At 27.4% G+C, this 72,089-nt stretch overlaps 5 protein-coding genes across 11 annotated transcripts in view; 4 read left to right on the forward strand and 1 right to left on the reverse strand.

The window, feature by feature from the left end:
- LOC127264498 (bZIP transcription factor 29-like) overlaps positions 1–1,533 on the forward strand; it is a 2,708-nt gene extending 1,175 nt beyond the window's left edge. For both annotated transcript variants that reach the window (XM_051294057.1, XM_051294058.1), the window contains exons 2-5: positions 1–203; positions 298–430; positions 528–612; positions 986–1,533. The exon at positions 1–203 is cut by the window's left edge. In XM_051294057.1, coding sequence (XP_051150014.1) covers positions 1–203; positions 298–430; positions 528–612; positions 986–1,203 — 639 coding nt within the window. In that variant the 3' untranslated portion in view covers positions 1,204–1,533. The remainder of the gene's footprint in view (positions 204–297; positions 431–527; positions 613–985) is intronic.
- Positions 1,534–11,488: 9,955 nt separating this feature from the next.
- On the forward strand, positions 11,489–16,641 carry LOC127264375 (protein IQ-DOMAIN 32-like). The gene is made up of 6 exons (XM_051293855.1): positions 11,489–11,754; positions 12,999–13,286; positions 13,378–13,605; positions 14,561–14,662; positions 14,788–16,159; positions 16,420–16,641. The coding sequence occupies exons 1-6, from the start codon at positions 11,671–11,673 to the stop codon at positions 16,437–16,439; spliced, it is 2,094 nt and encodes a 697-aa protein (XP_051149812.1). The 5' UTR covers positions 11,489–11,670; the 3' UTR covers positions 16,440–16,641.
- Positions 14,664–20,276, reverse strand: LOC127264377 (uncharacterized). Of its 4 annotated transcripts, XR_007841672.1 has the most exons (9): positions 19,991–20,276; positions 18,933–19,550; positions 18,123–18,310; positions 17,797–18,020; positions 17,516–17,715; positions 17,194–17,319; positions 16,940–17,094; positions 15,592–16,267; positions 14,664–15,500 (listed from the first exon to the last, which is right to left on the reverse strand). XR_007841672.1 is itself a non-coding variant. In XM_051293856.1 (7 exons), the coding sequence occupies exons 1-7, from the start codon at positions 20,144–20,146 to the stop codon at positions 16,996–16,998; spliced, it is 1,611 nt and encodes a 536-aa protein (XP_051149813.1). In that variant the 5' UTR covers positions 20,147–20,275; the 3' UTR covers positions 16,732–16,995. The 4 variants fall into 4 exon arrangements, 1 of the variants encoding a protein (XP_051149813.1); XR_007841671.1 differs by having other exon boundaries at positions 14,664–15,775; XR_007841670.1 differs by having other exon boundaries at positions 14,664–16,267.
- A 21,585-nt stretch (positions 20,277–41,861) lies between these two features.
- On the forward strand, positions 41,862–42,415 carry LOC127264497 (auxin-induced protein 6B-like). Its single transcript, XM_051294056.1, has one exon. The coding sequence runs from the start codon at positions 41,917–41,919 to the stop codon at positions 42,349–42,351; it is 435 nt and encodes a 144-aa protein (XP_051150013.1). The 5' UTR covers positions 41,862–41,916; the 3' UTR covers positions 42,352–42,415.
- A 24,733-nt stretch (positions 42,416–67,148) lies between these two features.
- Positions 67,149–72,089, forward strand: part of LOC127264551 (filament-like plant protein 4) — a 5,287-nt gene continuing 346 nt past the window's right edge. The window contains exons 1-7 of one of the 3 annotated variants that reach the window (XM_051294145.1): positions 67,149–67,443; positions 67,889–67,957; positions 68,672–68,791; positions 68,866–69,097; positions 69,175–71,326; positions 71,408–71,453; positions 71,807–72,089. The exon at positions 71,807–72,089 is cut by the window's right edge and continues 346 nt beyond it. In XM_051294145.1, coding sequence (XP_051150102.1) covers positions 68,681–68,791; positions 68,866–69,097; positions 69,175–71,326; positions 71,408–71,453; positions 71,807–72,089 — 2,824 coding nt within the window. In that variant the 5' untranslated portion in view covers positions 67,149–67,443; positions 67,889–67,957; positions 68,672–68,680. The remainder of the gene's footprint in view (positions 67,444–67,888; positions 67,958–68,671; positions 68,792–68,865; positions 69,098–69,174; positions 71,327–71,407; positions 71,454–71,806) is intronic. The other 2 variants (XM_051294143.1, XM_051294144.1) reach the window with 2 other exon arrangements.

A 72,089-nucleotide genomic window follows, 5' to 3' on the forward strand; every position in this document is an offset into this window, starting at 1 on the left:
CCGCTGTTTCGTCATTCCCGGAGCCTTTCGATGGACAGCGGGATTGGGAAATTGCTTTTCGAGCCGAACGGGCCGAGCAATTTGTTGAATGAAAACTCGGGTATGATCCAGTCGGACGGGTTTAGCGACGCTGAGATGAAGAAAATCATGATGGATGAGAGGCTTGCGGTTATCGCCATGTCGGACCCGAAACGAGTGAAGAGGTATACATACGATGTTGATGATGTCTTTGTTATTACGTTGTTACCGTCCGGAGCTTAATTGAGCCTTGTTTGGGGAATTGTTATCGGTTTTCAGGATATTGGCGAATCGGCAATCGGCTGCGAGGTCTAAGGAGCGGAAGCTGCGATATATATCGGAATTAGAACATAAAGTGCAGACTCTACAATCGGAAGCCACCAATTTGTCAGCGCAAATCACAACTATACAGGTGCTTAATCGAGGATGATCGATTCTTTAATTTTTTAATTTTTCCAAATTTTGTGTATGTTACTTTGTAGTAATCGAATTTTGGGTATTTTCTTCAGAACAAGCGCACCGATTTGGTTCATGAGAACAAGGAGCTAAAACTACGCTTTCACGCTATGGAGCAGCAATCGCGTCTCCAAGATGGTACTTTTCGATTTCTATTAAGGGTGTGTTTGTTTGAAAGTTTGGATTTTTGGTTGAGATTTGAATAGTAAAAAATTTGAATTGGAATAGTTGTATGATGTGATGTTTTGAATGTAAAATTGATTTATAATATAATATAAAAAATGTAAAATAGGTATCTGAGTTGATTATTTGAAGGAAAAATTTTGCGTGAGTAGTGGAAGTCTTCCCAAATCCTCGAAACAAACACATCCTAACTCTTGATCATTTTTGTAAATTTAAATCGATTGTATGTGGAAATTGTTATGCATCTCATTTGGTGGTTGTTTTTTTAAACTTGCATTGTTCCCTTCTATTCGATCTATTTAATTCAAGAAAATGTTTGTGGTCGCAGCACTGCACGAGACGTTGCTGTCTGAAGTTCAGCGGCTAAAGATTGCTAACATGGAGCTTTTAGAAGACGGTCGAGCATCTATAGCGATGGCGAGGTATGCAAGCATCAAGCATCAAATGATCTCGAATTTGGACGAGAAGCGCCATCCTAATCAGCAGCAGCAGTCGGGGACAACGTCCGAATCATCGGGGACAACCTCTGCAGCTGCGCCTGCCTAGACATAACGAGTATCTATCTATTGGTTTGGTAATGTTCGGACAAGACACTCCAATCCGTCATCATATATAGTCGTCGCTCTTTCGGCCGGTAGAGTATCTATCTATCTATCTATCATTTAAATTGCATTACATATGAGTAAAAAGTTACTACATGGATCATACATTGGATTTGTTCATTAGTAGGTATATAAAGAAAGGGTAAAAAACTACATATAGGTTGAATATAGGTTGAATTTGCAGGAAGAAACTTTCTTTGTGTTTATTATGTTGTGATGTTTGTTTGTTTGTTTAGAACATGAACCATTCTTTTCTTACATGATTTTACCATCATATCACATGTTGTTGAATTTCTGTCTAACTTTTGATTCTCTGATCGAACCTAATAACCTGCGAAGTAGGTTTAAAAAGACAAGTCACACTAAGTGAATTATGTGTAGCAAGTAAGACCTGAAAATGTCGGGGTTTGAACTTACGACCTTACGGTTATGAAATTTTATATATATATTAGTTATTTTAATTATATACTCCCTCCGACGGTCTAAAGAGACTCTTTGAGATTTTGTAGTAGATTAAGAAATAATAGGATTTTATTAGTTAGTGAAACTATGTAAGAAGTTTTGATATTTTTGTCATTTGACTTTACGTAATGAATGGTATGCGTGTAATTTAAGTAAAAGTGTATTTTGATATTGAAGTAAGATTACTTTTACTAAATTAGAAAAGAGATACTTTGGAGTGGAACAAACAAAAATGATAAAATAGGTACTTTCGTGGGACTGAGGGAGTAAAATTTTATTTTATTTTTTGAAAAATATTCTTCCAACTTTTTTCTTCAACACATTTTTTCCAAAATTACTAATATATCACATACATTCATTATTATTATATTTTTTACACAATTTCTCATACTTCATATAATAAAATATTTATTCAAATTATTTTACAAAACGAACACACCCTCGTGTTGAATGTATTTTAGTTCTTAAAATATATTTAATTTGTTTTTAATCAAATATAGTGTATTGTAAGCTAATTTATAACAACAATAAGTTTGTTCATTTAGTATTTTATAGTGAACATTTTTTTTCATAAATATTCATCTAAAACTTACTCTAAAGTCATCCATTCAAAAATTGCTCAACTATGATGTTTTGAAACGTTCAAGACGACACAAAAAAGAAAAAAAATTTTTAATGAAAAATAGCATTTAAAGAGTAACACATATATAATATATTATAATCTAGCATATGTAATACTCTTGCATGCTATAGGATCATAGATTAGTTTTACTAGCTCCCACTTACAAGTTCTCCCTACTATTTTATTATTGCAAATCTAGGTCTGTTATCATTTATTACATCCTTAAGTAGTTGTCTCTCCCTTAGCATTGCAAATCTTACATGTTGTAGGATTGTAGATTGACCTACTCACTAATATATTCTTCATTGAGCAAACGCAATGGTGTTGTATTAAAAAACCTTCGAGGCTTACGTGTTACTCATGTGTCAAGGGTTAATTTGTTCAGTGAAGTAAAATAAAAAAAAATGTCACATAGTAACTCATTATGACGATGCCCAATTCTTCTTTATCCATTTTCAAACCCTAAATCGGTGAAGAACGGTCTAACCAGGTTTTCAAATTCCAATAAGAAAAACTTTTAATTTTCACTTATTCTTTTCTTCTTTTTCTTCTCTTCGCTGGTTGGGTTTAGAGAGATTGGAAGATTTGGTGTAAATAGAAGTTTCGATCAAAGATTTAGGAGAAGAGTTTAAACGAAATCAACTCCTGCTCTGGAAATGATGTTTATGAAATTGGCAAATGTTGCTCAAAAATAAATGTTCTGAACTTGGTAAATGTTTCAAATTTTGGATATACACTGATTTTAACAATTACTACTCACTTCCAAAGCAGAGAAACCATAAACCCTTGTAGTGTTAAAGAACATTCCGAATGACGACAAGTTAGCCTATGACGAAAACGATTTCTGTCCCAACGTGATCCGACTGCAACGATTGTGACAACGACACCGGCGGTTGACCACTGCGACAAAGAAGACACAAACTTGTTCTTTTAGAAATAGTTTTTGGGGGGAGATTTTTAAGGGAGGAGGAAAGAGAGAGAAAGAGAAAAAGTACAATCTCAGATGACATCTACTGCACAAGCCCGGGTTGAAAAAACCGGTTCAAAAACAGCCTGATTTTAATGTGTAATATGTGATTTAATTTTTAACTTTTACAAAAACCACCTCAAGCCAGGTGGTGATGTCATCGAAAATAATTTTATTGCGTTTGCTCCTACTTAACACCCTGTCCAAAAATTTTTTATATAGTTTAATCGATGACTTAATTTCTACTCCATGCTGAAAAGGGTATTTTTGGTATTTTATATATATTATGTAAATATGTCTAATGTGTCGACTATTAATAGGCAGTAATGTAAATATATTATCCTCAATATCATTATTCATAAGAGTGTTTGTTTTGGTGTTTTAATTTAAAAAAAATAATAGTAACATATAATTAAAAAAAAGAAAAACCCATGCGTGTATAAGTCCAAAACACATCTAACTAAAGGCTTAATAGCAATTTGGTTAGAGGCAGGCAGGGAGAAAAGAGTCATTTAACAGAGTGGAGTGGTGAGTAAAGACTAAAGACAAGGCGCGCAGATCCATTCACATTTAATTCCAATTTGAGCAGAGCATTTAATTTTACGTTGTGCTGATCCTCTCTTTCTCTGTCAGTTGTTAAAACGTCACCATTCTTTAATCTATTCCTTTTTCTTAAATTAAAAAATAAAAAATCAATATATTATTATTATTTATTATTTATTTATTTATTTTTTTGATGAGGCGGGATCCGCCGACATCTACTCTTTAGTTCAGGATTTGTTTGGTTAGGATGTGTTTTCCAGGGGCGGATCTATCCTATATCTAGTGTAGCATGTACTACAGGTGATTTTTATATACCACCAAAAGAAATTTTTGTAATTTAATAATTACGCAACTATTAAAAATTTAGAGTGTCATCTTTTAAAATTTAAAATTGATCTTTATCCCAAATTTTTAAATAAACTGTTTAAATTTTATTTATAAAGTATACATATTTTTATTTTGGACCGTTGAATTATAAATTAAATATTTTATTAAATATCTTTTTTTCTTCTACAAATATCATTATACTACTCTTAACTATCTATTATAATTAAAATACTATTATTTATTAAACATTGCGCCAAAAATAAAAGTTTACTTTCTATTTCTATGTTGATGGAGGAAGTAATATTTAAAATGTCATCAATATCTAAATAATTAAAATTCAATCCAAATAAAATAATTCATTTATATTTTAAAATATAAATATACAAAAATAATTTTATATTATTATTATTTTTTATTTTAACTTTGTATATTGTGACGCCAGTAAAAAAAAGATTTTCTGAATCCGGCGCCGCTGTGTTTTCCTTCGAAGGATTTATTGAATGAATTTGAAATGCATGAGTGCAAGAAAATATCAATACCTACTAGCAAATGCCAAAACATGCACACATTAAAGGAAAGCTTTGTAAGATGGTGACAAGAATAGAAGATCATCATCTTCATCTTTGGATTAACCATTGTTTTCTTTAATTTTTCTTATACACCTTCTCTTCTATTGGGCCAGTTTGTATATATATTAGCTTAGCTCATTAGTAGAATTAGTCCAACTAGTTGTAATTGTCTTTGCCATGATGTCACTTAGAATATAGGCAAAGGCGAATCCAAAAATTTTTTTATTAGTTGCGCAATATATAAATTTAAAAATAAAATAATTTATAAGATTTGATTTATTAAAATAATAATAATAATGTAATATTATTTTATATATTTATATTTAAAAATATAAATTAATTATTTTTATTGAATTGGATTTTAATTATTTGAGTATTTATGATATTTTAAAATTTAAATTTTAAATAATTCACCTAATTTTTTAGGATAATGATGCAATTTTGAATTTTAAGGATACTCCAATTTTTTAGTAATAGCACATTATTAAATCATAAACATTTTCTTTTAATATAATAAAATCACCGGTGGCACGTGTCACTATTCCAGCAAAAGTGGATCCGCCCCTGAATGTAGGGATAGAAACAAATTGTATATAGCAGTGTACCTTACCATTTGCAATACTACAAATTGATCATTCTCCTCTTATTCTCTCATGTTCAACATTGTTTTTACATTGATAAATACGTAGGAATCCCCTTGATCTATAAAGGTGAAGGGTCACTCCATCTAACTCCACCTATCACCAATTAATTTTAGATTGGAAGTTCGAATCCTTTTTTAATTTGATATCAGAGTTATGGTGATAGAGACGGAACTACATGGGAGTTGAGGGCACTTGACCTCAACCCCTAAAATATAGGATTTTTTTAATATAAGAAATAATAAAATTATGTATTTTTATTATTATTATTTTGCTCCTTTTTTTTCAATTTTTTTTTTAGTGTAAAACATAATAATTTTTTTGTAGCTTTGTTGATTTATATTTTTAGGTTTTTAATTTTTTTAGTAGAAATTATTTAATTTTATTAAATTTTCTTAAATATTTCTCAAACAAATTAATTTTTAACTATTTTTTTTCTTTCTTTTTATTTATCCGATTGCATTGGGAGAAATCGAAAAGGATAATATTAAATAATTTAAAAAGTGAATTGACCCCCTAAATTTTAGGGCTGGTTCCGGCACTGATAGTGCCCGTATTGGGTAATGATCCTGGATGAATTTTTGATATTATCATCTCGATGGACAATGTTGAATATTGTCTCACATTGATAAATATGTGACAATTCCATTGATTTATAATTGGTTTTAGGTTGGAAGCCTAGATCCCTTCTTAACTGACGATATGATGTACCGAAAACTAGTAGGTTTTCTCGTGTTAATGTGATATTTTGAATGTAAAATTGATTTTTAATATAAAATAAAATATAAGTATTTGATTTGATACTTTTTGGGAGAAAAAATGAGATGAATAGCGAAAATTCGGGAAAATCTCCCAAAAGAACACACCTAATGTTAACAAGGGAAGATATCACATTTTCTATAAGTTTGATGACTTGTTATATGAAAAATTTGAAGGAATCTCGTCTGGAAGCAGTTGGACAATTCTTAAAATACGTGATGAGCACATTTGATGAAATATTGGTATTAATAAATCGATTATATTTATGATATTTTGTTGCATTGTAACAATTTGTCAGCAATATAATTGGCACAAAATGCAATTTTACCTATTTATTAAAGAATTTTTTTTTTTTTTACAAGATGAGATTAACGTTCATAAAAAGTGTAACTGCAAGAAAATTTTCGTCAACAAGTTAAGACATCGATATTAAAAATTAATTTTTATACCACCAAACTAAACCCTTTTTATTTATATATCAAATAAATTATACATATATAAATAGATAATGACCCCCTATTTACCATGGACCCTGGACGGACGCCACTCCCGTCTGCCCGTGCCCAGGGCCGGCCCTGCTCTTAATGGCCACTTCTTCGCACTAATAATCGTTCTATTTTTATTTTCATGTACTTTTTGTTTTACAGTATTAGCACAATACAAGCCAATAAATAAATATATCATAATACCTGCATATACCTTATAATAAAAATGACTACATAAAATTACATTTTTCACCCTTCAAAGAATGATTTGTATTATTTTTATTTGTTTAAACCTGTAATTTCTATCTAAAGTTTGTCTAAAACTGTAATTTAACTTGGTCCATTGTCCTTTTCCAAATTCAGTTTTTTGCCACCTATATATACCTTGTATTAAGAATGGCTAAGTAAAATTACATTTTGATCCTTCAAAGTATGATTTTGTATTGTTTTTATTTGTTTAAACTTGTAATTTCTACCTAAAGTTATAATTGATTTATCATTTTTGTGTTGGTGTTGTGACCTTTTAATATTATGTATAGGACATGGCTATAAATGAATTTTGGAAGAACCGAGAGACACTATGGTTAAAAACCGTTGATCGATTGGGTATAAAAAGCGGGCGATTTAATTTCGATGATTATATCTCAGTTTCATAATTGACTCATTGATGGTAAATTCTTCTTTCAGTAATTTTTCACCTATCTAATTTCGTTTTGTTTTTTCTGCCTCAACAAAATTCAAGAATTTCACATCAAAAGATGAACACACTATTGGTTTAGAATTTCTCAAGGTTATGTTGTTTTAGATTAGTTATTTTGAATTATTTTATGAGATTCTATTGAAAGCTTTTTAGTTTGTTGATAAAAAAATATTTTGGTTTATTGATTAATGCTTGAATTATTGTAAGCTTGGTGTTATGGAAATGCATATGAATTCTTCGAGAAAATGTTTTGTGGTTGTGCAATTGGATTATGACCTTGGGTGGAAAAATTGAAGTAATTTTTCAAAAATCCGACAATTGTGTTGTCCGATTGAGATTCTGTAGATCCATAGCCTTGTGGATGGTCAACATTTGTTGTTCAGTAAATGAAGATTATGTTGTACATATGTAAGATTACATTTTGATTTTTTTTCATCATATATCTTAGTTTTCATAATATGGAGAATATTAATTCTTTTTAATATAGAAAATTACATGTTATAAAAATATATGAACGGATCTAAAAGTTTTATTAATGAAATCGAGTAAAAACAAAAGTATTGCACTAGTTTTGGTTAGACTCAACTCCTAACCAACTCGAACGATAAATCGACACACAAAAAACACCTAATTAGCGACTACACACTTATAATCGGCCCGAAACAAACACGAGTCACACAAATTGAACCCCTTTAAGAACATACAAGACAAAATAAAACAAATACAAATGCCTAAATATTGAAGAGCCCTTTGCGGCTACGAACAACAAAAACAAGGGGTAAGAAACGCACCACAGGAACTCCACAAATTACAGGAGGAAGGCGCCGCCGTGAACCACCGGAAAAAGTCGCCAGAAAGGATGAACAAAGAGGTCGAGAGAGAGAGAGGGGCTAGAGATTTGATGAGTTAGAGCGAGAGAGTGAATGAGGGTTGTGCCCTCTCTCTCTATCTATATATACTCAGGGTCAAAGAAAGGCAACGGTCAGGATTTGAGACCTAGATCGAATGGTCAGGGATGCGCCTCACAGAAAGACGCGGATCCAGTGGCGGGTCGGGTCAAGCGACCGGGTAAGTATAAAGTATGTGAGCACAGGGTCAAGTAGGGACACGGGTCTCGGGTCACAACAGAGAGAGCGGTTCAGGCTAAGCGGGTCACGGCGCGGGTCGGCGGGTGTGGGTCGCAGCCATGGCCAAGGTTTAAGTGAGCTGCATAATTAAGTTGTATGTGCCTTATTTTTTTGGTGGATCTAATTGGATTAAAAAATCTAATATTATATATATCAATAATTCAATATAATATAATACAAATATAACAATTTTATAAAATAAACTATATATTATTTTTTTATGCGGTCGTAACGTACCACTAAAGACACTAGTATAAAGATATATGATGAAAAAAAAAATCAAAAGATAATCTTACATCTGTACAATATAATCTTCATTTACTGAACAACTAATGTTGACCATCTACAAGGCTTTGAATCTACAGAATCTCAATCAGACAACACAATTGTCGGATTTTCGAAGAAATACTTCAATTCTTCCGCCCAAGATCATAATCCAATTGCACAACCACATAAGCATTTTCTCGAAGAAGAATTCATCTGCATTTCCATAACACCAAGCTTACAATAATTCAAGCATTAATCAATAAACCACAATGTTTTTTTTATCAACAAACTAAACAGCTTTCAATAGAATCTCATAAAACAATTCAAAATAACTAATCTAAAACAACATAACCTTGCGAAATTCTAAACCAATAGTGTGATCACATTTTGATGTGAAATTCTTAAATTTTGGTGAGGCAGAAAAAACTCAACGAAATTAGATAGGTGAAAAATTTGTGAAAGAAAAAATTATCATCAATGGGTCAATTATGAAACTGAGATATATTTATCGAAATTAAATCGTCCGATTTTTACCCAGTCGGTCAACGATTTTAAACCATAGTGTCTCTCGGTTCTTCCAAAATTCATTTATAGCCATGCCCTATAAATAATATTAAAAGGCCATAACACCAACACAAAAATGATGAATCAATTATAACTTTAGGTAGAAATTACAAGTTTAAACAAATAAAAATAATACAAACCATTCTTTGAAGGGTGAAAAATGTAATTTTATGTAGCCATTTTTACTGCAAGGTATATGTAGGTATTAGGATATATAAAAGAAAAAGCACAAATCAAAACCACAACACTACCAAACGATGGATAAAGAAAAAAACGAGAATATTTATCGATCGACATAATTTAGATTTTATGATTAAGGGGAACAATTAACAAGACATGAATGACGTGTGTAATGTAATTTTATACCGATAACTTTATTTAATTTTTTTTTAAAAGAAAAAAAAATCGAATAAAAACAAAAGAAAGAAACTAAAACTAAAGGACTAAAACAAACACACACACATTGAATTAACAAAATGATTTGAGGATTAAGCTCCTTATTTTATATTTACATCGTTACTTTTACATCAAAATATAAGGACAAAAATATCGTTACATTACTTTTAACTATCAACTATAATTAAAATATTATTATTTCTTAAACACGACACAAAAATAAATATTTATTTTTGTATGAACAGTAGGAGTATTAGATTATTATTTTATATATTTTTTTTAATTAAAGATATTTATATAGATATTTTTTTTATTTATTCTCAATATTTATAAAATAAGATAAAAATAAGTATAATAATTAAAATTTAATATAATAATTTCATACATAACACACGGATTTACGCACTAATTAAATTATATATATATATATATATATATGATATCTTCATAAGAGGGGGAGGGTAAATTTATGATCAATTATGAATTCAAAATTTGCTCACACGTTGGAGTGAGGGCTTGTGTAGCTGTCTTTCCACGTCATAGTATTAAAAACAAACATAGTTTTAAAGTGCTACGTCGAATCGAATTTTTAGTGTTTATACTCGTCATTAACCTTTGCGAACAAGATTTGTGTTCATTCGTTAAGTTTTCAAACTCGTTCTTTGTGTTCGAGTCCAGTTTGTTAAAATTTTTATTGTTTGAACTCGTGTTCGTATTCGATTCGTTTAGATTCGATTAAGCTCGTTTGTCTATTTTTTTAATTTATATATAATTTTTTTAAAAAAAATTAAAATTATTTTATTTATTTATTTATTTATTTATAAATTATAATTTTATATGTATATATAATATTTATAATAAATATTGCGAACAGAGCTCGGACTTATTTGTTAACTAAACGAGTTGTTTATGTTGTTCGACTCGACTCGTTAATATTCGCGAACGAATTTTAACCGAATCGAATCAAGCCGAACCCATCCGAGTTCACAAACGGATCAGTTCATTTAACCGTTCTAAATATAGTACCGATTCAATAATCACTAATGATGCACTAATTAGCCCATGAATATTATTATTATTACTTGCTGGAAGATTAAGGGTTTGTTCAGAGAGAAGTTTTTGGAAATTTAAAAGTTTAGAAAAAGTAAAAAATTAGTATTTGATTTGATATTTTGTAAGAGAAAAAATATATTTAATGAGATATTTTTTGAAAAATATATAATATTAAATAAGTGAAAATGTGTTTGGGTAAACAGAGCCTAATTAACTTGTCCGAAAATAACAGTGACACAACTTGGGGTGTGTTTGTTTGGGGGATTGGATTAGATTTCCACTATTCATCCTATTTTTTTTTCAATAAAACATCAAATCAAACACTTACTTTTCATTTTTTATATTATACTAAAAATTAATTTTGCATTCAAAACATCACATCAACACATCGTACAACTATTCAAATTCAAAATTTTTATTGTTGAAATCCCAGTTCAAAATCCAAATCCTTACAAACACACCCCACATTAATTTATACAAAATAACATATAATAATTCCAACAATGACTAGTTTGGTGTGTCGGCAATGCAAATATCATCAAATTAAAATACCCGCTCATTTGCTATATTCATAAATAAATAAATCAATTATTCAAGTTGACGATCAAATTAACAATGATGAGATGAGATGAGATGAGATGACACCTTATTTGAAAATTCAGCCTCACCGTATTTACAAAATTTAATTTGAATTTATATTTAATCGAAGCCGTTGAAAAATCCACGTCACGGGAAGGTCGTTGATAAAGAGCATGGAATCCTTCCACTGGATTTGAGGAGGCTTGTTTTGAGTCCGTATTCGGTATTTCCGATTGATGTTTTTGACTGACTGATCCACGCCTTTTCAATGGCGGTTTCGGTGAGAATATGAGCAGAGCAGAGCTGCAGGAAGGCTGCGGAATTGAGCTGTGTGCAGACGGAGGAGAAACATGGCGAAATCAGCTGTATCGTGCTTGAGGATAATCGCCTGCGGCAGCGATTCCGTCAACGACGATCGTGAATCGCCGCCTGAGGTATGTATTTGGATGTACGATGCGTTTCATATATATCTCTCTCTCTCTAGACTCTACACACTCACACTACTGTTTGATCTATGCAGTATATTGTGTAGAATCGGTTATTTACAATTGTGTTGTTTTTTAGGGGGTGATTGAGTAAGTTCGTGCTATCTTATTTGAATATGCATTTTTTCTAGGAGACTTACGCATCTGGTTATTTGGATATTGTTTTAAGTTGATTTGGTTTCAAATAATTTGCTGCCTTTTTTGAATCGTATGGTAAAATTATAATGGTTTGTTTGATCATTTAGCTGTTTGAGCAGAGATCTACGGCAAACTTTGTAGAAATGCTATTAGGTGTGGACGTTGGTAAGATATTTGGATTCTTCTAGCAGTGGTTGTAAAGTTTGGCATATGGTTCCATGCAATTTTTGGTAGTGGTTATGCAATAGCCAACATAGTTTCCAAATTCTTGAACAAATGTTGAAGACAACAGTCCTAAGAATTTTGTAAACAATATCAAGAAACAAAAAAATGGATAGTATAGAGAAACGCAAGGGATTTTAAGTGGAAAAATTCAAATTTGGGGGAAAAAGTAGTTAGAACACAAGGAAGTTGCCTAAAGAGAAAAACAAGAGAGAGTGCTTGTAATATATATATATAATCCTTCCGTCTCTTATCTATCTATCCATTCAATTGTTTTTTACACGGAGTTTTAGGAATATTGGTATAATATGGGAGTGTAGTATTTAAAGTAGAAAAGACTAAAATAACATTATTAGTATTGTGTGATATAAAGACATTTGTCTAATATATTGTAAATTGTAAGAGTATTTTTTTAATGTCAATATAAAGTACAATTACTAAAAAAGAAATTGATACAGACAGACCAAAATAGAAAAATTGAAAGATTGTTAAGGGACGTTGATAATATTATACAGTGCAACATAGAAGCTCTAACTTAGAGTAACCAAGTCGAAAAAAGGAAACAACCCAATTAATGTTATGAGAATTCATATGTAACAGCTTTCTACTTCCATAAACATTCCCTTAAATGAGGACCACAAAGTACCTTAAATTAATAAAGTTACTGTTGAATTCATATTTTTCCATGTTAATGCAATGCAGCAGTTAGCTATTGCAACTGCAACAAGAATCAATGTCTGCAAAACTGTGCTAGTTTAGTTATTTACTCACTTTGGGGGATATTTCTTTCATTTCATTCATTTCATTTCTATTCTTTCTGAAATCATTTGTAGATCAAGTCTTCTTCAAGTGGCCGCCGTGGATGGAGTTTTCGGAAGAGATCTGCTCGGCACAGAGTGTTGAACAACTCTGTGGTATCCGAAATACCTTCTTTCGAAAATAAAGAACACCATGAATCCACTGCTCCCAACTTCCAGGTGCAGCCTAATTCGACATTGCTGGATAATACATCTGCAGTTCAAGGGACACATGAGATGAATGAGTTGCAACCTAAAACAGTTGTAACAACAGTTGACGGCGACAGTATTATCGTAATTCAAACAGCTATTAGGGGATATCTGGTGAGTTTTTATCGTACATACCATGTTAGATACAATTCCTTCTTTCAGGTTAACTAGTTGCACTTACAGCAGTCAAAATGTATCTTATCAGGCCCAACAAGTTCTATTGAAGCAGAAGCATGCCATTAAATTGCAAGCTGTTGTTCGAGGACATTTAGTTCGAAGACATGCTGTTGGAACTCTTCGATGCATTCAAGCCATTAGCAGAATGCAAACTCTTGTAAGACTGCGTTGGAGCCGTCTCCTTGAAGAAGAATCAAGCACTTCTGAGCATCAGAATGGAGACAGTGGACAAAATTCTCTCAACCCAGTGATCTTGGTAACATTTTAATCAAATTTCAAGTTGTGTTTGTTAACAGGATTTTTCACTTCTGAGTCTTGTCACACTATGTTTTTAGGATGAGCAGCCACTAAAAATGATCATGAATTTTCACCAAGTGATCAAAGAAACCCAAAATTTTCTTTCAAGGTGTAGGCTTTTATATCGGTGTTAAAATTTCTTAGATTTGTACCGTAGGCCTTAACTGATAATAGAATAGTAGAATATACATTTTTGGTTTTCCTCAAGCGAGTCCATATAATAGATTTTTCGAGTAAATTCGTGTTCCATAGAATTTAAGGTGTACCATTTTGTTGATGTTTGTGTTTGTGCTCGCTTTCTAAAACTTATCTGCCTTCGGAAAGATCATTTTCAGCTCAAGTTTAGGGATGATAATGGGTAGGGTAGATCATATAGTTCAAATTATTTAGGTTTTGAGTCGGGTCTTTAATAAATCTTTTTGGGTTGGATCGGATCAGAGTTTAATATCAGACCCTATACAATCTGAATACGAATCCGGATCAAATTAATCAAAATAAAAAATTTTATTATTTTTTTGCTTTTAATATCTATTTCAGTTTTCTTTTAACTTTGGTGGTGTCGGAAGCGGCAGAGGATATATTGGTGAAGATTTATATTTGTTGTATATATTTTTAGTTTATTTTTTAAAATAAATAAATATTTTTTTAAGTAGGTCCGTCGAATTAAACTTGTATTGAAATTTTTTTAATTTGACGGGTCTGACGGTCCGGCAGATCTAGCGAGTACATCACGAGTAGGATCGAGTACATACAAATCCAAGTATATTAGAGTCTGAGTAAGATTTTAGATCCAACAATATACATACGGGTAGGGTCCTAGACTCACCTGTACCCGACCCATTGTCATCCCCGCTTAACTTATACTATCTTATCTTATTTATGCTCTTAACTTATAGTATCTTATCTTATTTCAGAAGAGCAGAGGAACAGCAGAGGCAAATTCAATGTGTACTACTAATGATGATAATAATAATACTTCCATTGAGAAGATACTTAGCAATAAATTTGCTCGTCAGGTAAATAAATGCATACCAGCACTATATATATATATATATGTTTGATATTCTGATCTCTTTTTCATGTTACATAGCTGAGCAAAAGCATCTAAGTCCTGACTATGTATAATTGATTGTGATTTAAGCTTATGGAATCAACACCAAGGACTCAATCTCTAGGAATTAGATGTGACCCTTTGAAATCTGACACTGCCTGGAAATGGCTTGAGAGATGGATGTCGGTTTCGTCGAAGGTTGCCGGTGAACCACCACCGGAGACTGAAGACTCCGAAGGCAGTGGGAGAATCTCAGGTCAATCCGAACATAATGATTCAGACAAGTTTGAGCTACGGTCATCGGTTATGAGCTCGTTAAGTCACCCGAAGCTGCCAATAATTGATGAATCTGCTGGATATGATATAAAGCAGCAGCCTGATCCTACTGGGATGAAAGAAAAGGTTCTGGTATCAGATGTCGACACAGAAACTCTCCCGGAAAATGCGGCTGAGCAGGAATGCAGACCTGATCGGGGACATCTTGTCGCCGAGCTGCCTGAAACTGAGAAATTTTCACTGCAAGGAAGCAGCCCCACTTCTTGTGCCGCTCCATCGTCAAAACATGACGAACTGAGTTCAGACACAACATCTTCGAATAAGATAGCTCCTGCTTCAAATAATTCAGCTATTCAAGTTTCTCGACCTGAATGTGGCACCGAACTTTCCATTTCTTCTACTCTCGACTCAACAGATGTACCGAAGAGTGGAGCCATTGCCCTCCCACAGGAATCTGAAGTTTTAGATACGACAGACCATCCCGGAGGCAGAGGCCGTTCAGGGCATGTAATCGATGATAGTAATTCCTACACATTAGGAACTGAATTATCGTATCCCTCCACGAATGAGTTGGAGAGCCACAAAGGCACCGAGTCAGTCTCAGGTGAATGTACTAACCCTTTAGTGGCTGCAGACTCACCACAGTTCAAAAAGCTCGAATCAGATCAACACAAGCTTCATGAGAATACCAAATCCGATGTACGCCCCTCAGTGCACAAGTCATCACCTGAAACTTCTCCAATTAGCCTTAAAAGAGTCACGGAATCTCCGGTAACACCTTCTGGACAGATGTCACCTGAACCTGAGAAAAGCACGGGCAGCAGCAATAAGCAAGAGGCCAAACACAGGAACACCAGAGGCGCAATACCAAAGGATCGTAAAACGGGAATGAGGCGCAACTCCTTTGGTTCAGCAATGCCTGCTCGTGATGAGCATCAGGACCGGAGACACAGCAGCGGCAGTATTTCTCGACCAAGTTATATGCAGGCAACTGAATCAGCAAGAGCTAAAGCAATAGCTAATGGATCTCCAAGATCAAGTCCGGATGTGCAACACAACAATATCCACATTAAAAGTAGGAGTTCGCCGCCCAGTACAAATGAGAAACAAGGTTCTCCTAATGTCCGGCGTTCTCTATCTCTTGCCCAGCAGAATTCAAAAGCGATTGGAGCGCAATCTCCTCAAGGTACCGATATCTAAACTATTTCTTGCTATTTTCAGATGTGCGTTGATTGTTGTTCTTGGCTATTTACACCTTTACCAAGCATGATTTCCTTGACATGGTACGCTAAGGCTGGATAATTAAGAAATTTAATTCATAACAGAGGCAAGAACTTGCATAAGCTACACAATACAATTTCTGCATTTAAAATCAACAACTGTCCGCATGTGTGTTATGTGTCCTTATATCTACTTATTTATGTGTTGGATTTTAACTTGATTTAGAGAGGAAGTGGCGGGTATGAAAACCGAGTCTCACAATCAAAACTGATGACACTGAAGGGGTTCTAGATGGATATTTGGCTCTCTCGACTTCTTTTATGATTTGTGTTGTGCATTGTTTCCATGCAGCCTATGCATCATCTACAGCATTCTTTTTTTCTTCATGTAAAGACAATAAGATTGCATGTAAACTACCACATTGTTAATTCTTGCATTTTCGTCTCATCTAATCTGTCTTGATCTTTTAGCACTTGACTTTAGATCTCTATTCTATTTATTAACATAAATGCTACATTATCTATACAAGAAAAGAGGGAACAAATCAAAATTTATACAAGATCTCGTATAATATCAATATTCCTCTGTATAGTGTAGGTAGAGTGTTTTTATTCTGATGAAATACAATAACAGGCAGGCATTCACTAACCATCAAGATTGTAGCCCTTTATTAGAAACAGACAACAGTAATATTAAGTGCTCCAAAATAAACACACAAACTGAGACTTGAGGTTCTGTTTCGTACCTTCGAAATCTGATATACAGAAACAAGGCTGTTGTAGTAGCTACTGTCATTGAGAATCATCGATCTTCTCGCCGGACTGTGTTTGGATTAGACATCAAGTCCATCATCATCTTTTCTGGCGAGTCTTCCCAATTGGCAAATGTTTTCAGGTCAACCTCCACAATACAGTAGATGAAAAATGAGCCAAGGAAGTGACATGAATGTTATGTTAATAGATGAAGTTAAAACAGAGCCTTGGGTGACGTTTCGGCTACCTTCCGCCTCTGCTCGGTGAAAAGTTCTTCCCGCTTTTTATAAGCATCTTGGAATTTTCGAGCAGCCCGGCCCCCTAATCCCCATGCCTCTACTTCTAACACCAAGGCTTCAGTAGGCAAGAACCCCTGTAATCACAAGTTCAAATAAGAGAAATGGAAAACTCAAAAACGGGTATTACGACATAAAAGCTTAAAGAGGATGCAGATTTGAAGAAATTCAACACTATGTGGTGCCATATGTGCCAATGGGTTTGGCTTGGCACTTTTCTCTATCGAAACAGAAGCTCTGTATTCTCACTCAATGGAATATTAGTCTATATACCTGATTTGGGAAAAGGGCTCCATGTTGATATGTTTTATCAACCGCATGATGCCGTACGGTAACTCTAGCAAAATCCTCATCGATAAATATGCGTTCATTTCCAGTAGATCCACCAAATGCAATTCCCACTGGTTTTGGGTGAGGTTCATACACTCTACCAGTTGTATGCAAATGGCTATAGACAAAGTTCTTCTCCCTTCCTGCAAAACAGTAGATGGCCCATTAGCTTAAATACGACAATCAAAAGTTCTAATCAAAGAGAAGTAAATTTCTCGACTCACCAAAAGATAAATATGCATGAAACACCGGAGTTAATGCGTAGAGACTGCCGGATGTTCCATAAAACATCTCCTTACTTTCAAAACCCTGATGAGTGAGTGCACCAATGACCCATCTTCTTCCATCGTTTAACTCCTTGCAGGCTGAGATAAGTAATAGTAAAGGACCATTGTAGCCTTCAATATTCGACCAAAATCGGTTGATACCTTTCCCATGAACTGATGACCTGCATGTCGGCATAAGACACAAGGTGTTAAAAGAGAAATCCATTCCCATTTGAAACTTTTCTATAAAAATTGAGAAATGCATTGATTCTGCATCAACTAACCTGTAAAGTATGTTCTCATTCACTTCATCAATGTCACTTGGGAAGCAAATCTTTGACATCTCTTCATGTATGTTACCTCTTAGGGTAAGAGAGATGGCCCAGGCCATTCCACTAGTCAAAAGTTTACTTTCTGAAACTGATGATAAGGATCTTTCCTCAGAAGACGAGCACGATTGCTCTGATATTTCCTGCCATCAATTGAAATAAAAATAATGTTTGTCAAATGCAAGCAGTAGGATTCTTAAGAGACGGAGTTACAGAAAGATTGTCATTTACCGTTCAACAGATCAATAACAACTGCTAGAACAAAACTATCAGACATTCTAATCTGGACAAGATCAAAATATAATATTATCCATAGATTAAACAAACTTAAGAATTAGTGTACCTATAGCAACAAGAAGAATGACAATGTGCATTCTATCCGATGTTGTTTTAAGCTTACAACATCGCATTAGTAAATCTAATGCAGCATTTGATTCAGTATAGCAATGAACAGAAAATGCCTTTACCCCAGTTCAAATATGGTACATAGTTAAAAACATAAAATCTCATAAACCCTTTTTGTAGCTCATGTATATCTCTATTTTCCCCGGAAGTACAAAAGTTGTGCTACCAACAAGGCTAAGGTAAGAAAAGAACAAAAAAACTTGTAGTTGCATTAGTAACTGCAGTTTCAAAAGTGAGAATAACATTGAGGTTTAAAGATTTAAGACACATGTACGGCGTATAGTCTCCAATTCCTACTTACTGCCATTAAAACATTCGACAAAATTATCAGCACAATTCAAGAAGTAATTAATTCACTACCTCATGAGCTGCAGAGTAGCAAAGTCTTGTATGGACGAATTCTGTCAAACAATCTGCAAGGTTTGGTACTGTCTTCAATGCCCACATATGACATTTCGGAGCATGAAGTTGAACATCCAATTTAGAAACAGAAGAATCCCAAAAGTCCAATTTATTGCCCTCTTCCACACATGATTCAATAGCTGATAATACAAGATGAGAAACATCCGGAACACGGCATTCCCTTCCACTCTTCTGCATATTCGATCTCAATGCTCTAGAATCCCACGAAATAATCCAACTAATCCAAAGAAGCATAACAACATCATGCGTAGAAAACAAACCACTTATCTTACAATCCCCATCATACACCTCGAATTTCAAACCAACCGAAATCCCAGCCTTCGAACATGTCACAGTAAACACTTGCAGTAAATTATTGAGTAATGCCGAACCAGCCGCCCTGGCGCAACACTTGGTGTATCCCCTCAAGAATTCAATCCAACTTACTCCATCCTTATCGGCCACAAAAAACAAGTCTACTATCGTAGATCCGAAATGAGTAAATAGTAGAGGGAATTCCTCAAACATCACATCTTGCTCAAACTTCAACCTCTCGAAAGTCAATTCAAAACATTTCTGCAAACGGTATACCGAGTAGAATGATCAGATTAAAACTTGACAAACAATCCTTCTTGTTTTAAACAAACACCAAATGGAATCATATGTACAGAATATTTTCCATTTATTTCTCAACAAAGAACAATCAAACACTATAACATTTACAAAAAATGATTCAACTGAATGAGAGATCAAACAGAGGTTTCATAAAAGTTTTCAACACACCATAGATCATCCACACAAGCACCTAAACCTAATAATCCAGAGAGCATTAATCAAAAAGAAACAGCAAAAAGCTTGCACTAATCCAAATCATCACAGAGCGTCATAATCGCGTTCTCTTTCAACTCATAGAAAAAAAATAATAATAATAATTACAACAACAAAAAATCAAAGCGATTTCGTTTCCATTTCCTGGAATCCGATTCCGAGCACATGATTTCCTTTCCCTGAAGTACCTGAAGAGACTGTATGGGAATCGATTTAGTTTGTGGATCAGACAGAACAGAAAACGCCTTTTCGAGTGAAGGAAGGGCTCCAGTCGACGCAGCCAGCGATTGTACTTCACGCAGCTCCGGTGATACCTCCTCCTCCCTCGACGATGACTGCCCCATCCTCCAGACTCCTCCTTCCAACTCTTCTATGCTCTGCACTTTCTTCTTCCGAACAATAACGATCCTTCCGGAATCTCAACGATGGAGGCAATCAACGGATTTTACCGCGACAATATATAGAGAGATTTTAAGATCACGAAAGACACCTGTCACCAATCGTCTTCGGCTTTACGTCATTTGAGCTTCAAGCGATGGGCCTATTGCTTTTGCTATTGGGCTGTATTAATGGGCTTATTGGGCCAATTGATTTTGTATTGGGCTGCTTAATTATGGGCTTAGTTGGTGTGTCTTGTTATTGCTAGGGCCTTCACAATGGTAAATTAAGGGTAAATTATTTGATGAATTTAAAGTATTTTATTTATTGTGTTAATATAAAATTTGAATGAAATATCATTTTTATCCAAAATTTATTTATTTATTTTATTCAAAAAAATTATTTAAGATATCGTATTTCTTTTATTTTTATAAAATTTACATTATTGAGTTCATATTTACAATCAAATATTAGTTTTGGATCAAAATGATATTTCGTACAAACTTTATATTAACATTTCACACAATAAATAAAATAGATGGTATTTTATATATTTTTATTAAAATACAATAGAGTGTTATATAATTTACTCATTATTAGAGTATTTTATTCGAAAAAAAAGAGTATTTAAATATGATGTTTTATATGAAAAAAAATTAGTACTCCTTCCGTCTAATTTCTATTGTCCTAAAGTATATTTGCACGGTTTTTTAAGTGATTGTCTTTTTGTTATGATTTGACAAATTTGCCCTTAATCGTATGGTAGAGATTAAAAGTAATAAATGAACGAAGGGTAAAAATGTAAAATTTGTGTTTAAAAAAAAAATAAAACAATAGTTGTTGAACGTCCCAAATAAAAAAATAGGACATTAATTTATGGACGGAATGATCATATTTTCACTCAAAATAATGAACTTTTATATAGAAAATTAATTAAAATAACATAACCTTCTAAAATAATATAAGCTTCCCCTTATTTTAAATTAAAATACTTCATATGTCTACCTAGTCTTTAATTTTGGTACATAGTTAAAAAAAAAAAGTTATATTTAAATATTAGTTGAAGCGTATTTTTAATTTATAAATATTTTTACCCTTTATTTTAATTTAGTACAGTGGTGAGAGTCATATTGACTAATTAAAAAAGAAATATATGTTATGTTTGAGAGCAACTACAGTGGTGAAATTAAAATTCAAATTTTGATGAACAATACACAATGTGCTAATAAACAATACACGATATTATTATGATAATACAATATATCATTTATAATAGGGTAAATTATATAACATTTTCTTATGTTTTAATAAAAATGCATCAAACACTTTGTATTTTATTTATTGTGTGAAACCCCTTATCTCAATGTAAAGTGTGTACGAAACACAATATTTATCCAAAACTAATTTTTTGTTCTAAATAAAGACTCAAATTACACAAGTTTTATACAAATAAACATTGTAAAATTTTAAATATTTTTTTTAAATAAATAAATAATTGATCAATCACTTATTTTTATAATTTTTGTAAAAAATCATTTAACAATTTGTCTTCAAAAAACTATAAAATAAAGGATTAATCAATTATTTATCTATTTATTTTATTAAAAAAAATATTTAAGATATTTTACTTTTTTTATTTGTATAAAACTTATATAATTTAGGTCTTTATTTAGAACCAAACGTCAGTTTTGAACAAAAAAGGTGTTTCGTGCAAATTTTACATTAACACAAGGAAGTTACATGCAATAAATAAAATACAGAGTGTTTTGTGCAATCTTACGTGTCAGCACCTATACTACATACAAACAACACATGTTCTTAATAAAGGCGTGTGCTGTTTGTTCAGAATTATACATGTGTTGTATAAGAGTATGCTATATGCTAAAATCAACAATTGTGTATGTTATATGTGACTATAGCATGTGCTATTGATTTGTGTATTATATTTGTATTATATTAATATAAGAGGTGTGTTGTCATAAATAATACAGTGTGCTGTTTGTTATTATATGGTGTGTTGTTAATTTATATGTTGTATTTATATTATATTAATATAAGAGATATGCTTACTGAAGTAATACATTGTGTTATTTGCTATTATACTATAACTGCTGTCAATATATATATACATACAACATATGAACTAACAAAATATGATATAGTCTCACACAACAAATGCAACAATTGATTTTAATACATGACATACTCATATACAACACACGTTATAATTATAAATAAACAACACATTCTTTATTACAATAAAAATACGTGTTATTTCTATATGTTACGTGCGTTCATCTGAAAAATCAATACAGTTCAAATTAACCTCCTAACCCTTCCCTTTATGTTTGGGTACACTAAAATTACAAAAATATACTACATTCGTCATAATTCAAAGTATCAATTTTACCATTTTTGTCTATCATATTTCAAAGTATATATATTTTATATTTTAGAAAAAATAATCATATATTAATATCAAAATACCCTTAATTTTTATCTAAATTACAAATATAGTATTATACATAGGTATGTCAAATTGACATGGGGCGGGTTAGCCCCGGACCCGGTCTTAATGGGGTGGGTTCGGGTCTAAAAAATTTGGTTCGGGACGGGTCGTGGATTTTGAGTTTTAGACTCGGCCGGGTTCGGGGCGGGTTACGGGTTTACTATAACCCGCTCCACCCCGGACCCGGACCGAATCAAAATATTTTAATAATTATTATAATTTATTTATATTTTTATACAATATATATTATATTATTTTAAAAAATATATATATAAAATAGAACTTTAATTCTAAACCAAATTTATCTTCGCATTTGTTTCTCCTACAATTCTCTTTATAATCGCGACTATTGCTGACCACATCACTACAGACTATCGTCAACATTTTATTGTTCTTTTTTTGGTACGATGACGCATATTTTTTTTAGTATTAAATTATTTTTAAAAAAATTATTTTATTCTTTTTTTAAAAGAAAAAAAAACGGGTTTGTCGGGTTGGCCCTGAACCCATAGGATTCGTAGCGGGACGGGGCGAGTCTTGGGTCCTAATATTTTTTAGCGGGGTGGGTCCCGAGGCCTGCAAAATCCGTCTCGAACCCGCCCCGTTAACATCCTTAATTATATATACAATTACTTTATACATAAAGTCAAATGACAAAAATATCAAAAATTCATATACACTTCCACTAACTAATAAAATATTATTATTTTTTAATATATTACAAAACCTTAAAAAGTCCATTTTATTTAGAACGGAGAGAATATATATTTTAAATGGACAACTATAAAACGACAATAGCATATATTTAATATAATATAAATATAATATATAAACTAGTATGAACAAGATAAATAGCATAATATTGATTTGCGCCAATTTTAACAAGAAAGTAGTAAATAAAAATATTTTTATTCAAATATTATACTTCTTCCGTCGTTCAAATTTATGTTCACTTTTCTTTTTGAATTGTGATTGAAAAATATTCTCGTTACTTTTTTAAGTAAAAAATTATTAAATTTTTGTACATTTTTTACCATAAAAGGAAAAAGTAACCATTATTACTTACTTTAATTAAATTCGTGCCCGATCAAATGAACACACATTTGCACGACGGAATTAGTAGAATATATGGCATACCTACTCAAGACATTAAATTTTATCTTAATTTAGACTTTTATCATTTTCAAATTCAATCCTAATAACAAACCTGGAAATAAATAAATAAATGAACATTATTATTATTATTATTATTATTATTATTATTATTTATGATGTGAAAACTGGCGGCTGCTATCTAAATTTCTTACTGATTAATATTATTCTTATTATTCCCTTCACTTTTGTCTTCTTTTGAGGTTTAATTAGGACAACCCTTCAAAGAGTATCGACTTTGTGTGAGAGAGAGAAAGAAAGGTGAGAGAGAGAGAGGGTTGGAAAATGATTGGGTGGATTCTCCCTGCCATGTGCACCCTTCAGATTTTATATTAACAAACGGACTACAGAAAGTGTTCACTCTACAATTTTTGTTTTTTTATCCCGATGATAATATAAAAAAGGATTACTATTTTATATTAATATTTAATTTTTATGAATAAATAAAATATATATTGTATATTTTATTTTTTATAATATTTATTGAAAATTATGTAATAAAAGAATATGACAATTATTTATATTTTTTCTATAGTTTTAAAATTTAAGGTAAATTTCTTTTTACTTTAAAAATTATATGATCCTTTTTATATTTTAAAAAAGATCGCATGAAATTTCTCACCATATAAAACATGTAAATGAAATATTATTTTAAAAATTATAAAGTGATATTTTATACAACGTTTTTTAAAATATAAGAGACATTATACAACCTTTAAAGTACACAGAGGATTCAGGTTGATTTTATAAGCAATTTTATCAAATAATATTAGTTGAACACACCCTAAGTTGCGGCAAATAATCTAAGGGTGTGTTTGTTTGGAGGATTCTCTCTCAAATACACTATTCATTCCATTTTTTTCCCCAAAATCATCAAATCAAATACTTATTTTCTATTTTTTATATTATAGTAAAAATTAATTTTACATTCAAAACATCACATCAACATCTATTTATATCACATCAGTACAACTATTCAAACTCAAAATTTTTACTATTCAAATTCCAACTCAAAATTCAAACCCCCAAACAAACACACAGGGTAATCATAGTTTGGTCTTTTCTACAAAACTAAATACGATTGATCCATTTGAATCGAACCGAGTTTATTTATATTATACTTAAAATTTTGTATGGATAGTTATATGTTTATATTATATAATTAAATAAATATTATTACATCTGTTCCATAAGAAAGATATTATTTTTATTTTTGTCCGTTTCAAAACAAGGTTACTATTTCCTAATTTAGTAACTGTACTACTTACCTAATACAATAAATACTCTTATAATTTACAATATATTACACAAATATCATCACTTTTGTAACACACAATACTAATAGGAGCATTTTTGTAGAAACATTTTCAATTAATTCAACATTTGAGTATATATTAATTTTGTTTCAGTTCAAATTATTTGTAAATAATACAAAAAATGTCTGATTAACTAAACAATTTAGTTCATGTACTTTTTTTATTATTTTGAATATTTGTTCAATTTAATTTCAATATCAAATATTTATATATTTATAAATAATCGAACTGGGTATACCTCACTGTTGACTTTTAAAAACCCTACAAAATCATTTTTTCATATGGATTGGTGGAAGGATCGAAAATGTTATTATACTCAGTGATTATGACATAAGTGGAGTCGCCAAGTAATAATAATAATAATAATAATAATAATAATAATAATAAGGTTAAATGGCACAAAATTCAGCCGTGGTTTTACAAAATTGCATAAAACCCCATTCTTTTAAAAATGCGTCAAACTCTCTCGTAGTTTTATAAACTTTGCGTCTAACCCCTCGGCCGTCCTTATTTATCGGTATTTGACCTACACGCATTCAAATTACGAATGAATTTCATATTACTAATTTATAAACTATTAAAATTATAAATATATTCATTTCTCTTATATTTAGCCTCAATGAACATTAAAAACAAACTTTTAAAACTAAAAAAATAACTATTTTGGAGTATATTTATTGTTTGTTGAGGTTAAATAATACGAATAATAAATATATTTGTAACTTAAAGTTTTATAAATGAAGATTTTAAAATTTATTCGCATTTTTTAGCCCGTGAAAGTCAAATAGCGTTAAATAAAGACGGCCGATGGGGTTAAACACAAAGTTTATGAAACTACGAGGAAATTTGACATAGTTTTAAAAAAATGTGGGATTTCATGCAATTTCGTAAAATTTTATGTGAATTTTGTGTAATTTAGCCTACTAATAATAATAATAATAAGAGAAGGTGTGTTTTGGTTTGGACTTCTCATTTCAACTTCTATTACTAAATAAAAATAAATAAATTAATTAATTAAATAGTAAATTAAATTATTATTTAAATTAATAAATAAAAACTCAAAGTCAAAAACGATCCAAACAAACCAAAATCAGTAGTGAAACTCCAAGCGAAACTGATAAAGAACGGATTGTTGGATGAGCTCAGACACAAAAAAGTGCCTACCTCTACACACACACACACATATATATATATATATATTTATTTTGATTTGAGATTAAAATTTTTATTTAAAATTTAGTTTACATTTTATTTTAATATAATATTTTATAAAAAACTAGTATATTTTTATTGAGATTATATAGACTAAAAAATAATTATTTGAATTTTAACTTTTTAAATAGTATTACTTTGATATAACAATTTATTTGAAAATTTATTAAATAATAGTGATTTGAGTTTAAAATTCAAATCAAACACACCAATGGTGAACAAGCACACTTCCTGATTAATCCAGTTTTATTCTATTAAAAGTCTAAATTAATACTCTCTCCGTCTCTCGAGGGATGAACCCTTTTATTAGAGACACAGTTTTTTAAATAGTATAAATTAGTAAGTTATTAATAATAAATTATGATATTAGTTTATTATCGTATATTTTTTATATGAATAATATTATTAGTATTTAAAAAAATTTTAAGATTATATTTCGAAAAAATATATGCAATATGGATATCATTTTGTAGATAATAAAATTTTATATAATACAAATAAATAAAAAAATATTTTTTTTAATTTATCATTACCATAAATTAGTTTTATAAAAAAATAAGGAGTTTTAAATATAGATAAAAAATTATGTTAATTAAGGAGAGAGATAGAAATAAAGAGGTTTTGAGTGGGTTCTACGTGTAAGATGTTAGAAGTTTAATTAAATTGATTTATATTTGTTAAGTATAAGATTGATAAAGTTACTAAAAAAATAAAAATAGATCATCTTTTGTGGGACGTATTAAAACGGAAAAGTGATCATATGTGGCGGAACGGAGGGAGTATTTTTTATTAAGACATATGATCCTTCCATTTCCAATATTATGTCTTGGTTACCTAAGCCATGAGAATTTGCAAGATGTATGACTAATAAATAATTAAGAAATATATTAATAAATTAATTATAATTTAATATAAATAATTATATTATAAATTAGAATAATTAATATTTTCATTAAGATTAAAAATTATTTTTTTTCTATAAAGAAAAGTGACATTGTGAATGGAAAGAAATAAAAGGTTTCAATTTAGAAAACTGATGTATTTTTTTGAATAATTAACATAATGTGGTGCCAGTCCATGATTTCATGACGCTCATGAGCATATCTTTACACTATTAGGCTATTCCTTACGGGATTATATAGAAATATAGTACAAATTAAGAAAAATGACAAAAATATTTTTATTAATATCTTATATACTGATATAATAATATTTGTATAAAAATTTATATAAAAATTTAAAGATATTTTTAATGTTAAAAATAATTACACCAAATATAAATAGTAAATTTACTGACAGACGGAGGTAATATATGTTACTCTCTCTGTCCGCCTTTAAGGGTACATTTACCTTTTGCGTCATTGTATTTAACATTAAAAATATCATTATATTTATATAATTTTTTCTACAAATGTCATTCTAATAGTATTACAAGACACAAATTACAATATTTTTGCAATTTTTTCTTAATTTGTACTACCGTTTAATATAATAATTAATATTAAAAAATCAACACATAAAAAGTAAATGGAACCTTAAAGCCGGACTAAGATAGTATATCTATTGATATATATATATATATATAGTTGTGTGTGCTAGGCTGTGTTCGTACGTAACATGTACTAATTGCACCTTCATTTGTACCATATACATACATACATAGTCGGGTGTAAGGATATTCCCAAATACTACTAAACATATATATATGGTTGTCAAAATCATATAATTTATTTCCGATAAAAATAAAATAAAATCATATAATTTATTTAATAAAATCTTCACCATCTCAATTATTTTTACCAGCTCTATCTCATCCCATCCCCTCCCACTATTTATATTTATATATATTATGTACAAATTAATTAAATTATATTCCTTTTGTCTATTTTCTAATATCCTAATTGATATTTATATTTTTTTTAGATAATTAGTTTTTTTTATAAATTGACAAATTTATCTTTTATTTTGTGTATAGAAAAGAAATGAGTAAATACAGCGAGAGCAAAAGAGCAAATTATGTCTATCAAAATAGAAAGAGAACAATAATTATTGGATATTTTAAATAAAAAAGAATACTCTCTGTCCAATTTCTATTGTCCTAAAGTATATTTACACGGTGTTTTAGGTAATTGTATTTTTGTTATGAATTGACAAATTTGCCCTTAATTGTATGATAAAAATTAAAATTAATAAATGAATGAAGGGTACAAATATAAAATTTGTGTTTAAAAAATGAAATAAGATAATAGTTGTTAGACGTCCCAATATAGAAAAATAGGACATTAGTTTGTAGACGGAAAAAAGTATTAATTTTAGAACAGAGAAAATATTAAATTAATTTCCCAAGAATCTCATAACGGCTTTGGTTTCGAGACACGTCTTAATCACATACCAAACTTTTGTAATTATTTTATTTTATTTACCAAATTACAACTAAAATGCTCTGTTTTAGAAAGTAAACAAAGACAAAATAGAGGTGTGTATGCACTGTCGATTTCAGGTTCTATTTAGGGTGTGTTTGTCTGGGGTTTGGATTTTGAGTTGGGATTTGAATAGTAAAAATTTTGAATTTGACTAGTTGTATGATATGATATAAATAGGCGTCGATGTGATGTTTTGAATATAAAATTGATTTTTAATATAATATAAAAAATAAAAAAATAGGTGTTTGATTTGATATTTTTAGGGGAAAAAATAGAATGAATAGTGGATTGAAAATCCAATCCCCCAAACAAACACACCCTAAATAGAAATTTTTTAATTGAAGGATTAAATTAGGATATGCAAAATCTTGGTAGCTTAACGTTTTGCTGCAAATTCATTGTATATTTATTTCTCAATTAATCATAACTTCCAAACAAATTAATATATATATATATTTAATTTGACCAAAAGAGAAATTTATGCAAGAAGATTCTTTGAAGTATGTGTATAGTTAATTTAAGATGAGCTTCTCTAGATTAGTGTCGATAAAAATATATTGCATTGAAAAATTAATTACACTGCCAATGATTAATACAATTATATATATATAGGTGAATGGTACGGTATTTAATCTAAATTTGATATACAACTATACTTAGGCCATGTCCAACTCATCAACTCTATTTATGCAGTTTTAATTCTAAATATGCAGTCGATGCAGTAATTTTAGTCCAACTATAACTCTATTTTTCACTATTATTTTTCAAATATTCAATTTTTTCTATTATTTTAAACAACTTTTTATTTTTATAATTTAAAATAATTTTTTAAAAAATTTAGAAAAATAAATAATATATATGCTAGAGGTTTGGAAATTCCGAAATCATTTACATGGGTTCGGAACCTTCCGAACCTATTAATTAAATATAAATAATATATATAATTGAGGTTCCAAAATTTTTGAGTCATCTTATTATGTGAAAATAATGTATATAATAAAATTTCGGAAATTTGAGTCCATTTAAATGGGATATCGGAACCTTCCGATCCTTATTACTTAAATATAAATAATATTATATATAGAGGTTTAAAAATTCTGACACCATTTTAATGGACTCGAAACATTCTGAATATTTTTATTAAAATAATATTATTTATTGTATGATATAGGAATTTTCGAGACATACGGATTAAAATTTTTGTTTTATATTTTTACACATTTTTTAGTATTGGAATTGATTTCGAAATTATATCCGATACGAAATACAATTTTTTTTATAGTACATTGATTACTTTTTACAAAAAAACAAAAAAAAAAAATAAAAAAATCAAATTAAATCAAAATATATTAAACAAGAATATTGTTATTATATTTATATAAAATGATTTTGTATCTAAAAGAAAGAATAGTTTAGATATTTATTGAATAGGATTAAGTAATAATAGTTGTTAGATTGTATTAATAATACTATATTAGTATATTATTGTGTCCGTCTTTTAATTAAATAGGATCCGAATACATTAAAATAAACATATGATTAAATCGAATAAAATAATATTATTTACATTAATCTGCTACACATAATTCGCCTAGTGTGACTTTCCCGTCGGGCTTGGTTTGCAGGGTATTAGGTTCGGCCGGGAGTTTACCCAGTGCACACTTTCGGATAACGACTGCGGGTTCCCATAACTATTACAAGTCTATTACATAGTGTACATATCCGTGTAGTGTGTATGTTTTGTATGCTTATCGGCTCTCCATTTCTCTCTCTATCTAATATATATGAACTACATCATCATACAACATTCTGACCATAGTTAACTCTCCCTAGTAATTGTGTTTATTTACAATAACTTTTTTAAATTTTACCATTCGAATTCTATATTTTTTCAAAAAAAAAAATAAATAAATCTCTCCAAACATCTTATTAAATATTATTTTAATATTAAACTGAAATAAAAAATTTTCCAAATCAAATTCAAACAAACACAACACAACTTTTTCCTCTAATATCTAACAATATTTAATTATTAATTGAAAAGGGTATTATTATGCATGTACAATAAATAATGACTTATGTTCAATCAACATATCGAGGCTAGAGCTGTTAAACGAACTGAGCCGTTCGTAAATTTGGCTCGATTCAGTGCGATTCAGCTCGATTAAAGTTTGTTTACGAACGTTAACGAGCCGAGTCGAACAACATAAACAGGCTCGTTTGGTTAACAAACGAGCCCGAGCTTTGTTCGCGAACGTTCGTTTAAATAATATATTTATTATAAATATTATATATACACATAAAATTATAATTTATAAATAAATAAAATATTAATTTAAAATATATAAATAAAATAATTTTAAAATTTCTTTATAATTTATATATAAATTTTAAAAAATAAGACAAACGAGCTCGAACGAGCTTAATCGAGCCTAAACGAGCCGAACACGAACACGAGCTCAAACAATAAAAATTCTTAACGAGCCAAACTCGAACACTACGAACGAGCTCGAAAGCTTAACGAACGAGCCCGAGCCTTGTTCGCGAACATTAACGAACACTTAAAATTTGGCTCGATTTAACTCGGCTTGGATCGTTAACAGCTCTAATCGAGGCAAGGGGATGGGAAGATATTTTTTATTAGCTGTGGTAAATATAGAAGAGAGATTAATAATTAATTTATAATAATTATAATTAAATGAAAAGAACATTCATTCATGTGACAATTAATGATCAAATCGCTTTATTAAATTAAATCTTATCTATTAGCCCCATACCGCTCCGAACCCGGTTTTAATGGGGCGGGTTAGGGTATAAAAAAATTTAGTTCGGAACGGATTGTGGACTTTAATTTTAGATCCAGACGGATTACGAATTTTACTATAAACTTGCCCCACTCTAGACCCGGACACGAACACGGATATTTTAATAATTATTATAATTTATTCATATTTTTATACTATATAAATTATACTATCTCCGTCCGGCTATAAGGATTTCATTTACTTTTTGCACGTAGATATTTAAATATAAATTATTATATCAAAACGTAGTACAAATTAAGAAAAAATTGCAATAATACTTCTATTAGTGTTTTATAATAATAGTAAAAGGATATTTGTACAAAAAATTATAAATATAAGGATATTTTTAATGTTAAGTACAATGACGCAAAAGGTAAATGTGACCCTTATAGGCACACCGAGGGAGTATTATTTATTTATTTAAAAAATTTTAAATATAAAATAGAACTTTAATTATAAATTAAATTTATTTTCGCCTTTGTTTCTCCTACAATTCATTTTATAATCGAGACTACTATTGACCATCGTCACTGCGGACTATCGTCAATATTTAATTGTTTTTATTTTTAGAACTATAATTTTTTGGTACTTTGACGCATACTTTTTTTAATATTAAATTATTTTTAAAAAATTTTATTTTATTTTATGTTTTTTTAATAAAAACGGGTTTGTCGAGTTAGCCCCGAACCCTCCGGATTCGGGGCGAGAGGGCCCTAGGGCCGGGTTGAAGTGGGGCAGGGCGGGACAGGTCTTGGGTCTTAATATTTTCTAGCGGCGCGGATCCCGGGGCCTGCAAAACCTATCCCGAACCCTCCGGTTGACATCCCTACTCCAGCCTAAAATTTGATGATTTTTTTTTTATCTTAATTATAATTCAAATAATATTTTATAACGAAAAATTATATACTACTGTTTTTATTAAAAATCGTACAATTTGAATGGTAATAATTTTGCTTCGAAAGCAAATTCAGATAAACCCTTGGATTGGATTTCGCTTCTAATCATAATGGAAGATTATGGGGTTGCCCACTTTAAAATATACTACTTCCTCCGTCCCATATGCCGTGTCAGCTACATTGTAGATACGGTATTTTAGAAGATTTGTAATTAATAGATAATTAAGAATGTATTAGTGAAAATAATTATTCTATAATATAAATAATTATAAATTAAAATTAAAATAACTAATTCATTTAATTAAAATTTAAAAAAAATTTAAAATTAAAAAGTTTAAAATGAAATTAAAGTATGTAATCATTTTCCAAAAAAGAAAAGTGATATGCTATGTGGGACGGACATAAACGACAATGTGGACATGGTATGTGGGACGGAGGGAGTACTGTATAAAACACCAAGTACCGTTTGAATAAAAATAAATTATTTATTTCAGAATATTAAAAATAACAAAACTAAATATTGTTTTAATACTTTCTAAAAAATACTGTAGGATAAAAAAATAAAATAATAAAAAATAATAAAAAATAAAAATAAAACCCAAAATTTTCCAAGTACTAAAAGAATGTGGTATAAAAAATCCCCATGTTTTGGATAAATAATATAACACCTTTGTTTAAATAAAAATGTTTTTAAAAAAATTTTATTTTTTTTATTGCATGATATTTTTTGTATTAATGTAAAATTTGCACAAAATATCTCATTAGTCCAAAATTGATGTTTGGTTGTAAATACGGACCTAAATTATATAAATTTTATACAAATAAAACATATAAAAATATTTTATACAGCCTTTTCTGAATAAAATAAATAGATAAATAAATAAATACTTGATCAATTCTTTATTTTATAATTTTTGTAAAAATTAGATAACGATTTATCTCCAAAAAATTATAAAATAAAAGATTAATCAATTATTTATTTATTTTTTATATTAAAAAAATTATGTAATAAATGTACCTTTTTTTCATCTGTATAGATTGCAAATTAGGTTTATATTTACAATCAAACATCATTTTCAAACGAATATGGTGTTAATGTGCAAATTTTATATTAACACAAGAGAGAGTTTCACACTATAAATAAAAATACAGAGTGTTTTTTGTATTTTTACTAAAAAAAAAAGAAAAATATGAAAATGTTACATAATTTACCATGTGTTTATATGGTAGGCTCCTTGTCTAATTTATTTGTTTTAGTTTTTATTAGTTTTTGTTATACTACAAAGTTTTTGGTATAATTTTGATTTTTTTGTTTTACTATTTTCTTTTTGTTTTTTATTTGTGCTGATTTATAAATTGTATAATATAAATAAAATGGAAAAAATAAATATAAAGCAAAAAAAAATGCAAATATTTTGTGACATTTAAACATATAAATAATAGCAAATAAATTAGGACAAATGGACTATTATATATATATATGTGTGTAGTATTAATCAACACTTATGTTCTATTTAGATTTATTTTTAATGACTTCGTTCATTCACTATCTTTAAATGGATTGATTTTGAGTGTGTGGTATGCCAAAATATGTCAAAAATATAAAATATATTATTTTACGTTGAATATTTGAATTTACTTTTTGTAAAGAGTATTTGAAAGTTTTTTTTTTTTTTTGTTTACGTTTTAACATTTTGTAATTAATACTCTATTCGCTAATAAGTATATATTTATTTTTGACGCAAAAAATTTAAAAAAATAATTAGTGTGTATTTAAAAATAGTATAAAGACAATTGTACCCTTAATTTTTTTTGTGTAAAAAGTAATAATGTAATGATAAAGTATGAGTATTTGTGAAAAAATTAAATATTTAATAAAATGTTTACTTTATGATTAGACAACTAAAAATATATACTCCCTCCGTCCACTTTGAAAGTTTACATTTACCTTTTGCGTCATTTTACTTAACATTAAAAATATCATTATATTTGTATAAATTTGCATACAAATGTCATTGTATTTGTATTATAAGATACTAATAGAAGTATTTTTGTCTTTTTTACTTAATTTGTACTATATTTTGATATAATAATTAATATTCAAATATCAACATGTAAAAAGTAAATGTTACCTTTAAAGTAGACGGAGGAAATATATTTTTTTACTTTGAACGGGGAATATTTGAAGTTTTTTTTTTTACTATTTAACTCTCGTAAAAAGTATTTTGGATTATTATTATTTAAGAATAAAAATTCAAAAATAAGTGATGGGAGAACAAACAGCTATCTCTTTAAGATTTAGATTTAGTTTCAGATTATTCATCAAATAAATAATATAACTAAAATTAGAAAAATTATTTAAAATATCATATTCAATATTTATTAATATTCATAATTTTATTATTCTTATTCTTCAAAATTTAAATTCAAATTCAAATTTTAAAGAAATAAAGAGGGTTTGTTACCAAATAATTTTTTTTTTACGATTTTCTATAAATATTAAAAAATAGTATATAATATATTAGCACAATATATACTCTCTTTATTTTAATTCAAAATATTTTTTTTACTATTTTTATTTGTCACACTCAAAAGTACTTTTTTTTTTATAGTAAAAAGTAACTATACATTAATACTAAAATATTATTTCATTTATTTAAATTATAAATATACTATTATACATATAATTACTTTATACAAAAAATCAAAATGAAAAAATTGTCAAAATTTCTTATACACTTCCATTAACCAATAAAATACCATTATTTTTTAATCTACTACAAAACCCTAATAGGGCGTTTGGTACAGAGAATGCAATGATAGCAGAAAATAGAATTGGAGAGAAATGGAATTGAATAGAGAATTAATTCTCTTGTTTGATAAAACAGAGAATTGATTTGAGAAATCTAAAAAAAAATGCAGATATATGAATGAGCAAACAAAAATAAATGATTAACACGATAAAAAGAGAGTTTTAACGAATGAGAATTCATGAAAAATATTTTTGTTAATTTTTTTAAAAAATTATAAATTATATACGATGTTTTTTAAGATTATATTTTAGTACAATTCGTAAAAATTAAATACTTTAAAAATAAATTAAGTTTGTTTTTTTTTGTAAAATTAAAATAATATAATTTTAAAAAAATTATAAAAATTAAATAGTACAAAAAAATTTAAAAATTAAAAAATATATATACTACAACATCATTTCTCTTCATTTCTCTGCATATGGGAGAGAAATGAAAACAGAGAAATAAAAATAATTTATTTCTCAAGTTTCATTTCTCTTTACTCAAACAAACAAAAGAAATGATACAATTTCCATTTTTCTGACCTTATTTCTTTGTACCAAACACAACCTAAAGGGCCAATTTCAAAAGGGCCGGAGGGAGTATATAATATGACGACGGTTAGAATGTTGACTAAATCAAATCAGCATTGTATTGATATGATCAAATTAGCATACTAACATAAAACAAGACATAATTTATGACCATGTTAGCACACTAACTTGAAGCAATTAGCATTTCATCACAAAACAGATATGATATTATGTCTTATATAGAACATGTGTTATTTATGTTATATATTGTGTTAAAATCAATATATATTGTGTTACATTGAATTGTATAATTTGTTATGTTATTGTATTAATATTTGTTGTGTGAGTTATATATTATTTTGTGTTGTATAATCTGTTTATTGTACTATTGTGTTGAAATCAAAATATTTGCGTTAAATGTAATTATATATTATGCTTTTGAAACATGTATTATATATTATATTAATATGTGCTACTTACTTTATAAATATATGTTGATTTGATCGAATCGGCGCGTACTGTATGTAATTATATTAAGGTGTTATATATATTATATTAATATGTGTTATTTTCTTTATAAACATATGTCGATTGAATTAAATTAACATCATGTTGATTTAACTCAATCATCACAATAACCAAAATAATGCTATTTTTTATAATCTTTTTTCCCTTAAACACATCTTATTATACATATTTTCAACTTAAAATATCAAAAAACTCATTTTCATAAAAATTAAAAAAAAAAAAATTACATCAAATATTTATATAGTCTTATAGTAAGTTCACACATTTTTATTTTAATATATCCAAATAGTTGTTATAGTAAAAACAAAATTATCCAAAGCATAATTAATAAGTATAAATTAATTTTATTAACTTTATTATAAAATTTTCTATTTATATCCTCTCAATAGATAAATATATGAATAATTTTTTTTATAAATTAATTTATATTACTTATATAAATCAATTTCTATATTTTTTATTTATTAGTATTTTAATATATATAAAAATGTCATATATATAGCGTTATTGTACCGAAGAAATTAGGAAGAAATTCGATATGGTATCATCTATAATTTTTGGTAATTTAGATATTTCTTGCAGTACGTTATATGCAATATTTCGGAAATTTGGTCATTTATGCACCCCTATATGTATTAACATTATTTATATCCAATTGATTATTCTATATTTTGAGGCTTTAATTATCTAAATATTTATTTAATCATATTTTTATTTTACATTGATTATTTTTCAATATTTTTTTAATTGAATAAACTTTTGGTTTAAATAAATATTTGAAAATGGGTAAATTTAATTTGTAATCAATAATTAGAGTTAAATCAAATGGACTTAATTTATAAAACAATATAACTTTTTTAAAATAAAATAATATATTTTTCTTCAATTCACAATTTAAATTTATCAATTTTTAAACATTTAATTTACTAAATTTAAATAAATTTATATTATTTAGTGTAAAATTATATCATACTATTTAAGAATTACCAACAACACACCAAACATATAAAATAATAATAAAATAATATTATCACTTCCTATTATTAACTTATTACATTCTGTTGGATAAAATACTATTGCACAAATCTTACATGTCAACTGTCAACTATTTCCGAATAGAAAGAATATATCATATAAGAAAAAACTTGTTTGTTTAGTTGTAGTTGAATTGATTTAAAATATTTGTTTATTTGAATAATTTTTTTTTAAATAGTATTTTGATATAATATTTTATAAAAAAAAATTAGTATATTTTTATTAAAAATCATTCGAACGAATAGTATTGATTTCGATTTGAAATTAAAATTCAAATCTTAATTATTTCCAAACTACCAAAGCACATTCAAACAAATCCGAATGTTTAGATGAGTTTCTAAAAATAATTTTAATAATGAAAGTTTTTTTTTTTTTTTTTCCTGAAGTATTGTTAGGTTGTTTTTTAGTATAATTTGGAACAATAAATTTTAAATTGTAGTTATTATTTATTGTGATATAAATATGTTAGATTCGGTCGGGGATTTATCCGGTGTGTATTTTCAGATAGAAGTTGCGGATTCTCACGTCATAAAAAAAATAGACTGATTGTAATTCCATAAAAAAAATTGTTAAATGATGTAAAGTGAACTCGTGATCGTAAAGTCAAATCCTCGACACCACCCAATGCACTTAAAGAGTAGTGGATACTCGTTCCTACATAATAATAATAATAATAATAATAATAATAATAATAAAGACTTATTGCAATATAATTATATATATATTTATTGTGATTTTTCAATATACTTTTTTTTTTACATAAATATATTAAATAGAAGATAAATATTGTCTCTGTCTGAATTTAATCTATACATTTTCAAATTTTGGTCCATTTGAAATTAATTTATCCACTTTTTTTTGTAATTGTAGTTTTCACATAATTTATACTATATTATTACAAAAATATCATATTATCATTTTAAATATTTTGTATTACATTTTTGTACTATATATATATATATAATATTAATAGCATTAAAAAATCTACCCTTAAAATATAGATGAATGGAATATATGAATTTTTTCTATATTATTCACTTTGGATCAGTTCTCATAAAAAAAATACTATTTTCATCCGATTCTAAAAGTTTCATTTACTTTTTGCGTATTGATATTTGAGTATTAATTATTATACGAAAATATAGTACAAATCAAAAGAAAAAAAAAAGCAAAAATACTTTTATTAATGTCTTATAATACTATTATAATGACATTTGTGCAAAAAGTTATACAAATATAATAATATTTTTCATATTAAGTAGAATGATGCAAAAGATAAATGAGACCCTTAGAGACGGACGAAGGAAGTATATTATTTACTTTCATAAAACATCATATCAAAATACTATTTAAGCAAAAACTTAAATCTAACATTCTATTGCAAATATATTTCAAACATATTTTGATATATTTCACAAATTTTTTAAGTATTTAGATTTTTTTTTTCCTCTAAAAATATCAAATCAAATAATTACTTTTTTTTATAGTATACTATAAATTGTTCAAAATATCACATCAACATCTATTTATTACATCAAATAATTATTTAAATTCAAATTTTTACCATAAAAAAATCCAAATCGAAAAATCCAAACCCACAAACAAACACATAAGAATAATTGATTCAAAAAAAAAAAAAATCTAGCAAAATGATATCATCTAAAAAATTTATGATTAATTAATTTTGAATGAAAGGAATATATTTCAAATAATACAATATATTTAAATTAATATAAATCAACATTCATGCATGATTCTAACTTGATTAAGTACCTAATTGAGGATTAAATAGGGTAATTATATTATTAACTAAGGCCATGTTTGGCTGCTAGCGAAGATTAAATATCATTTTTTATATAAATAAAATTTTAATGTATAGATGGGGACAGTTTTGCACATGGTTCATGGCAAGAAATGGCATAAAAAAGAAATGTTCTAATTTTCAAATAGTGAATATATATATATATATATATGTATATTTTTTAAAAATCTTATTATAAGAGAAAGCATCTTTTCTTTTTTTATTTTTTATTTTTTTTTATTTGTGTTTTGATAGTGTTATTTTAATCACTTTTCTAACTAACTACCTCTGTAGAACTTAAGAATATTTGATTATATTTACTTTTTGTCTGAATTTGCATGTGGAAGGTTTGATACTTTGGACTCACATTAGCCTTAGCCACTTTCACCTTTTAATTTGTTTTAAGTACATGAGGTGTGTTTGTTTTTATTTCAAATAAATAAATAATAATTTTATTTTTTAAAAAAAAAAATCAATTTTAAATCACAATCTAACAAATGTGGTGTGGAGGTTAGAAAATGATATCTAGAAAATGATATCTATATTGCATATATTTTATTGAGATATAATTCTAAAAATATTTAAAATACAAACAATACTACACATATAAAAATTAATAAAATATTATCATAACTTATTATTAATAACGTAATAACCTACACTACCTAAAATATCGTGTCCCTAACAAAAGAGATCATCTTTGGCGGAACGGAGGGAGTAATTAGTTAAGAGTTAATTTTTTTCTTAAAAAAAAGAAAAAAAAAATTGATTTGAACAAACTAAAATGACAAATGAAAAGTTTCAGTAGTGGACGAGTGAAGTATATATTTTTGTTCTTGTATATTACGTATAAATTAATTGTATTTATAATGATATATTTGTAATTTATGTAAAAATTAAATAATATTTTGATAGCTATGTGTGATTTTTTTTATTATAATAGAAAAAAAAATACTTTTAAGTAAAACATACGGAAAAAAAAAAGTAAAAAGTATTTTTCAATTTGGACAATAAAAGTATTTTTAAAACCATGCAAACTATAAAATGGTCATTTGAATTTGAAATTAATACAAAACACACATATTGCTACTTAATTCTAATTAATTAATTAAAATTTTAAATTTAATATTAATTGTGATTGTGGATAGAAAAAATGCAATTTTATTTTGTTTATGAACAGTACAAGTTTTTCATTGAGAAGATATTAAATACTGATGTACTCGTTTCATCTCAACTTAAAATAATTTTATATTTTACTTTTGAAGTTATACTCATCCGTTTTAATACAATAGTCTTATTTACTATTTTTGTCCGTCTTAAAACAATAGTCTTATTTCCATAAATAACCATATCACCGTAAAAGTACCTATACTTTTTCATTTTTATTACACAATTGCCACTACTTTTTACACTAATACACTCACAAGAGCAAAAATGTATTTTATCCATATTTTTTACCCACAACCAATATAATATTAATATTTCTTAAATTTCGTATCCAACCCAACTAAGATTATATTTATGAAATGGAATGAGTACTATTTAAATAGTTTATTTTTTTTTAATAATTTATGTGGTCCCACGTAATTTATAAACTTACCTTCAATTTTGTACTTATCAAATTTAGGTAGATATCATTTCACATTTCACTTTTGGTCTTACTTAAATTCAAGAATATTTTAATTTTTTTCTATATTATATAAACTTACTTATTAATATAACTTTTTATTTTTTTTTATTTTCTACAAAATTCTTTCGAGACAGTTCATTTTAGAGAAATGTAGTATATGATATATATTGGACTTATATAAAAAGATTTATTGATAATATTATCGATGTGTTTGTTTATAAAAGTATTATATTAGTCATGAAAAATTATGTTGATAATATAAAAAATAATATTTTACGTTGAATTATTATCTTTTTTTAAGTGGATGAAATATATATTATATATTATATTAATGTATATTATATTATATTTTTTAAATAATATATATAAAGAATGGTTCTCCTAAAAAATACTAAGTGAGCATACTCATTGAAATTCTATTTAAACTATTGATTATCTGTCTAGTTAAAAAAAAAAAAAAAAAAAAAAAAAAAAAAATTCGACAGTGCTAAATTTTTTTTGTTTAAGTTATTTCATTTTGATACTTTTTTTTTTTTAATTTTAATTATATATAAGATGCTGAAAAAATCGTAGCAGTTATATCTAAACTTTTTTAATCATATGGTAGTTAAAATAATGATATTTTAAGATTTGTCCTATTGTAGCTTGAAATTGAATATTGATTTTAATTTTTATTTGAATAATATCTTAATATAATGTTTTTTAAGAGAAAATAATATATTTATATTGAAAATCGTACAGAATAAATAGTATTAATTTCAATTTAAAATACAAGACAACATATCCTTAATATTTTCCATAAATTTGTAATTAATTATGAATAATTAAATTAAATAAAAATGATGGAATATAAAAATAGTACTGAATAACTAACAACTTCTTGAACAACGTCAAATATGAAACTCTGCTTATAAATATCATACAAAAACTGCAATGCCACTGCTGTAACTTTGAACAAAATCAGGGGCATAAAATTATCCCCAACACTATATATACCCCGACTTCAAATCCCTAATTCCCCAAATTTTCCCCCAATTCAATTCAATTTAATTCAAGAACAAAATCGAATCTCCAAATTCTCTCAAAATCTCAAAAAATCCACACAATGTCTGCCTGCAGCAAGATCCGCCACATCGTCCGCCTCCGGCAGATGCTCCGGCGGTGGCGCAAGAAGTCGGCGGCGGCGGCGGCCGCCCCTCGCCTCACCCCCTCCGACGTCCCCGCCGGCCACGTGGCCGTCTCGGTCGGCGCCAGCTGCAAGCGGTTCGTCGTCCGGGCGACGTACCTGAACCACCCGGTTTTCCAGAACCTACTGGTCCAGGCCGAGGAAGAGTACGGTTTTTCCAACTCCGGTCCGCTCGCCATTCCCTGCGACGAATCGGTTTTCGAGGAGATCCTCCGGTTCTTGTCCCGGAAAGACTCTCGAACCGCCCGGTTCGCCACCGTTGAAGACTTCCAGCAGCAGTGCCGCCGCAGCAGCCAGTGCTGGGCCGAATCCCGGCCGCTCTTGAACGGCGTTTCCGACAACTCCATCTGGTGATCGATCCACCGGAAACTCAGAAAAAATTATTAAATTAATGATTTTCTCAGCTTTAATTTATTTTCTTTTCTTTATACATATATACATATACATACGTAAGCCGGCTCCGGACAATGTGATGGAGATGGCAGCCGCCGGCGGCCACGTGTCGCCGCCGCCGAGTCGTCCCGCCGGGCAGCTGAGTCAGCAAAAGATACATACACAAATATATATATATACACAGAAAGACAGACTTACATACAGACAGTATAATGGCGATTGTGATTCTATTCATTCCTTTTTCTGATTGAAATAATTGTAAAGAAATTATTTCTTGTTTTTCCTTTTATTTTGGCAATATTCAATTTTTATTATCATTTTTGTTATAAAATGTCGTTATATTCAAATTTCAATGCATGCTTCATTTTAAGCATTAATAGATTTAGTTTCATTTGATCCTTTTGTTTAAATAATAATTTGATGTGATTTTTTATTGAAAATTATAAATTATACGTAGTATAAAAATATATATATATATATATATATATGAAAAGAACATAGTGAATGAAGGGTTAATTAAATTTTAGATAAAAATCTCGCAAAATTATCAAAATAAAAAAAAATACATATAAAAATAAAAATTGCCCATTATTATTGTTGTTGCAAAATTCAAGAATACATGCATACGAACGTACAATGCTGATTTTGTTCAATTTAATACTAATTAATTTGATTTAATCTTCATATGAATTCTTGATTTTAATATTTGTTAGGACAGCAAACCCATGTGAAAGCCAGGCCATTTTATTTAGGATAATAATAATAATAATAATAATAATAATAATAATAATAATAATAATGAGATTTAATCAATTGATATATGAGTAGTTTGTTCAGATTTGAGTGCCCATTATCAAATGAAATTAATTAATATAAATTCATAATAAATAAATAAATTATTATATATTCAATAACACAGCAGTAGTTGTGTCTCAACTCTAAAAATGTCTAAGTTTGTGTACTTTGTGTTTGGTGGGACCCAATTGGAATGTGCTTATAATGATTAAGCCGCTTAATTATTGATCAATTATTTACAAAAAAAAAATAAATAAATAAATAAAATAAAAAAAATCAACCGGGTTTGTTCGTTTGTGTTACATGTATCTACCTATTTTTATATCATTAATTTGATTTACAATCAAATAATTTTTTGTTAATAATTATTCCATCTAATATCAATAGACATTTTAATAAGTATGAACTTCATAAAGATTGTTCTTTTAGTAGTTCAAATTCAAATCCATTAATATTATTCATTTACTATATTTTTTAATAAAAAAATTGTTCTTTTCGAGTCATTCGGAGTTTGACAGTAGATTAAAAAATAATACTTCTTTCGTTCCGCATCTGAGGGTCACATTTACCTTTTCGTCATTGTATTTAACATTAAAAATATTTTTATATTTGTATAATTTTTTTTTACAAATGTCCTTCTAATATAAGTATTTTTGCAATCTTTTCTTAATTTGTACTACATTTTGATATAGTAATTAATATTCAAATATCAACATACAAAAAATAAATGAAATCATTAGAGCCGAACGAAGGTAGTAGTATTTTATTGGTTAATGAAAATGTGTAAGATTTGACATTTTTGTCTTTGACTTTATGTATAAAGTAATTGTATGTGTAATGGTATGTTTGTAATTTAGATAGTAATTAAGGGTATTTTGGTATTAATGTATAATTACTTGTATTGAAATAGAAAAGAAATACGTTGGAGTGAGACGAACAAAAATAATAAAAATAATACTTTGAGTAGGGACGGAGGGAGTATTATTATTTTTTTCACAAAATATAACATCAAAATATTATTTAAATAAAAATTCAAATAATTCATTTCAAATTAATTTCATACCACAACCAAATAAATTCATAATAATAGTAATAAAATCCTCAAATATTTTATATATAATTACTAAAATATTAAGTAACATATCCTTTAAAATTTGGCCTCCGATCTTGCTATTCCTTTAAATTTGATGTGAGAGTGGATTAAAAAAAAAAAGAAAAAAAAAAAAGAATGATTATGTTTTGAAGAGGTTGTAAATCCAGAAGGAAAAAAAATATTAAAATCTTGATTAGGAATGGTAAGAAGACAAGGTTCTCGATGATGTGCGACCGAGAAAAATGATGTTGCAGTATATATATATTTTTTATATTTTTTTACTATTTAATTTTTATAATTTTTTTAAAAAAATTATATTATTTCAATTTTACAAAAATCAAATTTAATTTATTGTTAAAATATTTAATTTTTACGATCTTTTAAAAAATTGTATAATTTTAAAAAACATCGTATATAATTTATAATTTTAAAAAAAAAATCACCAAAAATATTTTTCATGAAATCTCATTCATTAAAACTTTTTTTTATTGGGTTAATCATTTATTTTTGTTTGATCTATTCATATAACTGCATTTTTTTTACCTTTCTCAACTGAATTATATGTTTTACCGAACAAGAGAATTAATTTGCATTCTCTACTCAATTTCATTTCTCTCAAATTCCATTCTTTACTTTCATTTATCTGCAATTTCATTCTTTGTACCAAACGCCTCATTTCTTCAACGAAACAACATATCGTGGGCGCCTTCTGAAGAGGGATACTGGAACATTAACGTCGATAGGACGCCCTTTGATTATCTCGGTAACGCCAGTCCATGAGCAGTAATTCAGGATAATAAAGAGGTCATTTTTTTCATGCTCTCTAAATTTAGTAGAGTGATTGATTCTAGTATGAGAGAACTCGAAGGTATGGTTGAAATATCATATGGAATATCATTTTCAAGAACTATAATTGAACGTGATTCATTATCAGTGATAGCATGGTGTTTCGGAAAATCGCCCAAGTATCATGAAGATAGTAAGTTTCTCAAGTTGACTTTAAAACAATGTAGACTTCATTAATAACTCAATTTCAAAGTCTAGCTACAATAATGTAACACTATGCAGCGTGGATCGGATGTACTCCATCCGTCTAATTTCTATTGTCCTAAAGTATATTTGCACGGTTTTTTAGGTGATTGTCTTTTTGTTATGAATTGACAAATTTGCCCATAATTGTACGATAGAAATTAAAAGTAATAAATGAATGAAAGGTAAAAATATAAAATTTGTGTTTAAAAAAAATGATAATAGTTATTGGACGTCCCAAATAGGAAAGTAAGGCATTAGGCTGTGGAAGGAGTGAGTAATACTTTAGTTGTTGCATGGTTATTAAAATTCCTTTTATATGAATTTGCATTCACATTTTTTTATATGCAAAATGCATATAAAAGCAAGGCCGTCACGGGCTTTTATGGGGTCCTAAGGAAAAATAAATTATAGGTCCTATAAATACATTATTAAAATGTATTTTTAAAATAATATCACTTTGCATCGATTGAACAAAAAATTTTAACGTGACATGGTAGATTTGAGGGAAAAAAAATGAAAGATGAACTGTTTTAAAAAAGCGAGAATGATTGAGTGAGGACGAAAGAGAGAGAAGAGATAATGTGAGATGAGTTTGGTCTGAGTGGGTCGGCGCAATGCCACAAGGTGTGAGGTAGAGTAGTGTAGACCAAGATTGAATTTGGAAAGATGGAATGAGGCTGGTCAAAAAGAAGAGAGAAAAAAAAAATAATTAGAATTTTAAAATGGATAATTATAATATATATATATATATATGTATTATAATTAAAATTTAATAATAATAATAATAATAATAATAATAATAAGTAATATTTTAAAATTTGGGCCCCTAATTTCCCTATTAATTAAGAGTCTGAGCAATAGCTCACCCTGCTCCTGCCAAGAGCTGAGTTGAAAAATCTTGGAAACAAGATTTTCAGTTTCTGATGACAATCTTGTTGTTACACATTCAAGATCGATAAGCCATATATATATATACAAGAAACACACGAATTTAACCAAAAAACTTAAAGAAACTTTTATTAAACGAAAGCTACTGCTCGGACTCAGTTTACCCAATCGAGAAATAACCCCAACACCTACTGTAATGCACAATAACAACTCAAACACAACCGACATCCACGGAAACGCAACAAACATGCGAACCAAACCACGATCTATGGAAAACATCAACGATTTAAGTCTAGTCCCTCACAACAGACAATATACTCAATACACTGTAAGGAATGCTCGAAATCGTAAATCAAACCAAAGAACAGCCTCAGCACTGGCTGTTTATCAAAGAACTCGTTCGAACCCTTCAAATCGCCGGACATATCACCGGAGAAACCCAAGGAAGATCGTTGGAATCTCCGTCGAGGGTTAGGGCTTTTAGAGAGAGGAATTGAGAATCGGGGAGAGAGAAAGTGTGAGAGTCAGAGGCAGAGTGAGTAATCTCATGAACCGGGCAGAAGCATTATATATATATATATTGCACTGTTCTGGACCGGTTCGGTTCTTCTGGGCGGTTCAGCAATGGACCGCCGGTTTCACAAAGAACCGGATCTGGTTCGAGTTACTGGATCCGGGTTTCAGGTTGTGCGGGTTTGTGCATTACCGGCCTCACTTGTCATTGGCCAAAAATAACTCCACAAATCTGATGTCTATATTGCATAGGAATTTGTGAGGTATTATATAGGATGAAAAGTATACGAATAATTTTTGCACTAATTTTATGATGATTTGAAAAGATTTGAAACTTTACAAGCTACCCCGACATTATAAATAAGATAGATCCAATGAGAATGATGTTTTGCAATCTATCAAAAATAAAATAAAAATATAGTATTCAAATTTCTTAAGGAATTGACTAATAATTTTGTTAGAATATGGTCTTATCTTTAGAGTCAAAAATATATTTATTTTCTAATTGAATGAGGCATACATTACACTACTTGTATAAAAGTCACAAAAAAATAATATGTTCTATTGAATCTATGGGACAAGCCACCACCATGGCAACATTTGTGCAAAATATATATATATATATATATTATGTATCAATTGCAGAGTATTAGATTCGACGGAGGTTTTACTCCGTGCGCATATTTGAGTAACGACTGTTGGTTCTCACGTCATAAAATATATATATATATATATAAGACTGTTTAATCTATATCATAATGTGTCATTTAGATCGAATAGTCGAATCTTCAAATCAAATCAAATGATTTTTTTTGGTTAAGTGATGGAAGTTCAGTTCAAACAAAAATACTATGAATTTGATATTTATGTATTCTCTTCACAGCTATTTTATTTAAGGGTTACTGTTTTTTAAATTTTATTTTTTTAAAAAAAAAATTGTATATATTATATTACACTTTTATTGCAATACAATTATTACCTGTTAAATCAATATACATCAAAATTCTCAAAACTCAAACTAAATCTACTAACTTAAAAAAAACACGAAACTTCAAATTTATTTTAAAATTTAAACCCAAATTAATTTTTCTCAAATTTACACTTTACAAATACTGCTCACCCCTACATGTATTAAGGCTCCTGTTATATAACAAACTTTCGTGCGATTGGTACTATTTATTTTTCAAAAAATATCATATCAAATATTTTTTTTTCGCAAAATATAAAATTAAATAATTTTTTCTTTTTTCTAAACTTTCAAAATTTTAAAAGTTTTTTTTTTTTTTAAAAAAAAAAAAACCCTTTGTCTAAATGGAGCCTAACTTATTTGTGAAGGAGGTAAACCCTCGGAGCCCTTTATGAATTCTTTGTTGGGCCCATAATAAATGGTTAAGTCCATTATGATCGGTCCAATATGGAGTACTATCTTAGTATCATTTTATTTTATTATTTTTTTATTATCATTTTATTTTATTTATTATTTTTTTTAGTATCATTTTATTTGCTACTTTTGTTTTTGGTACAATATTTAAGTTGCGTAAATGTAATACTTTTTTCCTATTTATTTTTTTATTGAAAATATTCTAAAAACTATATTTAAAATAATTAAAATATACATAAGTAAAGAAATTTTACATAATTTCGAGACATCAAATTTTTTATAAAAGTAATACTCATTCCCTCCGCTTACAAATATACATTTTGCCATTTTTTATTTAAAAGTATTTATTTTTAGTTATAGTAAAAATAAATATATCTAAATATCATAATATTTTTTAATTTTTACAAAAATATGCATTTCTTTTGTATTTTCAAAACAAATTGTTAAAATTATTGTAAATAATATTACTAATTAATAAAATATTATTATTTTTAATTTGAAAAAGTAAAATGATTCAGTATTAGAACCGAAAGAGTAATATTATATTAATATGAATTTGTGTAAAAGGTGAAGTAATCAACATCTATATTAATAAAAATAATTATAAATTAAGATTAAAAAAACTAAATAATTCAATTAAAATAAAAAAATTTAAATTTTAAATTTTAAAATATGATTAAAGTGTATAAATAATTTTTTAAAAATAAATAAATAAATTATATAGAACAGATAAAAATAAAAATAATAGACAAATGATGTGAGACAGTGCAGTATATATATATATACTCCTTCCGTCCCATGTAATATGGGTGTAATACTGTAGACACGGAAATTTAAGTAAAGTATAATTAGTAAGTAATTAAGAAATGTATTAGTAAAAATAATTATATATTAAGATTAAGATAACTAAATAGTTTAATTAAAATTAAAAAAATTTAAATTTTAAATTTTAAAATATGATTGAATTGTATAATTAATTTTTCAAAAAAAATGACAAATTATATGGAACGAATGAAAATAAAAAATAGAGTCAAATTATATGGGACGGTGGGAGTAATAAATAATTAAATAAATTTGATTGATCAGGTAAATTGTTATGTACAAAAGGAGACAAAATGATTTCAAAATCTTGGGATTCGAAGAATGTACAAAGTGTGTATTATGATGATGATAGATGAGGTAATAATAATACAAAGACAACAATGCCATATCATATATGTACTGTGATGATCTGTTCCATTTCGTCGTTCGACGTCCTGGATTGTAACTCTCCTACATCTGCACCGTTCATCTCCACCATCAACGGTTCAGATTGGGGATGCCCGGGACCCTTTAAACTCACACATGCATCAACCTAAACTCGATCAGTCGTAAGTGTACGAAGTCTCGAAAATCGCGCCACCGCGGGATCGCAACGCCCGGGACTCACTAATTACTACTCCATATCACATGCACTGTCAATTAAAATAATTACTACTCCCTTCGTGTTTAATAGTCAGTTCATTTAACCTGAAAATTAAAAAAAATAAATATTTTATTAAAAATTAAAAAGATAATTAAGGTATTTTTAAAGAAAATTAATTAGTAATTAAAAAGAATGAAAAAAAAAAGGTAATAAATTCTGTCCCATGTCTGTTACACTGTTGATACAGTATTTTATAAGGTGTGTAATTAGTATATAATTAAAAATGTATTAGTGAAAATAATTATTTTATAATATAAATAATTATAAATTAGAATTAAGATAACTAATTAGTTTAATTAAAATTAAAAAAATAAATTAAAAAGTTTAAAATAAGATTAAAGTGTGTAATCATTTTCCAAAAAATGAAAGTGACATGGAATGTGAGCCGGACAGAAACGAAAACATGGACATGGTATGTGGGACGTAGGGAGTATTTATTTTTGATGCGGTGTTTAAAAAATAATAATATTTTAATTATAGTTGGTAGTTGAAAGTAATATAATGATATTTTGCCCTTACTTTTTTGTGTAGAAATAATGATGTAATGTAAAGTATGGATATTTGTGAAAAAAAAAATGATGTATTTATTAAATGTATACTTGTAATTGAACGTCCCAAAATAAATATATATTATAGTTGGACGGAGGACGTAGTATTTATTATAAATAAATATTAAATAAAATATAATAATTAAATTTTGATTTTTTTTTTCAAATATAGTAATGAGGTAAATTTAACAGACTGACGAAAGAAAAAATTGAGAATAAAGTTAACGGATAGAGAGAGTACTATTTTCTCTGTCTCACTCGAAAGTATACGTTTAAAGTTTTGTAATAGATTAAAATTTAATAATATTTTATTGATTAGTAAGTATATAAAAAGATTTAAAATTTTGGTCATTTGAGTTTATTACAAAATAATTGCATATTTAATTCTCCTTTCGTTTTGAATTGACACGTTTTATTAGTGATACAGTATTTAAGACAAATATATTTAATTATGTTAATAATAGTAAATTGTGGTATTATTTTATTATTTTTTATATAATTAATGATATTAATTTTAAAATAAATTTAATATATATAATTAAAAATATTAGAATATGTAAATAATAAAAAATTTTATAATAAAAGTAAATAAAAAAAATTTTATTTATTCGTAATTAATATAAATTAATTTTATAAAAGAATTAGAGTTTTAGCTGTTAAAAAAATATTATTTTTCAGGAGAGTGATATAAATAAATTGGTTTTGAATGGATCTTATATGATGCATGATGTCATATGTTATATAATTAATTAAATTGATGTATATTTATTAAGTATGTGTTAATTTAGTAAATCTTAGTCAAAATATAAAAATGTTCATTGTTATGGGGACAGACAAAAAATGAGAAAAAAAATACCAATTAGGATGGGATGAAAGAAGTAATATATTTGTAATTTAAGTAAAAATTAAGATTATTTTGGTATGAGATACTTTTACTAAATAGGAAATAAATATGTTTAAATGAAACACATGAAAATACTCCCTCCGTCGTCCAATTGTGTGCTCATTTGACCGGGCACGGTTTTTAAAAAAAAATTGTAAAAATAGAAATTTTTACCTTTTTTTAAAAAAAAAATGGTATTTTTTTACTAAAAAAGGAAACGAGAATAAATTGGATGATAACAAAAAAGTAAAGTGAGAATAGATTTGAACGACGAAGGGAGTAATAAATATGATGCTTTGAGTGAAGACGAACAGAGTATTTTATACCTATAATGTGTAAAAGTTATTATGATGTATTGATATAAATAAATATAAATGTTAGGGTATCTATAATACTCCCTCCGTTCCAATACAATAATCTTATTTATCATTTTTGTTCGTCTTAAAACAATAGTTTCGTTTCCATAAATAATAATATCACTATAAAAGTATCCTTATTTTTTCATTATTATTACACAATTGCCACTACTTTTTACACTAATACACTCATAAGGACAAAAAAGTTTTTTACCCATAATTTTTACTCACTACCAATATAATATTAATATTCCTTAAATCTCGTGTCAAACCCAACTCAGACTATAGTAGTTTTGAAACGGAAGGAGTATGTAGCATGATTCATAGTTTTTGTTTAGATAATTAAAAATAACAGTATATATACTTATCAAATCGTCGAAGACAGATGTCTCCATCGAACTATTGTATTCACGTTATTATAAACACGGAAATTTATAGGAATATAATTAGTAAATAATTAATAACATTTTAGTAAAAATTATTATATATTAAAATTAAAATAATTAATTAAAAGCAAAAAATATATATTTAAAATTTTAAAATATAATTAAAGCGTATACAGTATAACAAATATTTTATGTGATACAGATGAAGTATTTACACTTTTTTACTTTTATTAATGATAAATTAGGATAAGTTAGTGTGTGTTTTGAAGTTGTGTATGAAGTTTTGAATTATAATTAGTTGATTTATATGATATATAGATGTCGATATAATATTTTTAATATTATATTAATTTTTAGTATAATATAAAAAATTAAAATAAAATTTTTATTTGCAGTGTGTTTGGCTTGAGTTATAAGTTCAGATTAATAATATTCAGCTCACATAATTTTTAATATAAATATATTTTATTTGTCTTAATTCAAAATATTTTTATTATTATTTTTGTTTCTCTCATTTTAAAGTATTTATTTTTATTTTAGAAAAATCAATGATACATTAATACTAAAATACTTTAAATTTGTATTTAAATTATACCTACGATTACTTTATATATAAAGTCAAAAGATAAAATATAAAAAAATCTTACACACTTCCACTAACTAATAAAATTTATTATTTTTTAATCTATTATAAAACTCCAAAGAACCCCTTTAATTTGAGATGAAAATAATATTATTTTACACATAAATTATATATCACAATTTTACTCAAATCAAAACCTAGCAAACCTTTAATATTTTTTGAAAAATAAAAAGTGAATAAATTAAAGTTCGGATTAAAAACACAAACAGACATAGCTGTATGAATTTGAAAATTTTGTAGGATCATTTTTAATTTAATTATATAATATTTATATTTAATAATTATTTTTATTTATAATACCATATTGCTTCCGTCGTGTAAAAATAATTTCATTTGGTGGGACGAGTTATTTTAATATAATGTACTTTTTGTTATTTATAAACAAAATAATGTTATTACTTTTCTAAAGAAAATTATGGTAAATTTTAATATATATATATATATTTTTATTATTATCTATGTATTTTGTAAGTTTACATTATGTTATATTTATTTACTATTAATCAATTCTTTTATTCATTATTATTTAATATGTATTATTTAATTTATTTGGTTTTGAATATTATATTAAAATATTTTTCCCTAATTTTTTAGATTATATTTAAATTTCGAGAATATTAGAGAAATTCATACAAAAAGTTAAGATAAATTTTAGTAATTTATAAAAATTACTATTTTTTTATTTTTATTTTGTATGCATTCTTTTATATTTTTTTTGTTATTTTTATTTTTTACTAATAATTCTTATTTATTCTTATTCTATATGTATTTTTTCTAATTAATTTGGTTTAAAATATTACTATTTTAATACTTTTTTTTGTTGAAAATTGAAATTATATTCAAATTGCGAGTCTTTTTTTTTTTTATCTAATATGATTTGTTAATAAATAGTTTTAATTTAACTTATATTTGACTTCAATTTTAAGTATGAATTTTGTAATTTATAATTTATATTACTTAATATTCTGCAATATTTATTTTTACTTTTGTTAGTGTATTTGCTTTTGTTTTTTTCTTATCGTTAAATATGAATTTATTTCAAAATTTATTGTAATGTTTCATTTAATAAGATTGTAAATAAATATTTTAAATCTAACCTAGATTTGAATTTAAAATGTTATATAAATTTTATTTGATTTATGATTTACTTAATATTATTTGTTTGCTTTTCTTTTCGTTATATATATATCATTTAATACGTTGTTTGAACATTGTTTTCAACTAAAGACTAACAACTATATATAAATGACAACAAACTTCTTTCAAGTTTATTTTAATTTTTAATTTAAGAGCAATTATGAATAATTATTTTTTTATCTCTATTATGTTTGAGTTTAAATTGGAGTATATATTTATGAAATTTTGATTCGCTTACTTAATATTCTTTATTTGGTTTAGTTACCGTATTTTTTATTTATAGTTTATTTTTTATATAAATTAATTTTTGTTATCTTTATACAAAGTTTTATTATCAAAATAAAATTTATTATTTAAAATATAAAATTAAATTAATATCACAATTTCTATAATTACCCGTACAGCACGGATAATAGACTATTATATATATAAAACACAGGTGACAAAAATATCAAATCATCTTACATTTTCTCATTGATCAATAAAAATAAATAAATTCTCAAAACTTGTTAAGTCATTAAAAAGTGTGTTACAATTATTAATTTGGCATTTAATTTAATTGTTGAAATATGTTTCAAGAAAATAATTAGGTATCATTTGATATAGTTCAAAAAAATCAAACATAACAATTAAATTTGCAATTAAAAGTCTCCACCTTTCACATTAATTCTCCTTTTTCAAAAAGGTTGAATGAGAGTGAAGGGCGTTTTCTTTTTATTTAATTTATATAATTTAAATGTCAAATTATCAACAATTTATTAAATTGATTATTATGTAACGCCTAATAAACAAATTGAATTATTGAGAAATTTTGGTTTGTTATTTTTTTATTTTTTATTTTTAATTTTCAAAATTTCTATTAGGTAATTTTTATGGCTCCTTATAAAAATACCATATTTATCTTATAAAATACTTACTCCATCCCACATAATATTTTTATTTATTTTTATTGGGTCTGTTTCACATAATTTATTCTTTTTGATAATATAATTATACAATTTAATCATATTTTAAATTTTATAATCTATAATTTTTGTATTTAATTAAATTATTTTAGTTATTTTAATCTTAATATATAATTATACAATTTAGTCATATTTTAAAATTTATAATTTTTTAATTTTAATTAAATTATTTAGTTATTTTAATTTTAATATATAATTAATTGTTATTATATATTACTCCTCCATCCCACGGAGTTTTATGTATTATATAATTAATAAATAATTAAATATTGTATTAGTAAAAATAATTATGATATAATACAAATAATTATAAATTAAAATTAAGACGACTAAATATTTTAATTAAAATAAAAAATTAAAATGTGATTAAAACGTATAATTATATTTTCAGAAAATAAATGACAAATTATGTGAGACGAATGAAAATAAAAAAAGTTGACAAATTATGTGAAACGTACAAAGTAATTATTTTTACTAATACATTTATTAATTACTTATTAAGTACTCCATCCGTCATGCAAATATGTGCTCATTTGACCGGATACGAGTTTTAATAAAAGTGAGTAATAATGATTACTTTTTCTTTTTATAATAAAAAAAATGTACAAAAATATAATAACTTTTTACTTAAAAAAGAAATGAGAATATTTTTCAATGACAATCCAAAAAAAAAAGTAAATATAAATTTGAATGACCGAGTGAGTATATAATACTGTAAAATATTTAAAGTAATAGTTACTGGTCCTTAATAAGCACGTAACTAACTTTCAATACATAGCAAATAATATCAACACAAAATGCATATTAATTAACATATCAATATAAATATTAACTAATACTACATTCGTTCGGCTCTAAGGTTCTCATATCTTTTGCGTGTTGATATTTGAATATTAATTATTATATCAAAACGTAGTACAAATTAAAAAAAACATTGCAAAAATACTTTATTTAGTGTCTTATAATGTAAATAGAAGGATATTATTACAAAAATCATACATGTATAAAAATATTTTTATTGTTAAATATAATGATCCAAAATGTAAATATGAACCTTAGAGGCGGACGAAGAGGGAAATGCATAATAATAATAATTTTTGCCATATATCATGATTAATTTTACTATAAGATGCATGTTAATATAAATTTAAAGTAAATTTAATATATATGATTAAAAAAATTAAAATATATGTTTAAATATTTAAAAATTATATAGCAATTAAAAAATATATACAATGTGAATATCATGTTGTACAAAATAAAATTTTTTATAATATAAATAAATAAAATATTTTTGTTTGTTTATAATTAACATAAATCAATTTTATAAAAGATGTGTAGTTTTAAATATAGATAAAAATATTTAATTTTTTTTAGGAGAGAGATAGAAATAAAAGAATTTTGAGCGGATCATACTCATTTATAATTTTCTATGTTATGTAGTTAATTAAGTTGATTTATATTTGTTAAATATGTTTTTATTTTATAATTTTTACCAAAAATAAAAATATTTAAATTGTTACGGGACAAACAAAAATAAAAATAATATCAATTATGGTGGAACAGTGGAAGTATAAAATATGAGATAAATCAATAATACATTACACAATATATATTAATTTAATTATAATTATAATTATGCATTGAAAAAGTGAAGTGGAATCAAAAGTAAAATTACAATGCTTTGGCATAAAAGGGCAAAGGGATGGACATGGACTAAAAGGCTGAAGCTTATAGGGTGCTTCGCGGTGCACAACACCGGATGGATCCGCACCGTTCATTTTTTGGAGTCACTCTTATCAACGGTCCAGATGGATTCACCTTTGTATGCGTAACTCTCATGATGATTTCACTCGTCGCCCATTCCCCCACTTTCTTTTTAAATAAATAAATAAATCATTATCCACATACTACTTTAATAAATTTGTAAAAATACATACTTCATGCGTCCATTTTTTAATGTCCTATTTGTTATTTACATATATTTTTAGGCAATTAAAAATTTTGTTATAAAATAATAAATTTTTCCTTAATCTTGTGTATAAAAAATAAAAGAGTAAATAAAATAAGAGTAAAAAAATAAATTTCGTGTATAAAAAGAGAAAGAAAATAATAATAATTTGACATTCTAAATAGGAAAATAGGACGTTAGTTTATGGACTATTATAGTATTTTTATTATTATTTTTTTAAAAAATAAAAATAATTATTTCTTCTGAAAAAAGCAATACGCTGCTATCATTGTAGCTTCCATTTTATCACCCCTCTGTCATCCATTACATTCAATATTATTTTATTTTATTTTATTTTATTTTAACGCGTGTTTTTTATTTTTATTTTAATATAAGTTTTTTTTTAAAAAACATAATAAATTATATAACACTTGCTTGTATTTTAGTAAAAATGTACAAAATACTTTGTATTTTATTTATTGTGTGAAACTCCCTTGTGTTAATATAAAATTTGCACGAAACACCCTCATTGTTCAAAACTAATATTTGGTTCTAAATAAAGACCTAAATTATATCGGTTTTATACAAATAAACAACGTAAGATATCTTATACTCCCTCCGTCCCAATAGAGTTGTTTTATTTATCAATTTTCGTCCGTCCCAAAACAATTGTCTTGTTTCCTTATTTAGTAATCATAATCCTATTTTATAACAAAATTATTCGTATTTTTTCAAACTACTCCTAATTATTATTCTAATCTACTTTTTAAAATCATTTAAAAAGTAAGGGTATTTTAGTCTTTTACTTTCTATTCTATACTCACTTTCAATTAAATAATATTATTCCTTAATTCTCGTGTCCACTCCCACTCCCAGTAAGATATCTTTTTTGAGACGGAGGAGTATAATTTTTTGGAATAAAATAAATAAATAAATAATTGATCAATAATTTATTTTTATAGTTTTTATAAAAATTAGATAACAATTTGTCTCCAAAAATTATAAAATGAAAGATTAATAAATTATTTCTTTATTTATTGTATTCAAAAAAATTATTTACAATATTATGTCTTTTATTTGTATAAAACTCGAATAATTGAAATCTTTATTTAGAACTAAATATTAATTTTGAACATAAATAATATTTCGTACAAACTTTTTATTAATACGGAGGAATTTTACGTAATAAATAAAATATAAATTTTGTACAATTTTATTAAAACAAAAAGGTATTATATAATTTAAAAATAAAAAAAAAAACAAAAAAAAAAAAACGCAGAAGGATAGGAACAAAACGACGACACTCAATTGCAGGGAGAGTCATTTAAAGTCACATACATATAAAATAATAATATTATTTTAATTAAAAATAATATATCTAAATGTCAATCATAGTCAATTATTATTTAATGATTTAATTATTGACTAATTATGTATTAATTTGACATTTAATTCTTCTTAATTAATCATAAAAACAATAATTAATTGCTGCAGTTAGTGTAGTAAATTTAATGGCCACAAAATATGGATCTCCTTGACCACACATTCCCAATTTTCTGCCACACCAAATGAAAATGTTCGCATAAAAATAAATAAATAAATAATAGATTAAATATATATATATATATATATATTATTTTCTTTTATATAATTCATCACCAACATGTCGAGAGAAATCTGGGGGGAAAATATATTTATTTATAAACGACTATTAATATTTCATAAATATAATTTTAATTCGGTTGGACAAAATATTTAAGAAATATTAATATTATATTGGCAGTCAGTAAAAATTATGAATAAAAGGTTTTTTTACTCTTGTGAGTATATTAGTGTAAAAAACAGTGGCAATTGTGTAATAAAAATAAAAAAGTAGGAATAATTTTATGGTAATATTGTTATTTATGAAAATAAAACAATTATTTTGGAATCGGACAAAAATGACTGTTCATTGAAACGAAAGGAGTAAGATATATAGATAAATATATTATTCCATTAGATTCTTTTTAAATAGAGATTTTTAGAATTTTGAAATAATTTTAAAATTATTAAAAATTGAATATTTGAAATATTTTATGGAAATAAATATTTAAAGTGATATTGGTGTGTTTGTTTGGAGGATTGGATTAGATTTCCACTATTCATCACATTTTTTTCACCCAAAAATATCAAATCAAACACCTATTTTTTATTTTTTATATTATACTAAAAATAAATTTTACATTCAAAACATCACATCAACACCTATTTATATCACATCATATAACTATTCAAATTCAAAATTTTTACTATTCAAATCCCAACTCAAAATTCAAACCCTCAAACAAACACATCCTAAATGTAATTTGTTTTGGAGTTGGGCAAAATAAGAGAAAGCAAGTCTGCTGCAATACATATATATATATATATTTTAAAATATCAAATTAAAACCTATTATTTATTTATTATATTATAAAATAAAATTTAATTTTATATTAAAAATATTATATCAATATATATTTATATTACATTAAATAATTATATTAATTCAAAACTTTTTATTCAAAACTAAGATATAAAATTGAATTCTTAAAAGTAAACATACTACTCTATCGTTCCCACATAATTTGTCCATATTTTCGTCCGTTTCACATAATTTATTTTTTTTATTTCTTAGAAATATAAATATATACTATCACTTTTAAAATTTTATAATCTTTTTAATTATAATTAAATTATTTAGTTATCTTAATTTATAATTATTTTTACCATTTTTTAATTACTTATTAATTATATATTACCTAAATTCTTGTATCTACAGTAATACCCTCGTATTACATGGAACGGAGGGAGTAATTATTTTGTGATGAAAGAATAAGGATTTATATATAAATATTTTTGGATATTTTTTTCATATTATTTACTAATAGTATATTTTAAAAAATATATATTATATTCAATATTATATATATACATTTTCTTTCATACATATTACATCAAATATTTAAATTTATATTATTTGAAAATTTTCACAACAGACAAATTACAAATAGATTGCTTGGATAAAGTAAATTCCCCAATACTTTCTTCAACAAATTCCAAATGCCAAAATTTGGCATTGTACTCTGATTTTATTATTTATGATCAAACATTTCCATGTTAAATGTTATGTAAATTTCAAATTATTGAAATCTGACTCAACTTTGTTTGGGAGTGTTTTTGGAGGCTTGTTACTCCATCCGTCACATAAAAAATATCTATTTAATTTTTGCACATAGTCTTAAAAATATTAGTATTATATTGGAATATAGTAGAAATAAAATAGAAATAACTAAAATAACCTTATTAGTATGTGTGATATAAAGTAATGACATTTGTGTAATATATTATAAGTTGTAAGGATATTTGTAATATTAGGTAGATAGTACAGTTACTTAAAAAAAAATGGATACTTTGTTATGGGATTGACTAAAATGTTAAAATGGATACTTTGTTATGGGACGGAGGGAGTATTTTATTATTATTGAAATTTTCAAATGGGATGATTTATGTAAAAATAATAATAATAAAAAAAATATTTGACTTAATATTTTGAATTTTTTTTTTAAAAAAAATATTCACTTTGCCCGCCTCTAAGGGTAATATTTACCTTTTACGGCATTGTACATAACATTAAAAATATCCTTATATTTGTATATTTTTTTGTACATATGTCATTCTATTAGTATTATAAGACACTAATTGAAGTATTTTTCGCAATTTTTCTTAATTTATACTACGTTTTGATATAATAATTAATATTCAAATATTAACGTGCAAAAAGAAAATGAGACCCTAGAGTCGGACAGAAGTAGTATATTACTCCATCCGTCCCAGGTACCATGTCCACGTTGCTGTTTCTATCCGTCCCACATACCATGTCACTTTCATTTTTTTGGAAAATGATTACACATTTTAATCTTATTTTAAATTTTAATTTTTTTTTTAATTTTAATTAAACTAATTAGTTATCTTAATCTTAATTTATAATTATTTATATTATAGGATAATTATTTTTACTAATACATTTTTAATTATCTACTAATTATATTTCTTCTAAAATACGGTATCTGGGACGGAGAGACTATAATCATAGTCATGTAAGTAGTACTCTTTGAAGTTTTAAATTTAAATCATTTTAAGTAGATTTTCTAGATGAATCTCTTTTAGTCAATCTAATGGTTTTGTATTTGTATGTGATACTAAACAAATATTTATGCAAAATAACAAACAAAAGGTTCATAATATATACACAAGTGTCACATTCATATATATCATAATTAAATTATACTCTATTCGTTCACTAAAGTAATGTTATTATTTATTTTTTATTGTTCGATAAATTTATATATAATATATTTATAGAACACAATTTTATTATTCTTATCATAATTAATAAATAATAATTATTTTGTCACTATATTTTTTATTTACGATATTATTTTTTTTATCAATTTTTTTTAATAAATTTCTTATAATACTTTCATTTTATTTTTATGTTTACATGCTTTATCTTAATATTACAATATTATTATGTTTTAATCTATGTATATATCCAATTAAATATATATAATTTTACGGAATGAAGAGAAAAATAACTATTACATAGATTATTCTCATATATAATAAGTGAAAGAAGTAAAGTAATAGATGTACTCAATTTTTTGTTATATTTTTCTAAAAATATATATTGTATAATATATTTCTATATATATAACTTCTTTTTTTTTTAGTTTTGATTTGAATTTGAAATTTTAATTTAAATACATTTTGAAGTATAATTTTATAAAATAAAATAATAGTATATTTTTATTAAAATTAATGTTGTGAGCTAGATAATGTTATTTTAATTTAAAATCCAAACCCACACCATAGTTTTTAGAAAAACATTTCATTCATTTTATGAAATATAATAATAATAATAACCAGACAAACATATACCTAAAAATATGCATGTGATTATTGTAGGTAAACAAAAAATTATTAGTCATGGGCAACATGCAATTATTTAACCAATTATTAGTACCTTATATATATATATGTATATAAATATTTGTCAAAGTCCCAAATTTGGATCTTCTAACATAATAATAATAATTTTTATTTGTATTTTATTTTTATATTTTCTAATATTTATTTAAATAGGATATTTTATTAAAAGATCAACATATATATATATATATGATGTCGTAAAAAAATCTCCACCGACGATTTAATCGGAAAAACCAGTCGGAATTGATTTAATCGTAGGGTTCCCCTGCCTCCTCAAGAAAGGATCCGGACAATTAAATCTGAAAATTAAATTGGAATTAATTGAAAAAAACTGTAAAAAATGGAAAATGAAAAAATTGCAAGAGAAAATAATGAAGAAGAAGATCGTGAACGGCGTCTCTGTTCTTATATGCTCTATTTATTTGTTTATTTTGAATCATGTTTGGATAAGATATTATCCCTAATTATTCTCAACAACTCCAACCACCTTCACTTCCACCCTTCTTTCATCCGTTGACTACTTCAAATACAAGGCTGGGTTCTTGGGCTAGTCAGGTCCGCAGATCCACTCATTGATCTGGACCTTCTGTCGGGCTACGAACCTCCAGAATTTTGGCTACATTTTTGTTGGCCCGGTCCAATTAATTTTGATGTGTACAATATATAAAAAAAAATTGAAATATATATATACATAAACTTGTTACTTTTTTTATTCAGCTGTATCTTATTAGAAATTAAATAAATATGAAATAGTTTGGTAATTTTTATATTTTATTTTTATATATTTTAAAATATTGTAAGTTTGGCCAGGGGTCGTTATCTTATTTTATTAGTAAGGTCGTGAGTTATTAAGTAGGTCTAAATCAGAGTTCAACTAGCCGAGTTAGTATAAATAATAAAATAATACTCTCCCCGTCACAAAATTATAGTCTTAACTGAGTTGGACACAAGATTTAAAAAATATTGAAATTATACTGGTAGTTGGTAAAAAAATAAAATAAAAAACTTTTTTGCCATTGTGAATGTATTAGTATAAAAAGTAATAACAATTGTGTAATAAAAATGAAAAAATAGGGATAATTTTACAGTGATATGGTTATTTATGAAAATAAGACTATTGTTTTGGGACCGACAGAAATGATAAAGAAGACTATTGTATTGGGATGGGGGGAGTAATAATTATAAATTATTATTACTAGCATAATCCATTTTAATAATTTACAATATATAGACTTTCAAAATAACCACGAAAAAAAAAAAACATATACACAATCCATTTATGCAAGTAATTTTAACAAAATTATATTATATTTTTATTTTATAGAAAAAATAATAAAAATAAATATTTTAAGAGTACTTTTATAGTTAGTTATAAATAACTAACAACAAAATTGAAGAAATTTCTAAACACTAAACAAGACAACCCAAAATTTTATTTATTTTATTTTTGTTATATAATACTATTACAACTTTTAATAAAAATACAAAAAAACAAAAATAAAAAATCATATTTAAAAATTATTTTACTTAAAAATCAAAATATAAACACGAGCATAAATGTTAAATGAACAAATTCAATTATTAAATATATATTTTTTTTTATTAAGAGAATGTACAAATTTAAAATATTACAACATTTGTACATAAAAACTTAAGAAGATATACTAGGCGTTTTTAATATATATATATATACACACTCCCTCCATTCTTGAAAAAGATTGACATATTCTATTTTTATCTGTTCAAAGGTTACTATTTCATAATTTAGCAGTTGTACTATTTATTTAATATAATAAATATCTTTCAAATTACAATATATTATACGGAGTATCATTATTTTTATATTACACAATACTAATATGGATATTTTTGTTTTTTGTTTTTTAATATAACTCAATATAATACTAATATTAAAAAATATACATGAAAAAAAAAGGTAAACATCACCCTTTCAATGGGATGGAGAAAGTAAATAATTTTATCTTCCTACAAAAATTCAATATTCAACATAAAAATATTATTTTTTATATTACTGATATATTTTTTCATATTTTACGTAAAATAAAAATCTCAAACCAAAACGCTAAACAAACAAACTCTATATTTATACATTCAAATCATACTATTTTTCATAAAATTAAGTTATACTCCCTCCGTCCATTTAGAAGAGTTACATTTACTTTTGGCGCGGTGTTTAAGAAATAATAGTATTTTAATTACAGTGAGTAGTTAAAAGTAGTGTAATAATATTTTTGCCCTTACTTTTTTGTGTAAAAGTAATGATGTGATGTAAAGTAAGGATATTTGTGAAAAAAATAGAGTATTTAATGAAATATAAACTTTGTAATTGGACGTCCCAAAATAAAAACATATAAACTTTGTAAGCGGACGGAGGGAGTATTAATTATAAATAAATATTTATATAAATATTTATATTTTTAAAATTTATTTTTATTATATAAAACTTTATTTTTTATAAAATAATCAATATTATATATTTGTAAAATATTTAAATATATATTTTGATTTTTTAATATATTACTTAAATAGTAAATGATTTCAAACTCAACTTTTTAACTTAAAAAATTCAACCAGTAAGCAAGCATTTTAAATACACCACCGGTTATCAAATTATGTAAGATTTTACCTCTAATTTTATTATTTTAATTTTTTTTTAAAAAAAATAAAATTAAACATTTAATTTTTACTTATTTTATTATACTAAAATTTAATTTTACATTCAAAATATCATATCAATATATATATCACATCAAATAACTATTCCAATTCAAAATTATACTATTTAGTATTTTTTTATATTATTTAATAAATATATTTTGAAAATTACATTAATGCGATGATGTTCCTCGCTAATTATCTTTTTTATTGAAGAGTTTTAAAATTTTCGAAAAATTTGATAATAATAATAATAATAATAATAATTATGTATTTAATATGATATATATCAATTTTTTTTTTTAATTTTTTTTGAAAAAATGGGTGTGTTTTTTTTTTTTTTCTTATAAAATGAAAACTCACAGCCGCTACCCGAAAGCACGCACTAGATAACCATGTGTGGCAGGTGACCACCCCTACACCACCACCAGACCATCTCTTACGTGACAAAAAAAAAACACGTGGGAGAAGACGAATGAAAAGGGTGAAATTCAAATACACATAAAAATTTAAATTTAAAATAATGCCTATAATTTATTTATTTATTATTTATGAAGTCAAGCAATATATATATATATTAAAATGATACTTTTTAATATAAATCGGATTTTAGTATAATATTAACACAAAGATTATGTATTTATTTGATGTTTATGAAAAAATAATTGTACAAATAGTAAAAAATGGGAAAAACCTACAAGCAAATACAACCTAGTATTTGATGAAAAAGCAAAATTATTTTAGTTCTTTTGTTTTAGTTTTCACTATATTTAAAGTGTAGTCAAATTTTGAGAAGAAATTTATTTTGAATTTGATATTAAAATAATATTTGATAAAATATTTAATAAAAAAATATAATTTTTTTAAAAAAAATACAGAGACCAAATAATAAAAATTAAAAATTTTAGGGTAAAGAAACAACCCATAAATTCTTTTGAATTGAGATATAGTAATATATATATATATATATATGAACCATTTTTTATTTTTTTTTTGTAATAATCCGATTGTATTCATACAATATATTCTTCTGTCATGAAAGAATATGTTTTTTTTTTTTTTAAATTTTCTTTTTTATCTTTCTATAATAAAAAAACAGGGTTGTTTTTTTTAGCAAAAATTATACATATTTTTATTTTATTTTATTTTTTAAAAAAAATCAAAATACATACCACATTAAACATTTGTACTTAGAAGTAAATTAATTTATTTTTTTATAACTGAAGTAGTACTAGGTTGTGCTTGATTACTAATTGGATCCAAAATTAGCACTACAATTTTAATTTTAATCCAAACTACTTTTTCAATTTTTATTTTTATTTTTATTTTTTTTTTTATTTTTATTTTTTTTTTAAATCAGGCCACCTATGTTTAAAACAATCAAACATATTTTAGATCAAATGCATAAACATGTTTGCATAAACTAATAATTCTATAAGAGGTTCACCCATATCGTACCGAAAAGTAGCAAGTGCGGATTCTCAAGTTATAAAAGAAATATAAACATTATAACTTAATTTATAATTAAATAATATTTTATTATTAAACAATATAATTGAATTTTTATGTTGATTGTAGTTTATATTATATGTTAGAAACTCTCGTTTATGAATAAATAAATTAATGATATGTTTAGTTTTTTAGGTGAGATGATCATTCTCATGCATATGCATATACAAATTTTGTTTTCCAGTTTGCGGATAAATAAATGAAAACATTTATCCTATTAATTTTTCTTATAAACTAATTTTTGCGGACTTAGGGAATAGAGAATATATAACATGATAATAATTATTGATTCAAATTAAATTAATATTCATTACTTACCGAGTATTTTGTTTCTTTTGGCATAAAACTCCAAGTTTTTAGTATTTTAACTACGGGTGTGTTTCTTTTGCATGAGTTTGGAAGAATTTGGTTTGAGTTTGATAAAATAATATTTGATAGGATATTTTGTGAGAAAAATAAATATATTTTTTTTTCGAAAAACGCAGAGTTCAAATAGTAAAATTTGAAAAAATTTGTCCAAAGAAACATACCGTTTTTCCAAAATATATATACTTCCTCCGTCCTATTAAAAGGTTGTCATTTTTCATTTTCATCCGTCCCAAAACAAGGTTACAATTTCTTAATTTAGTAATTGTACTACATACCTAACATAATAAATACATTTCCAACTTACATTATATTACACAAATGCTATTACTTTTATATTACATAATACTAATAGAGGGATTTTTGTCATTTTCACTATAATCCATTATAATATTAATATTTAAAAATCTACTTGCAAAAAGCAAACACCACCCTTGTTCCGGGACGGAGGGATAATATATTTTTAAAAATATTCAATTATATATTATTTTAATACCAAATTCAAACTAAAAGCAAAACCATCAAAATAAACACACCTTTATTTTTTTTTTTATTTTTTTTTTTTGCAGACCGTGACGTCATGGTTCAAACCCCAATGCCTCAGGTTACCTGCCATACATGATTAACCCAGTGTGACTTGTCTATCAAGCCTAATTTGTAGGGTATTAGGTTCGATCGAGAGTTTATCCCATACGAATTTTCGGGCAGCGACGGAGAGTTCCTACGTAATAATAATAAAAAAAAAAAAACCTTTAATTTTGATAGGAGCTGAAGTGTGAAATCTGCAGAGGAAGGAATCAGATGCAGCTGCGGCACATGGGATAAAGGTGGGGACGCTCTCAATTTATGCTTCTCTTCTCTTCTATCTCTCCCATTTGTCAATTCTATTGCAGCTGATTGCTGACTTTTACCACATTCTGTCACCCACTTGCCACAGCCAAATTACATCAGCTCCCGGGACTCGAAAACCACGCCACCCGCACCCTTCACGGCTCCATGCTTCGGCTCTACGTAACCAGGTGCTCAACACCCGGGTGCTCCGAGGATAAACCCTGATTACCGAGGGGTAATTTTGTCATTTCATGCAATGTCATTAGTTGTAAATACATATTTAATCAAGTAATTAAGTTAAGTGAAGAAGTAGTGAAAAGGAAGTTTGTTACGCAGATATTCCTTGCTTCCATTGGCGAAAATTTTGCATTTTTATTATTTATTTTTATTAAATAAATTGTTTTTTTTTTTAATGCTTTGGAGCCTTTTGAGTGATGCTGCTATTTAGCGCCTAGGCTGAGCAATCCTCTCCGGCCACTCAACCGCCGCCGCCATCGCCGCCGCCGCCGTCGTTTTGAAATCTTCAGAAAACGCGCTGAAGGAAGAAGCAAATATCTGCATTCTCAGCGTTGAAACTCGGTTTTTGTCTCTCAGTCGGAGTTGGAAATTCGCTGCATTGTAGCTGGTAAGTACGGAAAATTTGGAGCGGCTATTTGTGTGTCTGTAAGAACGCTTTGATCGTTGTTCGGTTACGTTAAATTTCATTGTTATTGTTTTGTTCTTTTGCTGGATTGAATCAATGTGCTGGTTATTAAGGGAAATCTTCTTCTCTTTGTAGTTTAACATTACTTGAAATCGTTTCTTTTTTATTTTGTACTTAAAACAAAAATTCTGAAAGCTCTTTCTGCTCTTTGCTTCTAGATTCCGTTTCCTGAGACTATTTCGTTTGTTTCTTCAATTTGTGAATTTCATCACATATCTTGTAGATTATTTTTTATCTCGTGGTGAAATGCATTTTGCACCTTTCAATTTCATTTGTCAATGTTTTGAGATTAATTAGCAAGTCATTGTGGCGTGAATCTTTGGAGTTTTTCTCACAATGTCAATTTTTCAATCGTTCGGTAACTCAGCTAAATCGAAGCAGTCATTTTGGAAGTGTACACTTTTCTTCAACACATTGGAGTTTTTCAATTTGGAAGGTGAATAATCATTTTCATTTTCATATTCATAATTTCTTGAGAACGCGGAATCGTACACATACTTGTAGTTGTAGGCTTGTAGCTGAGGTTTGAAGCAACCATACATCGTGTCTAGTTCCTGAAACTACGTTTGATACTCGGTTCGGATTTCTGCAACCGAGCACAGAAATTATTCGACTAAATTTTGCTATTTGATTCATCGTCAGATCATAAGAGTTAACAGGGTAAAGCTAGATTCTATTTGGTGGGCTTTCCTTTTCTTCATCGCCATTGAATACTATAAATTATAATGGGTAGTTGCATGCCTTCAGATTTCCATCACTTTGTAATCTGCATTACAGATTCGATTGGAATATATATATCTTATCCTGTGTTTGTGTCTGAAATTCAATAATGCTCTTGATAACCAGACCTGTTATGATTTATCAAGCTCGTAACTCATATGTTGTTGGAGATGAACGAATCTTTCTGACATTACAAAATTATATATCCTTGCTGAGGCATGTGATTTTAACTTGTTTGTGTCACACCATGTCTATATGAATGCCTTGGATGTTATGCTAAAGCAATGTCACATGCTTTCCTGTCAACAAAACCTAACTTACCCTACCACAAACATCCTGGAGTCCTGTGCTGTTTTCGAATGTTATTTACTTTAGTACATCTTTGAAGACATGCCTTTTGAATCTGCTATGGTACCTTGTTTGCATTTAGTAGCTTGAAATGGATAAGATGAATTGGCCATGGAAGAAAAAATCATCTGATAAACAAGCAGCAGATGGAACAAATGCTTCTGCAGCCGTTTCTGACATAGATGCAACTCAAGTGAACAAGGTTGCATTAGAGTTCTTTAAACCATTCTATTGTTGCTTCATGGCCCTGTTCTTAGATTTTGTGTTGTCTAACAGGGAAAGCAGGATAACAGTGTTAAAACCACAAAATATGTTCAAATTTCAATAGAATCACATGAGCATCTTACCGGATTGGAGGATCAACTGAAGTCCTGTGAAGCAAGGGGGCTGACCTTAGAGGATGAAGTGAAGGAACTGAAGGAAAAGTTGTCTGTGGCCCATTCAGATATAACAGAGAAAGAAAACTTAGTAAAACAACATGCTAAAGTTGCCGAAGAAGCCGTCTCAGGTTTGAACTTGCTGTTGTCTCCTTTGTTTTTGAAATAGATGGCGAAGCTTTAAATGCCGACCACTTTTTTTGTTCAGGTTGGGAAAAGGCTGATGCAGAAGCAGCAACACTGAAGCATCATTTGGAATCTGTAACACTGCTAAAGATTAATGAAGAAAATCGGGCATCCCATTTGGATGATGCTCTCAAGGAATGCATGAAGCAGATTCGAAACTTAAAGGAAGAACACAGTCAAGAATTGAATGCAGTTGTTCTCGAGAAAAAAATGCTATTCGATGAAATGAAGCAAGAGCTTGATGCCAAAATAGCCAACATGAATCAACAAATACTTCGATCCACTGCAGATAACGATGCATTATCAAGATCTCTGCAAGAACGGTCCAATATGCTGATTAAGCTCGGACAAGAAAAATCACAGGCTGAAGCTGAGATATCTCTTTTGAAGAGAAACATCGAGTCCTGTGAAAAAGAAGTAAGCTCACTGAAATACGAGCTTCATATCGCTAGGAAAGAAGTGGAAATCCGTAACGAGGAAAAGAACATGAGTGTAAGATCTGCAGAAGTAGCTACAAAGCAGCATCTTGAGGGAGTGAAAAAGGTAGCTAAGCTTGAGGCAGAGTGTCAGAGGCTGAGAAGTCTTGTTCGAAAGAAATTGCCCGGTCCTGCTGCTTTGGCGCAAATGAAAGTTGAAGTTGAGAGCTTAGGCAGAGACTATGGAGATTCTCGTTCTAGAAGGTCCCCAAGGAAACCTTCGTTTGCACACATGTCTCAATCGCCCGACTTTTCCATGGACATTGCGCAAAAGTATCACAAGGAGAGCGAGCTACTTGTCGAGCGTCTACTAGCAATGGATGAAGAAACAAGGATTCTGAAGGAAACATTGTCACAATGCAATAGCGAATTGCACGCTTCAAGAAGTTCATGCGAAGAAATGGCGAGCAAGCTTCGAACTTTAGAAGCACAACAGCAAGCTGGTAGTGAGCAAGGAAGTCCTCTAACGTTCAATACTCAGAAAGTTACAAATCTACGCAGGACTGCGGTGATCGAAGATGGAAATGACGATAGTTTTAGCTGTGCTGGTTCATTGGCTACAGTCTCGATGTCTGAATTTTCCTATATCCGGGAAAAGAATGGCGACAGTCCTCACGAATCAAGAAATAGCAATCACATGGACCTTATGGATGACTTTCTGGAGATGGAGAAATTAGCTTATGAATCCAATGACTCACAGTCGAGAGTTTCGTGCTCGGATGTTTCTGTCGATGCAGTTAATAAAGGATCCGAACTTGCTAGACCTGAAACTACACTTGAAGTTGCTTTGAATCCACAACCAGGGGATAATTGTCGTGATTTGGATCTTGTGAAGCTTCGATCAAAAATACATACGGTACTGGAATCTATCCGCGACGATAAAGACACGGACAGAATGATCGATCATGTTAAGCTTCTTATGCAGGATATGCTCGATGCATTGCCTCGCCAGTCCTTAAATGGCGACGCTTACTCTGTTATTGTGATCGAGAAAATGAACAAGCAAGAATTGGATGCAGCCATTTCCCACATTCATGATTTTGTGATCAAGCTAAGTAAAGAGGCAAAGGCTGTCCAACGAACATCGGGAAATGGACTAAACGAAAGCCTCGCCACGTTATCATCCAAGTACGGTGACGCCTATAGCAATGAGATCGATCTAACAAATTTCATAGTCGACATCTCCAATGTGTTACGCCGAGCAAGTGAAATGCTACACTCGGAAGTGGAACTTAATAGTTCATATTGCATCGACAAGATTGCTCTATCTGTGAATAAGGCTGTCGAGGGGTCTCTGTTATTAAATGGTTGTGTCCAATTTTCTGATTCTTCATCCGATTCGATAGCCACGTCATGGAAATGTTCGTCCGAGGAGATCGAACAGCTGAAAAGGGAAAGAGACGGCTTGGCAGCTGATCTCGAAACCACCAAGTCTCGATTAGCAGAAACAGAACAAGTTCTTGCTGATGTCAAGTTGCAACTGGCATCAGATCAAAGATCCAACAGCTTGGCTGAGACACAGCTGAAATGCATGGCGGAGTCGTACAAAACGTTGGAATCTCAGGCGGAGGAGCTTCGAAATGAAATTAATCTTCTCCGAGGGACGATAGAAGCTTTGGATGATGAGCTGCATGAGGAGAAAAGAAGCCATCGCAACGCTGTCGCCCGGTGTAATGATCTACAAGAACAGCTGCAAAGGTAGTAGTTAATAATTGTCGAATTATCGACTTAACAAATTATAATTCGACTCTTAGAACTCATTTTCACTTGGCTCGACAGGATGGCGAGCTGTGCTGCAGCTGATAACGACAAAAACACTTCCCAGGTTAGCCAACACAAAAATCTTGATTCTTGGATGTCTTTCAAATCGTATTTTTTCTAAAAAGATGTCTGTATTTCTATAAATACAGAAATTAATCTGAATTGGAAATGAATTATTGTCTGAAATTAAGAATCGAATCTTTGTATTATCCCAATACAAATTTCGTGCAACCCGAGGCAAGTAAGGGTCGAAACATTGTATTTGGAAAGTGAACTCTACACGATACAAAGATCTGTCCGTCCTTATTCGTTGTAAACCCTGTCTCTCGTATTACCAACATCATTAACTCTCGAATCAAATCGTTTTATCGGGTAATAACTGATACACTCACTTAAACTGATGTTCTTGAATGGCAGGATGAGTTAGCCACAGCAGCTGAGAAACTGGCAGAGTGTCAAGAAACCATACAACTTCTCGGCAAGCAGTTGAAAACTTTGCGTCCGCAAACCGATTCCCTCAGCTCGCCGAGCAATGCCGGAGGCCAAAAGCTCGAAACCTCAACCGGAGAAGCAGAAACAGAACGTGGCATGGCTGTGGAAGCAAACCACAGAGTTAGATCGCCATTTCGATCGAAGCATCGGAACAACCACCGCGGCTGCTCGTCGAGTGGTTGTTCTACGCCGGAGAAGAAGCAAAGCC

This window comes from Andrographis paniculata, unplaced genomic scaffold, assembly GCF_009805555.1.
Source record: "Andrographis paniculata isolate CXL003 unplaced genomic scaffold, ASM980555v1 Contig70END, whole genome shotgun sequence".
Classification (NCBI taxonomy): domain Eukaryota; kingdom Viridiplantae; phylum Streptophyta; class Magnoliopsida; order Lamiales; family Acanthaceae; genus Andrographis; species Andrographis paniculata.

Coding starts and splice junctions, on each gene's coding strand:
- LOC127264375 (XM_051293855.1), top strand. CDS start 11,671: ATGGCGAAATCAGCTGTATCGTGCTTGAGGATAATCGCCTGCGGCAGC. Junction 11,755..12,998: donor ATCGTGAATCGCCGCCTGAG/GTATGTATTTGG, acceptor AATCATTTGTAG/ATCAAGTCTTCTTCAAGTGG. Junction 16,160..16,419: donor TGGAGCGCAATCTCCTCAAG/GTACCGATATCT, acceptor AACTTGATTTAG/AGAGGAAGTGGCGGGTATGA.
- LOC127264377 (XM_051293856.1), bottom strand. CDS start 20,146: ATGGGGCAGTCATCGTCGAGGGAGGAGGAGGTATCACCGGAGCTGCGT. Junction 18,311..18,932: donor GCTACTCTGCAGCTCATGAG/GTAGTGAATTAA, acceptor AATTGATGGCAG/GAAATATCAGAGCAATCGTG. Junction 17,716..17,796: donor TCATGCATATTTATCTTTTG/GTGAGTCGAGAA, acceptor ACTGTTTTGCAG/GAAGGGAGAAGAACTTTGTC.
- LOC127264497 (XM_051294056.1), top strand. CDS start 41,917: ATGTCTGCCTGCAGCAAGATCCGCCACATCGTCCGCCTCCGGCAGATG.